The 62,569-nt window shown below is 41.0% G+C and overlaps 1 protein-coding gene across 1 annotated transcript; it reads right to left on the bottom strand.

The window, feature by feature from the left end:
* Positions 1–14,171: 14,171 nt before the first annotated feature.
* On the bottom strand, positions 14,172–55,954 carry MOB3B (MOB kinase activator 3B). The gene is made up of 3 exons (XM_053932817.1): positions 55,537–55,954; positions 28,294–28,496; positions 14,172–14,337 (listed from the first exon to the last, which is right to left on the bottom strand). The coding sequence occupies exons 1-3, from the start codon at positions 55,952–55,954 to the stop codon at positions 14,308–14,310; spliced, it is 651 nt and encodes a 216-aa protein (XP_053788792.1). The 3' UTR covers positions 14,172–14,307.
* Between the last annotated feature and the right edge of the window lie 6,615 nt (positions 55,955–62,569).

Here is a 62,569-nt window from a genome sequence, read left to right as displayed (position 1 = left end):
AAGCTTTCTTTGCGGGCACTCGGGCATCTGCCCCAGCAGCCTGTGGCAGGTTCACTTGCAGTCCGATCATGGAAGTTTTCTCTGTCCTGATCGTCTGCCAGGTGAAGCCTCTCCGGGGACAGGGCTTGTCAGCACATGTACAGCCCTTATAGGAATTCTTCGCCTCATGTATACCATACATTGAAGCATAAATAAAAATCAGACTGGTCCCTCTCAGGGAAGTTTCTTTCGTCCTTCTGAATATGGCTCATGACTGGGCTAGCTGAATCAAATAATGAGCCTTTGGCTGTGCCACAGATGCAGGAAATAATCAACCTGTTAGAGTAAGTGTGGTATAAATTGAGGCGAATAATTGTTCAGCCTTTCAAGAGTCAATCAGAAATTTATTGATTACAGCAAGCGATGGCAAGCAAACAGCACTGGGTGCAGCCGGGGAGTCCCCGCTCCACAAACGGCTCACCCTGTTTCCCCATTCCCACAGTCTTTTTATGCTCTCTTTCTTCCGTGTCCACGGTATCTCTGGGTGTACTCTGCGCTTGCGCCTTCTGTTGCTAGGGGGTCGTCTTCTACTCTCTGGTGGTTGTTTGACGAAGGCTCCTCTCTTCTTCCTTGGTGAAAGTCCACAGCCCTGTAATGGTCTTTTCCATATAAGGTTATATGTTATATGCACCTAAGTTCTAATTACACAACCAGCTTAAGTAATCAACATACTAGTTAGTTTCTGTCTGGCGGTTTTCTGTTATCTACACAAGGCTTCTCCTTTGGCTCTCTGTTATCTTACACAAGGCTTCTCCTTTGATTTTCTGTTATCTACACAAGGCTTCTCCTTTCTGTCTTGATGAACAAAGAGTCTTCTCTAACTTATCACAAGTGTTTTGAATGAATTAGGTCCACCTTGAATCCCACAAAACCACCTCCAAACTAAGAACAGGAAATGCTCTTAGGCAGCAAAGTTCAGCCCCGTTTTTCATTCCAGTCACTGAATGACTGAATGGCTCTAAGAAGGTTTTTATACAACTTGCTTTTATAGAGGTAAATTTTCAGCCATGAGTTTGATCTCAGGTGTGAGTTTTGAGTTTCATTCTGTTCCCATTACAGTAGCTTGATCACTTTTCAGAGACCAGTTTGGATAATGGTAACCTGTGGTAATTCAAGAGCTCACAAATCAGAAGGAACAAACTCAAGACATTTAGACCTTTTTTTTCCCCAGCATGTGAAGTGGCAGCATAAGAAACAACAGCAGTACAGGCTGGCCTTCGGTATCACACTCAAGGCCTGCAAAGTAAGTCCATCAGCTTGTTTATTGTTTTGCTCTTTTCTTTCTCTGCTGTATTTTGTATTTTGGAATTGTTTTTTTCCAATGGGCTGGTGTAGAATGATTTATGTAGGCCCATTGAATGAAATCAGCTTTTGAAATGCTGGCTTATAGCAACAAAATGCTATGTCAAACTAAGGTAGTGATTTATCACAGCTCCTGCTCATTTGTAGGAACATTCGTGTTGTTTGAGGTAGAAATTCTGGCAAGACACTCAGATATTCATCTACCAGTAAAATTCAATTTTCAGTGTGTTATTTGGAACAGACATTTTGAGGGTCAGACATACATCACAAAGCTCAGGATCATGCACTGGTGATACTAGAAGTCATTTTTTTTTTTGAGTCAACTCAGACTCTTCCTTTAGTTCAACCTTCCTTCCATTTTTATTACTGTATGTCATGTCCAAGTAACTCTGAGGCAGAAACACAGACTGGGCAAGTCTGATTTCATTGCCATGGATGATCATCTTAGAAGAAAATGATCAACAGATTGTTTGATCAATGGGCTTCAAACACCACTACTAAAACAAAACAGTATTCTTTGTGCAATTTTCTTTTCTTCATACAAATTTTTTTTCTGCTAGGAAAATCTAGCAGAGGATTACTTAATGAAATGTGTCCTGCCAGTGAGACCTGCTTATTTAAGGAAATCAGCTCTCCTTCCCAGGCACATGCACACCCTCAGAAATTTATTGACTAAATCAGAACCATAGAGCAGTTTGGGTTGGAAGGAACCATAAATGTCACCTAGTTCCAACCCCCCTGCCATGGGCAGGGTTACCTTCCTCTAGAGCAGGTTGCTCAGAGCACCATCCAGTGTCTCCTTGAACAACATCTTGGGCAACCTGTTCCAGCACCTCAGAGAGCTCATAGAATCTGCCTTCTTTCAGTTTGAAGTCATTATTCCTTGTCCTATCACTACAGGCCTTTGTAAAAATTTTCCTGTAAGTCCCATTTAGGTATTACATACCACCCTGTTTGAGAAGGACAAATGCAGTATATTAGATTATTAGGATTTTGGGGGTGTAAAGAGTTTTTCAACTAGTAAATATCATTTGTCTCTTCACTCTTTATCATGTCATATCTCCCTAGAAATTAGGCAGTCAAGTAGATAGATTAATTGGCCACAGTATTGGTATAGCTGAGAGTGGCAACTGGGAAATCAGGTGACTTAATGCTTGGACTTAACTCTGCAGGTCTTACCTGTGTGCATCCCTGAAGCTACTGGTTATTATGAGAGGTTTTGGACTGTACTGTTAGCTTATTTCTCTGATTATTTTCTAAGATAAAGCCTCAGAAAGTTTAAACAGGTGGTGGAATAGTTTTCTTTATTTTGTTAACATAGTATAAAGTGCATGTACATTTAGTTTACTAAACACTTGTCTTCTGGGACCACAATCAGATGTGGAAACATCTGATTTTTGCAGCTTGAGACCAGGGGAGGCTGAAAGACAGAGACCACGAGTGAAGTGCACTCCAGCACAGCATGGTGAGACAAGGCTTGGATAATCACTTATAGTTGACTTTAGATCTATCTGCAGACTCGGGAGGTCTTCCAAATCTGGGCCAGAATTCTGTTACTATCACTGCATCCACTGATTCTTTTTACTAATGAACACTGATGCCAATGTGTAGAAAAAAAATTGATGATTTGTCTAAAATAACAGCACTATTGAGCCAGAGACTACCAGCAATAACAGATGCAGCTTTGTTCAGTTTGTTCCCAGCCATTTTGATGTTTTGCTGCTCCATCCACATAAATCTAGGTGTGTTCAGCAAGCATCTTCCTTAATTTGGTGAAAGTGACGTCACTTTTTATAAGTCAGTCTCTTGCTATGAGACCTTCCTAGTGCATGAGCTGGTGGCTGTTGCCCATTGCAAGTCAGGAAGTAACATGAAATATGCTTAACACTGAATAAAAAAAAAAAAAAAAAAAAAAAGAAGTGCCCTGATTTGCAGAGCTGACTAGCCTGACAAGATTTTGTGGTGCTCTAGGAGTATTCTGTGACACAGTTGATATGTTATAAATGCCAAATTTCATAACTAGTCTGGTTTTGGCTCTGTGTTGTTGTGGCTTTTTTGTTTGTTTGTTTGTTTGTTTTTGGTTTTTTGCGTTTTTTTTGTTTTTGTTTTTGTTTTTTACTTTTCAGTGGATAGAATGTGATTACACCAAGAGAACCCTTCATGCACCTCCCCTCCTAACTACTGCTACCCTTTGTGCTATATTTATTACTGAATGGTTAGTAATTACCTACACTGTGGCTTTTAGGAGTGTGAGTAATGTGTGGCTTTTACTCTGCCAGAATGGCTCCACTTCCCAAAATGCAGGCATCAGGTGGGTGATACCCTCAGATGACCTGTCAATTTCCTTTAACTGCTCTAATTGCCATGACATATTAAACACAATCTAAGGTTTCAAACCATGGGTGTCATCTGTTCCATGTCAGATGTGTTTTTTTTTTTTTTTTTAATTAGGAATATCTGCTTGTTTTTTGCCCCATCACCTGCTGGGTGTGCCTCACTTTTATTTTATGCCATCTCCAAGGACTGTGAAGAGCAGTTTGGAATAGAAAAGGGAGGTTGGATCTTGCTTTGCCATCATAATGTGCAGCAGCAGGAAAAAAATCATCCCATTTATAGTGGTAATGCACAGCTGAGACAACTTGCGTGGTGCAGCAAGGCATGTGGGCTGCAATAGTCAGTGTCACTTCTGCCTTGCTCCTTCGCTTCTTGGCTGATGGAGGGAGGTGCCTTCCTCTTGCTGCTCAGCTTTCACTGCTGCATGGAATCACAGAAAATGAGGGAGGCATGCAACAACATTCTATTGGAGGGTTTCCTACAGTGCTTTCCCCTGACAGACCAAGTATCTTCTAGCCTGGACAAGGGGATTGTCAACAGCACACTGAAGACCCTCACTGTTCACTGCTGAACAGCCTAGATAGGCTGCTGCAGTTGCAGGCCCACCACACCGCTGGACTGGAGGCACTGCTGGCAGTCCCTTGTCCAATGCCACACTCAGAGCAAGATCACTTTGAACAGGTTTTTCATGTGTTTAACATGAGTTTCCTGTACTTTGTGTCCAATTGCTTCTGTCATTGCATACCACTGAGAAAAGTCTGATTGTTTTCTTCACTCACCTCATTAAATGTTTATACATAGGGATAACATCTTCCATTTGGCATCTACAGGATAAACAGTCCCATCTCTTTCAGCTTCCCCTTGTGTGAGAGATGTCCTAGTTCATTCATCATGCTTTGACCCTTTTCTGCATTCTTTCAGTCTGTACTGTCTCTTGTATTGATGTGTACAGGAGTGGACTTCGCACTCCAGGCATGTCTCACCAGGGCTGAACACAGAGGAAAGATCACCTCTTGAACTGCTGGTAACTGTACCTAATTACCTAATTACTGAACTCCTAATGCAGTCCAGGAGGCTATTTGACATATTTGTCATGAGGTCAGATTACTGGGTTGTGCTGAGCTTGGTGTCCACTGGGGCCCTGGGTCCTTCCCTGCCAAATTGTTTTTCAGCTGGGTGATTCCTGAATATATAGGCTGAGTCTGGTCCTCTCAGTTGCAGGACTTTCCATTTCCCTTTATTCAACTTCATGAGCTTTCTCTTGTCATTTTTCTACAAACTTTTGAGGGCCCTATGAATGATGGCACAGCCCTCTGGTGTAGAGAGGTGCACATGCTACCCTTCAGAACTTCCTGCTACTCTTGCCATTGGGCTCTTTCAGCTTGCCAAGTTCCTCAGCTTCCCTCAGCAGCTGTTTTCCAGTTACTCCATTAGTCTCAGCATCTCTAATCTTCAGATTCTCCCCATGCCAGAGAAAGACATTGAAAGTCCAGCATCAGCTCTCCTACTGGATGGTGTCTCTACTGTGCCATTCTTAACCCCAAAGCTCCTGCTCCCCTTTGTTGTTGACGTCGGCGAACCCAATGGGAAGAATGATGATGTCTAACTCCATTTCAGAAGGCTAAATGATTGCTTTATTATAATTATGTTATAATACATTAATATGCTATATAAAAGAGGATACTAAATACTACATGCTACTTTCTCTAACTATCATATCTAACTAACTCACAACTCGTGACCCTGTTCTCCAGAGCCCAGACACAGGTGGATCCGATTGGCTCTCAGGCCCAAACAATCCACCATGATCCAACCAAGAGCTCACTCCAGGTAAACAATTCTCCAAACACATTCCACAAGAGAAAAACATGGAGCAGAAATAGAAATTGTTTTCTCTTTCATTTCTCTCTGTGCACCTCAATAAAAAATCCTGAGAGAGAGAGAAATGCGCTTGCCACATATCACCGTTTTAGTATAAATTTAAAAAAAATTAAATTAAAAAAAAATGCCATCTGCAATTCTTCTGCAGGGTCCTACAAAAGAGAGCAAACACATCTCAAGAGGTCCCCTTATCAATTTGCTAGTTATCAATCAAAAGCGAAATCAAATGCTGATGTGGAATGTTCAAAGAGATCCTTTACCTGCAAACCATCTACAAATCTCTAAAACAAAACTTACAACATAAAACCCAAACAACAATTAAAATAATGCTCAAATTTCAAGTCCAAACAACTGATTCTCGGGAGAAGTTGTCCATTGATTGGAAACGTTGATCTTGACATCCTCAAAAGTCCTTCTCAATGCTGAAACAGAGAACTGCTGAATCCTGAAACAAAACAACTGAAGAAAGTCCAAACAACAATTAAAAACCCATAAACAAAAACCAAATGTGACATCATATAATTATCTAATACCAAAACACTGAATGTCATCCCAGAGACTGCAACAACTGATAAAACCAACTCTGGGCTGATTGTCAACCATGCAAACATACCTTTCTTGTGCAAAAACCATCACCAAATTAAAAAAAACTGAAAAAATCTCTGAAATCCCATGGCCAAAACTCTTAAATCAACCACTTTTTTTTTTCTTGTTCTTTGTCTTTTCAACCACCTCTATTTAATTAATCTTAAATCTAATAATTTTGTTTTTGTGGGTTTTTTTTGTTTGTTTTGTTTTTTTTTTTTTTTTTTTTTTTTTGTTTGTTTGTTTGTTTTTTTTTTATCTCGGAATCAGAATGCCCAGCAAGTAGCAGGCTTTAAGACCCTGCGCAGCTGGCGGCCCCGGTCCATGCGGGCGGAGCCAAGATCCCAAACCTGGCCGTGGGGCACACGGGGCCCTCCGGCCGGGGGGCTGGACCAATCGGTCCCAGCCCGACCGGCGGGGCGGGATCTTCATCTTCACAGCCCGCCCCCACCACGCGGCCAGTGTCACGGCAAGTCTTCCAGCATTGTGTTCATCCCGCACCGCGCCTGGCCGTGGCCGCAGCCACAGCCTCTCAGGACGCGGTTGGCCCCGCTCCTCAAACGAGGGCATGACACAAGAACTGCCCCAAGGCTCAGCAGAGAAGGTGTTTTTCCCAGAGAAGTGTTGATTCTTAGGACCTGCGGCACGGTTGGGCCGGCACGCAGCTCTCTGACCCCTGGCCGCAGCAGCCCCACGCTCTCCGGGCACAATGCCAGCGGCAGCATTCCCGGAACTCATCCCCCCCACCCCCCAAACGGGAGCGGGAGGGGCGAGGGGCCTCGAGCTCCGGCGAGAATCCCCCACCCAAGCAAGAATTGGACCAAGAAAAACACTGTTCCCCAGAAAGGCACTAAACTTCATAACTTTCACTTTCGCGGCAGCTGCAAGGAGCTGCCGAGGAGCGCCAGCAGCAGAGAACAGGCTGGGAGGGGACCCCGGGCTGATTGGAGACGGCGGGGTCCGCTCCAACGCGGCCCCAGGCTGCTGCTGCTCGCTGCTGCTGGCAGCGCTTGGCGACCCGGCGAAAGCCGCGGGAGGCGGCGGGGCAGCCGGGACCGGCGGGGCCGGCGCGGGGGCCGGTGCGGGCGGCGAGGCGCGCATCACAGCCGATATCGGCAGGCGCCGCAGGCTGGGGGTCTTCTATATCATCACAGCTCGCATCGGGAACAGGCTCCGAGCCGGCGAGCGGGACCACCGGCGCGGCGGAACCGACCGCTGTGGAGGGATCGGCCGCTGGTGCAGGGGGCGCAGCCGCCGCTGCGGGAGCGATAACGGGCGGTGCCGGAGGCGTGGCTGACAACTCCGAAGCAGGGGCCGGCGCGGGAGCCGGCGCAGGCGGCGTCTCCGCCCCTGCTGAGGTGGCTTCAGGCTGGCTCTCAGCGGCGGGTGTGTCTCCCAGCTCCGAATGGGCAGGAGGAGGAGGAGGCACGGCTGCAGGCGGGGAAACCGGCGGGCGGAGCGGCGTCTCCGCCTCGGCCGGGAGCGGCCCCGCACCCTCCGAAGGGACGCGGGGGCGGGGCTCACACGCTGCAGGAGGAGGAGGTGGAGGAGGCTCCCTCTGCGCAGAAGCAGAAGAAAATTTCTGAGCCACGGACAAAGGCTCTGCCCCCCCCTTTTCGCGGGGGGGCACCTGCAGCAAAGACTGGATTATCGGAAAAGGGGTCCATTTCTGGACTATCGGAAGAAGCTCGAAATAAACTTTCATGTATCGAAACGCCCAGAGATCTCGCATGACGTTTTTCCTGATGATGAAATACAGGGATCTCCAAGCCTCTGTATTCAGGGAAAAAGCCAGATCCCCGAAAAAAACACGAGTGTCTGCATATTCAAGAAACTCCAAAAAATCATCATCAGGGATAGAAATTCCATTGACCCGAGCCAAATCTCTCCAGAGGGCAAGTATAGGGCCATGTACACAAGACAAACCAATGTCGAAATCTGCAGACATCTCTTCCCAAGGTTAAAGTCCACCCTAGATCAGGGTAGTACTATTATCAGAAAATCAGTACCTTTCAAAGGAAGGCAGAGGCGTCCAGTTACGGCAAACTGCTCGGGGCTGCACCTGGTCCAATAGAAAGGGTTCCCACAGCGTCTTACCTCCCCTATCCCTCGCAGGGACGTCGGACATGCCTTTTCAAGAGGGTTCACCTCCTTTCCCGTGTTAAATCACGGTTGTGGACCGATCCAGGTCCTGGTTCTTCATCCAACGTTCGGGGTCACCATTTGTTGTTGATGTCAGCGAACCCAATGGGAAGAATGATGATGTCTAACTCCATTTCAGAAGGCTAAATGATTGCTTTATTATAATTATGTTATAATACATTAATATGCTATATAAAAGAGGATACTAAATACTACATGCTACTTTCTCTAACTATCATATCTAACTAACTCACAACTCGTGACCCTGTTCTCCAGAGCCCAGACACAGGTGGATCCGATTGGCTCTCAGGCCCAAACAATCCACCATGATCTAACCAAGAGCTCACTCCAGGTAAACAATTCTCCAAACACATTCCACAAGAGAAAAACATGGAGCAGAAATAGAAATTGTTTTCTCTTTCATTTCTCTCTGTGCACCTCAATAAAAAATCCTGAGAGAGAGAGAAATGTGCTTGCCACACCCCTTGAGCTCTGTACCTGACTTGTATTAGGTACAGTAATTTTACATGTAAATATGCACATACATGTGCTGATCTGTGCTTTAGGAATGAGGACAAAGAGAACAATGCAGTGAATGCCCAAATCCGTATGCTGGAGGTAGTTTCTATTGCCCTATTAGGACTCTTTTCCCTCTGCAGCAGCCAAATTCTAAGGCTCTTGACTTTTGATTTAGGAGACAAATCTTTGCCTGTAACTGGCTTGGTGCTACTTACCTGTCACTCCTGGAGGCTCCTTGGACTGTCTCATCAGGATTCAGGTAAAGGACATGATGAAGCCTGTGAGTTACCCAAGCTCAAATATTTGACAGGCAAAAATGAGCAGGCCCAGCTTAGCTAAGGAACAGCTACTCACATGCTTTGTCTGATCCCACAGTGTTGGTGAGAGGCTGGCCAGTTGCATCAGCATGACATTTGGTCAATTTTTCTTGGTGTCACACTGGTGACAGGAGGACTGTGAAGCTGGTGCATTGGCAGTGATGGATCTCACTCACCTCTGAGTTCAGGGAGCCTGCCAGGGAATGCTGCTCTGTAGTATGAAAGCCACATATATTTTCCTTGCTGAAGAGTTAGATGGCAAATAACTTCACAACACTTTTGCATTGTTATGTATATTTTATTTATATTTGCATTCCATTGCTTCATTCATTATGGTTGGTTTGAAAAGTACACTTTTCTTTTCTTTTAATGACTATAACAGTTAATGTTGGTCTCTCTTCCCATACAGTTGAACAATTATTAAATAACAACTAAAAAAGTCTGAGACAAATGTGACAGCATTAAAAAAAATTAACACACCAAGCAAAGCTGATGCATGGAGGAAGAAAAGGAATCCACCACTTAGTTCTTAGAAAGATGCATTCCCTTAAAAAACGACCAAAATTTTTAAAAATGTATTTTATGGGAAAGAGCAGGGAGTGTACATGTGCATATGCTGATGCTTCCACATCCATATCCCCAAACACACACACACACAGATATATATATATGTATATATACATGCACATGCACATACACAGACACACATGTATTAGACTGGACAAGTAACTTATTTTTTTCCCTGGGAGCAAATTATTATAACTTTTAATTATATTAATTACATCTGTCTTTAAAACAGGAAAAGTTATTAAAACACAGAACAGAAACTACTTTAAGAACTCTAACATATTTGGCTAAACCTTGGAAATCACTGCCTATTTAGCATAAAACACATGAAAAAATCAACTTTGATAACTTTTTATTTAAATGTACACCATCACGAGGTTCTTAGTGCTGATTTGGCTTGCTTTGCCTTTGGAATAATCTCCATAATTATTAAAAATGTATTTTATTAAAAATTTCTTCCAATATATAGGAAAAAAATGTCTAAATACTGACCACTATACTCAATGCCCCAGTGTTATCCCCTTTCTAAAGCCCATAGAGCAGGCTTTATTATAGCAATCATATTTCTATTTTACATGCAGTGACTCCTGTTTTGCTGCTCTTGCGGGTACCTCCTGCTCTCTTGCTTTTGTTCTTCTGAAGAGATGATAGACACTTGATGGTCTCTCTTCAGAGGGCATAGGTGAGAAGTAGCCCTTCTAGAGCAATAGAGGGAGGTGAAAAAGCTACTTTTTGTAACAGCACTGTCCTTGGGGAAGCAAAAGGAACACTGAAAGGCTGAAGGTTGGTTCTGAGACTTCCCACCCAGAAAATTAGAAACCTCAAGAACATGCAGAGAAAGTAAAAAGCAACAGGAAGGAGTAGCTTTTTGTGAGACATCTCCAAAATGTGTAATTTATTTAACCCAAAGGTACTTAAAATCCTTTTAGTCTGTTGTTAAGAGAGACTTGACAAGAGTGGCTTCCCAACTACACAGAGTATCATTCTCTGTATTCTCTCCACAGATAAGGAATTTTGGTCACTGAGGACATTGTTCACCCATTAAGTTTCTGTACGTCTGGAGCTGTTGTTCTGTAGGTCCCTGTAGAGTTAACACCTTATCTGTTTTCCTCTTTCTCTGCCTTGTTCTTAATGAATCCATTCATCAGGAGAGTCAAATAACTTGCCCAATATAAGTTTTGTTGCTTTAGAGCCTGAGTTCTTGGAGAAAACTAGTAAGTTTCATAAGTCTCCAGCGTCTCTCAAATCTGATAGAAATCATTAATTTCGCTGTTGTAGATTAGTAAAAAAAACCCCACCCTTCAAAAGACCCTGCGACTCCATTTTCATAAAACCTAAGGGAGGTTATGTTCAGATTTGTTTCATATTACAATTGTCACTAATCTATGTTAACACAAACCAGAAGTTCATTACAAAATCTCTTATCACAGAGACAATCAATGAAAGCTCTCAAGTCTTTAACAATTGAAGTCAAATTTGGTGTCATAGGAACCTTTCACAACCTTTCATTACTTCAGAGTAATGTTGAGTTCAGTCAGTTGAAATGATTCCTCTATAAAGGCACTATGAAGTGCCTTGAAGCTTAACACAACAGCATCTTTAAAGATAAGTATCACGGAAAAAAAAATTATGTAAGAAAAACAAAACCTGATTGAAGAACTAGGAAAGTGATTAAAAAACCACAACAAAACCAAAAATCCAAACAATAATCTCTTTTTTCCCACTCCTCGCCCCACTTTTCCCAATCCCAGAACGATATGGAATGCTGGCATTACTAGAAACATACGTAATAATAAGATCAGGTAGAAAAAGCATTAACAAGCAAAACACAATTCTTTCTGTTTGTGGCCCTGAGCAAATTACTGATGAAGCTGGAATACCTATCAGAAGATTCAAGAGGAAATTGCTTTTCTCTCTCCATGGGAGGGGATAAAATGATACTTTTACGTAGTGATGCCACATTCCAAACATTCATATTTGCTTATCAGCCACCACGGAGTGGGACAGGAGAGACAGCCTGTGGCATGTGATAACCAGATAGTGGCTGCCTAGCTATGCTCAGAAGCAAGAGTACCTGTTGGGAGATACTCAGCAGAAGGCCACACGTTGTCAGGTGGAGGAAGGAAACTCCATATTCTTCCTAGCAGAATAAGCGACCAAAACAAGTACACTTTTCCCTCTTTTGCAGCTGGTTCATCTCCTGCATAATAATGGGATTTTACCATTACAGGGATTTTGGCCAGGTCAAACACAAATCCTCTAGGGTTCAACTCTGCATTTCTCTCTTTTGCTTCATACAGTGTGCCCTACCAGAAAATGAAACATAGGGGTTTGTGGGGAAAAAAACAGTTAGAAAAAAGGAAAACACTTTCAAATGATAAGTTTTGCATTTGCAAAATGTATGCATTCACAAAAAGGTAACTGAATTTTTCCTCAGGTAATTTTTTCTAAGCCTAATCTTCAGACTGAGCTGCAGTGAATAGTCTCAAAACAGCATATGGTAAGTAGAGTAAAAAAATGAAGACTAAATTATGCATAAAACCCCATATTTTTCAATTTGTGTAGTGACTTTGATCTTTATGCACTAAATTCCACACCTTTGCATCTTTATGTTAATCTTTCAGTGCTGCCCACACTGAGAACACCACGTGGCAACTGTCCATGGTGGCAGTGAAATTCAAGTGGACTGCATCAGCTACAGCTTCTTCTCAAACAGTCCCATAGCCCAGGCACTTTGGAGGAATTCAAGACACCTTTTATAAGCAATTGAAGTCGTAATTCCAGGCAGTTGCCAGCTACATGAATCATCCCAAAGAAGTTGTATTTTTCATCTTTAAAATGAGGCAAGCTCAAGAGTAGCTGTGGCAATGAATTCCAGAAGCTAGTTATATCCTGCAGAAGTGCCAGCAGAACAGAAATCATCTGTGTGTGCATTCCAATCCCCAAAGAATTATCCTGAATGCAAAGACTACCAAAGGAGGTAAGAATACTTAGGTCCATCCCCTTGAAAGCAAAGGATAATGCTGCTTGTGTAGCTCTAGAGATGCAGAAAAGCCCCCATCATAGGTACACCAAATGTTCACAGACAAAAGCACTTTTTCCCAGCAAGAATTTTACATGGCCTGACTTAAGTAAGCAGGCAAATAAATCAGAATGTGCTACAACAATACTTGCTGTTTTTCTTCAGTGTCTGCTATCCCTCTATTTCAAATGTTCCAATCACTGGATACTCCATGAGATTTTCTTCTGTTTCTGTCTCAGAAGATGTAAACATACCTAAACTTATTCAAGGAGAAGGCAACAACAGGGTTCAGCACTTACTCAGGAAACTTTTCACAATAACACAAGTATGCAAAATTCATTACAAGGTACAGAATACATAGATGTGTTCCACTTGATTCCCATTTATTCAGAAGTATTTCTCTTGTGGTATTCTGTATCACTTTCATTAATTTTTTTTTTCAGAAGAAAGTCTCCTCAGGGCATATTTGACATAGAAGACTTGATTTGCTGCAATGGAGCCTTCTAGACCATCCATACACGTGTTAATTTACTTGGATTAAGTTCTGGAAAAAAGTATTGTGTTAGTCCAGTGTATAACGCAAGTCATATCACTGGGCACTGTTTAGCTGCAACAGGGACCTTCAATTACTCCCTCCTGCTCTAATCTTTTTTACTACTTATCTTTACTGTATTTTCCTGCAAGTTACCCAAATTAAATTTATTTTTCTCTGAAAAGATTAAATTTTAAGGTGATTGAGAAGGATCCTTTTCCTAAGGTGATAAAAGGATATGAAATTACAGATAATAATGGTAATATCTGTATTGAATGTCATATGAATGACAGATAGGGTACTTCAGGACAATGATGACTGTTACTGGTTTTATGTAATATAGAGATACTGAGAACATTTGTTGTCAGTCACAGTATGAATTCAAGGAAAATGCCTCAGCACTGGAGAGCTATATCTGGATCCCTGTTCATGTAGTTGAGATCAGAAACCCTCTCACTGTCATTATATTATGAATCACAATGAAGCATAACCTGCCTGTTCAGCTGAAGGATATGGCTGTCTTCCTGGAAACACAAGGCTATCTGGAATTTGGGAATGGTGGCCAAGCTTTGGGGGGCCTGGAGCGGGGTAGGGGGCATTAAATGCTAAGCCTTTTTTGATTCCACAACCTCTTAATAGTCTGTTGCAGTTAGGAAAGAAAGCACATACCAAGAAACAAAAGAAAAAGAAAGCAAAATTGCAGATTTCCTTTCAAAACAACTAGTCTGGAGGTCAGCCGAAGGACCTGAATTGCAGTAAAGCTTTAGCAGCAGGGGCACTGTCTGCCATTTTTTGTGGCTGAAGAGGTTCTTATCCCTGATAAAGGAGCTAGAACTGATATGATTCTTCTTTTTCTCAATAATCATGTTGCTCAGATGAGGTTCCTAGCAACATATTTAGGGTTAACAATGTTGACACTGGAGAGAAGCATTTGTGACAATAACTGTGGCTCCCAACTTTCCTGCTCTCAGGGATTAACAAGCAGGCTCAGTCCATGAGGGCTGTCATGTTCTTGAACTCTGCAGTAGGAAGGAAATTGGACTTTGCTTTTATTCAGTGGGTAGTTTTTAGTGACACATCCTGGTTGTCATCTCTTTCTGTAAAACAAAGGGAAATAAAAAAACAAATGGCATTTGTGATAAAGCGTGCACAGGCCTCTTCACTGTTAGTATTTCTGCAACTCTGCAAATTCATGTGGTTTTATATGGCACCATGTTTCTGCCCCTTTCTGTCACTTTCAAGGACAATGAACATAACTGCAAGTAAAATACAGCATTTTGCCACTTTTGGCAGCTTTAATAATGTAATAAATCCCTAGCCATGTCAGGTAAATGGTGCTACATCCCCCTGCCCTAAGAAATAAATCAACTGCAAATGCCAGAAACCTTTTAATTTAATGTAAGAAAAAAGATTCAAATCATTCTCATTGAACCTGTAGCCAACAGGAGTCCTAGATATACCTTCTCTGCGTAGTTATTTCTGCCTGCCCACAGGCACAAAGGGCACCAGAACACAAACCTTGAGGACTTGACCAGAGCTGTGGCATTCATCTCTAGGATAGGGTTTTGGACCATTCACAGACTCTGTTAGGAACTGGGGTTTGGGATCTGTCGGAACCCAAGGTGTCCCTCAGACACTCTTGGATGTTCCGGGCCCAGGGCAGAAGCCTCTGAGACCCTGGCAGGTGGCCAGGAACCCCTGTGGTCTTGAGTCTGACCCATGGAACAATTTACCAACCTTGCAGGAAGAACAAGAAATCACAAAAGTTTAGATATTATAATAGAAGTAGTCACAAAGTGAAAGGTAGGATTTTTGAGTGCTGTACAGGGGGGTTTTAGGCCTTGTACAGAGGGGTCTGAGTTTTGTACATGGGGGTCAGAGGTTCTAAGATGGAGGGATTTGGGCGTGCCCTGTCCTCCTTCTTTCTTCTTCCTATTCCCCATGTTCTTGGTGGTGTTGGCACTCACAGATTGGTTTAGAAAGTCACTGCTCAACATAGGTAATAGGCATTGGGGAAAAACTATAAACACCTAATACGTAATGTGTGATATAAAAGATGGCACCAGCCCCTCGAGAGACAGAGACAGGGACAGAGACAGAGACAGGGACAGAGACGGAGACAGAGAAGAAGACGAAGAGAGATGCAGAGAGAGACGCAGAGGGAGAAGAAATCAGGGATAATGTCAGGGAGTCTGTGTGCCTTGAGATAACATGCAATAAACTGCCTTGAGACCAGACGACTGAAGACTACTGAGTCTTTCTTTGAAGGCACGGGTTGGAGGAGAGACTTTACCACCACCCGGAGTCACCCCAATCTGGGGGAAGGCTCCGGCAGGGATCCACATAGGATTTCATTTGATCTGATTTACAAACACTCTGATACAAACTCTGTGGTAACTGGCTGCCCCATTCTATAAAACTTCATATTTGTCAGCATATTTTCTGGAAAGGCATTATCTGACCAACAGCCATCCACATACACCAGACCACACAGCATTTACCTTGGAAAATCAATTAAGATTTACCAAGTTACCAGAAGTCTCTGAAAAATCTCTTAGCTTGCTTGAATAATTTTTTGTAATTTATAAGGTCATTAAGATCTAATGCAAATGGCTTCATGACAATTTTGTAACTGTATCTTACTCTCTGTTTAACAGATTACTTTTCCAACTAGAATCCTACATGTAATCATGGGACTTTCTCCTCCCCTTCCAAACCTTTAACTAGTTTTTCTTTCTTGTATATTTACCTTGCATTACTTGTTATTTTGTTGCCATGCATGTAAAAGAATGTCATTTGTTATAAAGACAACGGTAATTACAATAATAAACAGGAGTTTATACAGTAACATGTGATCTCCACAGTGGTATATACAGTAAACTGAACTAGTACTGGATTCTCCTCCAGTTTGATAAAGATGACAAAGCTGACTGTTCATGGAAAAATCTGCCTCCTTTTCTCCTTAAATGTTTTTGTGGGGTTTTTTTGGGGGGTTGTTTTTGTTTTTTTCTTAAATAGCTGTGATTAGGTTTATTTCATTAGAGCAACAAACACCAAATCCAGAACTAAATAAAATTCATCACAGTGTTGGACAGCTTCCTACTGAAGATTAATTAGGTGTTAAAGCATTTCAAGGCAGTTTTTATCTTTGCTGGCCCCTAATTTTACACATATTCAGTGTCTGCATGTTTTTGTAGTGTCCTTCCTATAATCAAGGCTGATGTAAAACTGTGAGGTAAACTGTGAGGCTGTGAGGTAAAACACTGCAACTTCCTTCTGCAATTTCTGCTGAACAGTAATTTTCAGTCAGACTGTATCATCTTACCCTGTTATAAAAGCAGTCCAGGGAGCAATATGGACCATATCAGAGCCATTGTAAACTGGGCCACCCTCCTTCAGACACAGTGGGAGGTAAACTGCAATAGCATCAGAGATAGCAGTCTAGATAGGGATAAATGTGTCCAGGAAAAGGGCAGAGTAGGAACTTAGATGATCTATGCATAAGATGTAAACTAGAGGGCTTTAAACTAGTTTGCTATGACAGCCATGAAGCATGAACCTATCATGCCATTTATAACTTCTTTCTAGAGGCAGAATTAATTTTTTATAGTAATACAAATTCTCCCCAAGCTTCCTTCTCCCTTAATTTCTGAGGTTTCTTTGGTTATACAATTACATTCACAGTCTTCTCCCTAGATCCTATTTCCCCACCCTGTTAGGAGAATATTGCTGCAAATGGCTTTGTAACTTCCTTCCTTCAAGGCCTTCTGTCCCAACAGCTGCTAGGCTACACTTCTGGAAATTTCACCAAAGCTGTAAAGTCAGTAAAACGTTTAACCTTAATAAACATTGACATCACTGATGCATAGAAACATTCTCTGTATTGATCTATATTGCTACTGGTAAATGAAGGACACACAAGTACAGTCACATTGCATGCCTGCATATATGTGCTTGAGCTTTTACTGATTTCACCCAATGACAGTGAATTAGATGTGCTTTAAAAAAAAAAAGCCCATGATTCCCTTGATAGTGAACTGGTGCAAGCTTTGTGGGAGTGACCCACTTGTACTTGTTATTTTCTTAGAGGAATTCACAAAACAACCAGGAAATAGTTTCTCAAAGAGACTTATATAATTTGGATGCTGGCAAAGAAAAAGTTAGCTTCACTCAAAATGTTGGTAAGAAGGAGAGGAAGGGTCATACCCACAATGTCCAATCTTGGCTGGGTGGTAGCATGAGGCATCCTGTGTGCTGCAGAGCCTGCTGCTGGCCTGTTACTGAACAAGCTGCTCCTACTTGCCAGACTCTGCTCCCTTTGAGACACTTACCTTCAAAAATTAACCACCCACTCTTCTCAGAGCCTGCTGGCATATCTCTCACTGATTCTGATGGGCACCAGAGAACTTAGAACACAGTCCCCTTTCCACTTAACTCTGCAGAACAGTGCGGCATCGCATTGTTTTCCCCAGTCCTCGGCAGCTCTGTAGAGCCCGGCTAAGGCGCTGCTTCTTGACGGGACCAGGGCTGCTGCGTGTCCCAGGCGCCGTTGCATTCAGCGCACCAGCAGGGGCTGCCCGCGCTCTGTGGCCAGCACTAGGGCGAGGCAAAGAGGTGAAGGAATGTCCAGTCTGTCCGTGCAGTTGACTGGAGAGCTTTTATTGTCGTGTGGAACTGCGATGGAGAACCACGGCCACTCCTTAACACCGCGTGGACAAAATGGCCCTGGGACTGGGGGAGCATGAGATTTTATAGGGGGTGGGCTGACGGGGGGGGGGAAGCCCCTTCGCCCAATGGGGACAGGTAATGTGGTGGTGACGTGGACCATGGCAACCAACAGGAACGTGACAGGGGTGGATACAGGGCTCTGGGATGAACAGGGATGCGGGGATGGGGAAACTGGCAGGGAAGTTTCAGGAATGAACAGGGGGTGGTCACAATAGTGACGTGGGGAAGCTCCAGTGGCAGGCAGCCTGGAGCTGCCGGGGGAAACACGGGGGTACACAGAACCGGCTAACATTACAAAGCCCTAATCTGAATGCAACCCAGGATGCAACAGAACAGTTCCCTTCAAACCTCACCAAAGATCTGATCCTTAGTTACTCTGCTGCTGCATGGCCTTGGGTGGAGCTGTCTAACAAAAAGCTGAATGTTCTTCAGTGTCTCCTGAGTCTTCTTGGGTTTGTGCTTCTGTGAAACATCACTGTTCATTTTAATTTGGGAAAGGTGTAGACGTATGCCTTGACTAACAATTACTGATTAAAAGCACATAAGAGTATTTCCCAAACACGGCAGATGACAACCAGCTATCAACTGACTCTTCTGAGAAGGCAGGAAGACTGGAAATGCACTTTGCCTTAAGGTACTGTGATACCCAGTCCCAGATGGATATTGAATGAAATATAAAGGGTAGACAGACAAGGGAATCAGAAAGTCAAACACAGACAAGCACACATGAGCACTTGAAAACATATTGAAAACTTTCAAAGTCTTTCTGTGTTCATTAATAGAAACTCTCCATACCAGAACTTTTGATAGCAGATGCACTTCCTCTTGAAAATTAATTACAAGACACTCCAGAGCATCATTCTGCATTGCTACATTCAGACTTGCTCCTGCTCCTGCTATCAATTCTGGATTACACAGTTAACTCCAAAAAAAATGAAGGCAGAAGTACATGCTGTTTTTCAAATCCAAAATCCAAATCAGAAGCCTGGACTCATTCTACATGTTGAATATGCCCAAGACCAGTAACTGATGAGAATTTAACATGGAACTCACTTCTAAGGAACATAAAGAGAAAAATTTGCTATTCTTTATGAAGTCCTTCAAGTATTTACTTACTTACTGGAATTAATGCTAACAAGCCACTCTATAAGCATCAGAAATCTATCTGATTTGTTAGTATTTGTGATTTCATGGAAGGACACATTCATGAATATTTTTCAGGGAGTACCAACTTGATTTCATAGATGAAGGGAAAAAAGAAATATTTAAAAAGGTAATCAATATTTATATCTGAAGAATGTCTGGTTCGCTCCCTTCCATAATGCTCCAACATAAATTTCAGATACATTCAGCACATAAATCTATACCTAATTATTTCAATTTTTACTCCTCAGTTCACTTTTAAATGCAGCAGGAGAAGAATGGAAAAAATGCAACATAGCCAGAAGTAGCTGAGAAAATCTCTTTAACATGACAAATTTACCTGTGGCAAGACATTAATTGCATTTGAATGGATTACAAGAAGAATGAATTTCTCATAAAGAATTATGTTCTTCTAGGAAAATTATATTTCTATGCTTATGTGAGTATAATATATAGCTGGCAAAACAAAGGCAAAAACCCTTCAAACAAATATCACCTTTGTACCAGTATATAACAGGAGCCAGAGGCCCCTTCTGTGCAAAAGCTGATGCGAAAGTAGGTGAAGTAAAAAAACAATGTAAGTAATAGTATTCTATAAGAACATCAGGAAAAGTAATAAATGTAATAATGAGCTTCACTAAAACCAGTGTTGTTTTAAAGACTCAAATCCTCCTTCGGTGTCTGGGTCCCATCCTCACTTCCAGTTCTCCAAACTGAAGGAAAGCATGTCTTGATATTCCCTCTCCTCAGCTCCTCCTGCTGCTAGTTAGCAAGCCTAAGGATGATGTGGAAGCATCTCCTTTTAACCTTTTGACAACTGTTTTAAACACAGTGAGGTTTTTAAATGTATATACATGTGTGTTCGCAGACAAGTGGATAGAGAAACAACTTTACCTGCTGACAAGCAGGAATACCTTGCCTGCAGGTACCCATCAGCCTGGAAGACCTGACCAAGAGTGAAGAGCAAGGACATGACAGCAGTGGGCACCACACTAAATACACTTGCCAAGCTTACTGACTCCACAGGGAGCCACTCATGTCTCCAAATACTGCAACCAAAAAAACCCACACCAAACCAAACAAAAAAACCTCCACAAACAAAAGCCATTGCCTAGCATTAACCACAGTCTCACAGGTAAGGAACTTAGGATCTATTCAACCATCCTGTGAAGCAGTGTTGGGCAGAAACGTGATACACAAACAGGTCTTCCAGTTTATGGACCCATAACAGTCAAATCCAACCTGACCTGAGGTTCATGACTAAAAGGCTCTGCTGAGCAAACACAAGCATCACTGGGACAAACATTTCTCCTTCCTACTCTCATGGACAGAAAAGCAAGCCACAGCCACAGGGAATGGTATATGCACACAGAAAGGCCCAGTGATGCACCAGTGCAGCCAGTTCACAGTCTTTTTGTAATTCAAATCACAACTGCAGAATAAACAGATGAAAAAGAGAAAGATCTGTTCATTAAAGCACAAATGGCTATGACATCTGCTGCTTTTTCTTGCTGCTTTCTTCACAAACTTCTTAATAGTTAAGAAATAATTAACATGTGGACAAAGCTCTTTGTGTCCCGATGACAAAAGAAACTGTTTACAATGGAATAGCGCCTGATCATGAGGTTTATGATCCTGTGCTGCACAACTAATCAGTATACAGACAGCTGATTGATCAGGATAAGAAGGCTGACACCAGAACTGTAACAGTAAATTAATCTACAAAACTTTTCTTTTTTTTTTTTATGGAAGTTTTAGTTAGAACCATGCTCTGAATATTCATTTAGAAATTGTTCTCCAAAGTTAGTAAAAAAGAAATTCTTCTACTTCTTCCATTGCTGCTCTCTCTGTATCCTGACTGAAAAACACCCAACAGACTGGTAATTGCTGTCCAGTGGGTATATTGATCATTGGGTAATTTCCTTTGTTAGGTTTCACAATGTCTTCCACTTGAATGAGTCTCTTATCATGATGCATAGCATTAAATTAATCTCTCAGACAATCTCTTTGGCTTCAGGGTAGTTATTCTGAAGCTAAGGACAGACTGACAATAATCCTATTTGGTTCTTCCTGTATTTGTTTGGTGATGTTTGCAGGACACAGATAATACTCCTGTCTGCAAATGTAACCCCTTATCACTGATGACAAAAGTATTTTATCAACTCACTGCAAGCAGGAACGGGATCAGGAAATTACCCTGCCAAATACACCTGTGAGTAGAGTTAGACCCAGCTAGATACAAAGTACATGCATTTGGATGACAGACCTGCTTAAAATCGTCATATTCCAAGGAGGTATTTTCACCTTCTGCATATTTTTGTCTTCTGTAACAATAAAATAAAAATTTGGTTTAGTGTAGCTTACCATATTAAATGGACTTGAAATGTGTAGCTTTTTACACTGAAGTAATGCAGAGTGAATAAGCAAACACTACAACTATATTTAGCATAAAATTTTTGCATAACATTAATCAAGAGACATGTTAGTTCTCTACTGTGAACTATAATTTTGTTGCATATAGTAGGTATTTTACATAGATTACATAGATTATTTTATACACTAACAGATCTAATTAAATGGGACAATAAATACCTCTTTCCTCATTTCCTTTTTCTTTTGCAGAACTTCTAAACTCATGAGACATGAGATTCTTTTTTCTCCTCTGACAATTAGAAAAAGTGGACTTGTTGCTTCTCAGTTTTCTGGTTTTTGCTGGTTTAGAGAGAATTTTAACAGTCCAATCCAACACTCAACAAAACTAATAGAGTCACTCAACAAGTACTGGTCAAATTAAGAAAACACATACTTTTAGTTAAGCAAAGTAGCTTTTCTGAAATTTCTTCTTTATACTGCCTTTACAATTGCCTTATGACTAGCTAGACTATTGAAGGGAGCTGTGAAGTGCTAAAGGAAGGAGATCATAGGCATTTTTTTAGCAGTAAACTAAAATATCAGTAGGAAAGTCCTTCTGTCTTCATTTAAGTGCAAGCAAAGCAGCTGATGCCATAGAAATAGTCACTAAAAATGTGTGCCAGGAATTATATATTCAGAAATTCCAGTGCATCTTAAGGCTCCGCTTTCTTCGAGCACCAGAGTTGAGAATTCTATTTTTCAGCAGTGTTAAATTCTAGAGTTCTCAATTTCCTTCTAATTTCCTGCAGGACATGGAAAAGACAGCATTTACCTATAACTGGTTTCTTCTTTATTTAGTGAACAGATCACTTTTTTAAGAAATTCTCTCTGCTTGTAAAATGTAAAGAAAATCCTGTTGGATATTAACACCATAATTGGACTGGGGGCAGGAAATACTAGGTTGTTTGGGTTTTTTTGGTTAGTTGGTTGTTTTTTTGCACTTCTGAAAGAAAAAAAACCCGCTGTTTTCTAGTTGGTAGCAGTGACTGAACAAGTTTGAACAAGACAAAAAGTTACATGTTACCTGCCCAAAGCTTAAGCCATCCAGGCAGTACACACAACACACTAGGAAGTCTGGAAGGATAAACAGCTAGAGGTATCTTTAAAACAGTGTCTTAATATTACTGTTTTCTTGCTTCTTCCAAGTGCTATAACACAGGACACCTTGAAAAGATCTGAAGGGCTGTACTTTGATGGCAATGAGCAGCAGTATAAAAGTAAAACTAGGCAGCTATAAAGGACAGTGACAACAAGAAAACAGTAACTATAATGAGATTAGTTCTCCTGCACTCTTGAGCTCAAACTGTCCTCTACTGATTGGCAAATAATTTGTATTTCAGACTCTACTGATTTGTGGATGCATTCACTGCTTTCATGAAGATTATAAGAGGATATACAAAGAATATGGACTGGAAAAGTGCAAATTCTAATTTTCACTATCAATATAAAAAAAAAGAACTAAGCAGACAAGCGATATTTTGGAAAAAAATCCAGTGAATTAAATTTATTTTAAAATATATGCTTGAAAAATTTATCTGTATAAAAAGTCCCTTCTAATCATCCTGTTTCACACAGCTGTGCTTCATCTGAGCACACCTGTGTCAAAATGCCAGTATTTTGCCATGTTTTGCTAAACCTGCTACAGCTCAGTTTTCCACTGTGAGTACTGAATTGAACTAGTGCCAGAAGTGTTATGTTTTAAAGTATTTCTACTACATTTATGGCATTTCTGGCAATGAATTGCCTGATGAGCAAACATTCTTTTGTGGTATAGACAAAGATGCAGCAAAGCTGCTAATTTTCTAGTGAAAAGACATAAATTAGACATATATCAGTAGCTACTTTGGCCTTATGCACAGAGGCAGAGTGACAAGACTTACAGAGCTGAGGGACTGATACTTATCAGGTCTGTAACTCTGGAAAAACAAAAAGCACAAAAGAGAAATTCTCAAGTGTTCACCTGAGCACTATATGACTACATTACTGTTAATTGGCACATCTTGAAATAGACAGGAGACTTGGCGGAACTTGTGTGAAAACAGAGGCTTCTTGGTTTGGTATCTTGACTTCCATGTTATAATTACTTTTAAGCAGCTCCAAATACCAGATGAAAATGTTTTCAGAAACCAATCATGCTATATAGCCAATGGAAGCTTTTACAGTGAGAATAATGGGGCAAGAAAATTGTCATGTCCTTGTTTATCCTGCAGAGGAAGTCCATACTCATAGAGGCAATTACCAGCTTCACCATTTTTATACATTCAGCTCCACTGATGGTCACCACTTCCAGACCCGGTTTTAGCCAGTTCCTACCATGGCTGATAGTCTCTGCATCTAAATGAAACCAACATTTCAAAAGTAAGCAGAACAGTGCAGGTAAGCAATATCCTTCTCTACTTTTTGTCATTAAAATGTAATTATTACTTTCTGTTCTTATGAAAAAATGTTTATAAAAATTACTTTGAAAAAAAGCTCAATGTTTTCATAGATGTGATCTATAACAAAAAAAACTTGAGAAGAGTAAGTGAAGCAGATTACTATATTCTGCTGTCTATTACCCCCGATATCCGAAGAAAATTTTGCTACCATCAATAGTTTCCATCTATTTAGGAATCTGCTGGGAAACTAACTGATTTGCACTACTATCAAACTAGTGGGAGTGGGATGGACTGAGATTCCCCTCCCACTGGCACCTTTAGTTTAAAGACCTCTTCATCAGCTTGGCAAGCCTATGACTGAAAATGCTCTTCCCCTCCTCTGACAGATGGACCCATCAGCCCCCAGCAGACAAAAGCTTGCTCACTTCCCATTTCCATCAGTGTAACTACTATAGCAGCAGCAAAGCAAATCAGCAAACACCAAGTTAAGGAACACAGAAAGCTCTGGTCTTCCCATTTCTTTTGTATGTCACAAGGATCCAGTTTGCTGCTGAACGTAGAAGGTAGAACTAGGAGCAAGCTCTTCTCTTGGTACAAATCTTACTTTGTGGCACCAGAGTGCTTTGCAAACACTGTTAAATTCAAGCTCACAAGACTTCTGTCAAATGCTAGATATTTTTATATGTCACATAAGAAGACTGATGAAGAGACCTATTACCCAGAGATAAACAAAAAACCTAAAACAAAATTGGAAACAGAAAGTAAGTCTTTAACCAACAGATCACATATTACTTACTTAGAAGAGTATGCTTTGTACTGGGCCTTACTGGAAGGGTTTTGGTGGCAGAGGGCTAGTAGGGTGGGTTATGGTGGCAGGAGGTCATGTACTGTCCTGTGCCAGCCAGCTACTGCCATCTGCCCCTAACACCACTACAATAAACCCAGCATGTGCCAAAATTTCTGCTAGAGAAGCACATGGTGCCTCTGCTCACAGATATTTAAGAAAGCAGCAGCTGTTAAGAGGAGAAGACAAATGGTGGCACTGTTGGGATATGGTTGGAGACATATTTTTGGAAGGAAGGGCAGTGTGCCAGAGCAGACACAACCCTGAAGGGACTGTGGGTCATAGGCGCACACCAGAGCAGGGACACTGTGGAGGGACTGTGTCCTACAGTAAACCCATGCTGTGGTGGAGGAACACAAGTAAGAAGCAACAAGCAACAGACACCTCCCTAGTCTCCTGAACTGCCCCTCACCTCCCTGAAGGGATTAGGAGTATCTGAATGTAACCTAGCAAACTCAAGGTGAGTGGAGACCTGCAAGCAGGGAGAATTTATTCTGAATTAGAGCCCAGGGAAGAAAGGTGTTTCTTTGCCAACTGTTTTGTTTAATTCCCTTTTTTATCCTCAATACACAGATCAGTAATCAAAAGTTTTGTTAACTGGCAATAAATTAAATAAATTCCATGAACCAAGATTGTTTTGCTCATTATGTGCTTATAAAGTTATATGGTATATTTCTTAAGTACTACATACTGTAGAATACATTGTCAGAGAAAAGGGATCACAGGAAGGAAGTAGAGGAGCAATACTTCCCGTAGCTGTACTAGTGTTTGAACAACAAATTTATGAGCTGAGGCAGCTGTGTAAAGATTCTCACTAAAAAGTATATTTAGATGCTGTGTTTGAATTTTGACAAGCTGTCACCTACAAAGGATGAGGGTGGAATGAAGGTAATAGGCACCCTCATGCCTATAGTGTTTTGGCCATTGGAAGAGGCTCAGAAGTGAATTAAGGTGGACTACTGACAGTGGGAAATAAAGCTGGCCACACAGGGAAAAAGCACAAAACAAATAACACGTCTTAAAGCTAAGTATGCTTCCCCATAAGCCTCCCCATGGAGACAGACTTTAAAGGTCTTCTGAGAGCTCTCATGGTGCTGCCTTGTCTGTCTGTTGGCTGCAAAGAAGAAATCATATGCTTTCAGATGTCTTCTTTGTCCCTAAATTAACCAATTGGACACTTTTCCTCAGAACGCCCTGTGGGGTCAGTGACTATGTCAGTTTCCTCTTTTGTCCCCATATAAAGCAATCCTAAGAAAGACTCAAGAATCTGTCAAATTAACCTGCTGATGGGTATGGGAAAATGACATGTTGCATTTTTAATTATAACCACCTCTTTGACTGCAGAAAGGACAAGTTATGTAACTCCCAGATGGGAGGGAGAACCCTGTTTGAATTATTTCTTCATTTGATTTTATAACTGCTGCACTGGGTTGCAAAAGTCTGATAAAATCTATTTTAAACATAGAGCATAAGTCCTGCAGACTAACATTATGATTAATCTACTGCCAACTTCCCCAATTATTCTCCCTTCTTAAAATTATGTTGATAAATCAGTTGTCTTCCCATTTATTAAAGCATGTGGCAGTCTGTTTATTTAATCATCTATTGGCCCATTTTCTAATTAAGGGAGATAATGCAGATTCATTTCCTGTCATGGTGAACCTGGCAGTCCACAGGTTGTCCTGATCTACCACATTAAAATTCAAGACTATTTGTAAGGCCTGCTTTGTTTGGCAATTCCCTCCCTTCTCCTTGCTCAGCTGAAGAGAAAACTAAATGCAGGATTTTTCTTTTTCCTGCATTTCCACACTGCTGACACCCACCCAGGTCAAGGACAGGAAGAGGGAAGCAGGTGAAACATTTATTTGAGAGATGGTGAATCCCAGCAAAGTTAATAATCATACAATGATCCCAAGGATAATTTTGTGAAGGGAGGAATACAAAAGGAAAGCACGCACCAATTGAAGCACATTCCTATCTTGCTCTGCTGCTGGGCTTGAGTAACCTCATCCATCACTCTGTCCCCATGTGTCAACTTTGTGCAGGGGTATTGATACCCACTAACTGCAGCATTAAACCATTTTTGTTCTCTCTGTATTCTAAAGCTCCCGTAATAGACTTAAGATCACACCTATTCCTATCTCTGAGATATTCTGATTTGTATCTTGCTTATGATCCAACTTCAGTGTTTAATAGCTGCAGGCTAACCTAGCATCACTAGTCTGTCAGAAAAACTCTCTTTAGCAGGACTGCCTTCTACCCCTTAGGACATATTTATATAGCATATTAAATTCTCCTATGCAGAAATAAAAGCCATAGGTTCATTTCAGCTTATAAATGCATGCCAAAGAAGTGTCTTTCAGGGGGCCTTGCAAACTGTTGAAAACAAGATGATACATTCTGTCTTACTTCACAGACTCTCCTCCAATCAGTGTAAGTATATACAAGAACCACACCTGCAACAACTCCAATTCTGGTAGAAATGCAAGCAATCATCACTTTGCCACACTTTCAGAATTGTTTCATATCAACTGTGCTACACACGGCCTTGCAATGTGCCTTCATATGAAGAAGTAAAACATGATGTGGTGCTGGGTACCCTTTCTAGGTGACACAGGGATTTGGACTACACGATATCCACAGGTGCCAGCCAATACCTCAGCTGTCCTGTGATTCTGTGTAGAAAAAAAAAAAAAAAAAGAGAAAAAATAAAACCCAGTGATTCCAGCACTTCCTAATACGCTGTATGACACAGTATATTCCAAACTCTGACCTATGGGGAAATGTCTCCCTGATCTCTTTTAAAGTTGGCTAAACACCCACAGTGAGGATCTACCTGCTTTCTGAATTGTTCCTTACTTTTCCTTCTCTGCTTATATATATTTTTTTTATTAGCATTTGCAAGCAACAGCAAAAGCATTTCCATTTCTGGGCCCTTGCTTCTGGAACAATGATTTTAATTTTAATCTATTTCAGTCCACAAGGAAGTGTCTGGTTTTGTTACATACTGCTAATTATCTGAACCTCTGTCTCACTTCATCTACCTCACTTAGATTCAGATTGTGCTCTGGATGTAACACACTCAATACCTTCACAAACACCTACTTAAGGACTTAAAAAAACTCACAATTCACCTTTATATAGATAACTGTTCCCTTTACATGCATTTAAGTGAGTGCTATGACTTACTGCCATGCTGTTACTGACCAGTGAAAGCAGACAGAATAAAACTATATACTAAATCTACAGTACAGGAAGAAGCAGAAGACAAATGAACTTCTATTTTCAAATGCCAGGAATTTCCACCTTGTGTTTTTCCATACAACATACACTGCACTTTTGTCTTTCTACAGAGCCTACTAAAGATTTCACAAATACTGCAGCAGAAGGAATGGGTCTGTTCAGAGAGGCAGAGTTCATCCCTTTAAATTGTCTGTGTTGAATGAAAAACCTTGTTCCTAAAGGAAATTCACTGCAATAAGGATGAGAGTGTCTTGGTGAAGGGAGGAGGAAAATTTCCCAGAGCTTTGCCCAGACGCCACACTTACCAAAGGCTCTAGTTCTTTGCGGTCTATGAGGTTGAGCTCTGTCACAAAATAATAAAAATGCTTGTAACAGGTGTTGACATGGGCCTCAGCCCCCATAAGGATGATACGGTCGAAGTGATGGATGTAGACATGAACAAACACCCGAAAAAGCCGACAGAGTATCTTCTTGCAGATCTGGAGAAAGTTCTTCGGAAAGGGAACTCCTGTGAAAAGAGGAGGCAAGGTTGTCATAACCGTCCTTTCATCCTGCCAAGACAAAAACTTTACAGCCAAGTGTGAAAGACAAAAACTTTACAGCCAAGTGTGAGATTGTAACTGCAAACTAGGTTATGACTTCCTAGGCCTCCTTTACAATCCAGAAGATCACTTTATGCATGCATTTATTTGACAGCTAGCACCAAAGATAGCCAAATACTTAAACAACTTTAATGTATCAAGACTGACAGGAACAAGTTATTTTTTTCCTATGTATAATTTAATTAATCCATCCAGTATTGTAACATTCAGAAAGGTGATTTTCACTGCAGTGCACACCGAACTATTAACATCAATGGATTTACATCATGTAGTAACTGTTCCCCAAAGTGATACATACAAAGCATTTATTAGAAGTAACACACTTCCTGCTCATGTTACTCAACAGTGGCATTTCACAGCACCAAATTTAATAACAAATTTGAAATAACTAACAGAAGGACCCTTTTGCTTTCAACTTCCTCCCAGTTACATGTACCAATCTGATTGCTCCTTTAATAGAAAATCTCTTGAAGAGATACAGGAATAGCTCTTTCAAAACACTTCTAAAGTTACGCTACTTTGTACCTGAAGACTCCAAAGCAGCTGCAAAAGAACCATGTGCTAATAAACTGTCAGGCATCAATAATGGCGCACAAATAATTTCTTCAGAACTGCTCTCCATTAAAAATTGATCTTGCATGGAGTTATGTGCCACTAAGCCGTCCCCAAAATCTTCAAGTTTGATCTCCTTTTATGATTGTCTCTCAGACATAATGACTTTAGTGCCATGCTTGGAACTTTACTGCTACTCTGTTGCACAGTTTTCTGATATTTTAGTTACCTAATTCATGCTTTAGTTGGTTTTGGACCACATAAATGCAGCTATTGCTTCTTAAAAAATCAGAAAAACCCTCACAGCCAAGCATTTCCTAAAAGCCCAGTTCATGCTCTGAACAAGAAAAATGTTTATTATTGTTAGAAAGAAGGTGGAGGTACTAAATTAACACTTATTCAAGCTTTCTAGTTTTCAAATTTTAGTCTCCTGTTAAATGTTGCTCAGCACTCCTAAGATTGCTGAATTGATAGACAAATTTCCCAGTTTCGCCAACGGTTATGTGAGGACATATAGAGAGAATTTCCATATCAAAACCAGATTTTTGATTACAGACGACATAAATTATCAACTGTGCTGTAACCAGGCTACAACTGATCAACATAAACATGCATCTTATTTTGGAATCCCTAGCCAAGGAGGTACCAGGATATACCCACTGTGAATACGAACATTGGTGTGTCCATCAGCATGTGAGTAAGGAAACACATCAGCCTGCAGAAGTATCCCTGAACTGCTTCTACATTTGTCATTGCTGAGGTGCAGATAACATTAGGAAATGTCTTGCATTTTTTGGCTTGTACTGTGTTCACTAGATATTTCAAAATTTTAAGTAGCTTGTAGACATGCAGTGCTGCCCTCTTATTCCTGATGTACAAACCAAGGATCAGAAAAATAGCTGGATCTATCAAAGCACAGCTACTTTATCTTCTTAAGAAATGTTTGCTTTTTGTTGTCAAATCCATTCATTTAAATGCTAAAGCTATTATGGAAGATTACAGAGGAGAAGGCTTGAATGCTCAAGACATGAACTGAGACATGGTTAAATTACAGAAATGAGAGTAAGTACAGATGTCTTGGTAATGTTTAGATCACAACTCTACACAATTAGCCAAGCACCTGGATTATAGCAATTGTTGTTATTTCCAAGGGCAAAATAAACATAATCTATCAAAAACATAATAGAAACCCCAAGTAGTTGCTCATTAACGTGGGGGATCACATTCACATTCCAGCCATCAGAGCATGGTTAAATTCAGGAAGGATTATAGCAGCAACCTGCTTTACATTTCTATAAAATATACCCATATAAGAAATTAAAAAATATACCCAAGAAAATGTCCAGTCTTAAAAAAGGGGGAAGGAGAATAACTGGCATTTTTCACTGCAAGCTGGTTTGCTGAACTAAGAGATGAATTCTTGAAAGCATTGTATTTTGTAATCCAGAACAAATATGTTCCAAAATGGAGAAAAATTAGTTTCATCTTCCAAGGGCTGACACATAATTGTTACTGAAGAATGTTGCTGTAATGAAGACATTTGTACTTCTGTATTAACTGACTAAAACAATCTGAATAAACCAAGCTTTAACTTCTCTTCAGGCCATGTTCCCACTTCACAGTTATACGCAGTGAGTGCTAAAGCCACAGAGCACTGTTTCTGCTGCAAGAGAGGACCTTCACCTGGCAGTTTTTTAGATGCTTTACACAGTCAATTTGAGAATATGTAAACAACACATTTTAAAAAATAGCTGGTATAGAACAGCCTAGGATTCATAATAAACTTGTAGTGTTTCCCCCTGCTCCTCACATGAATCAAGGTTTCAGACCAATTGCACAGTTTCATCTGCTGTTGCAGAATCTCTCCTATTTTGTGGAGTTGTATCTGATTCATTTACTCTTAAACAGTGAAATGTTGCTGCTATCACTAATATATCATTTGGGCACAGCAGAATTGGTAGTGGCTGATTTCTTTCACATTCCAGCAAAATTGATTTACAAACTGACACAGTGTCCTAAAGAGTTAAAAAGCATCTCCTAGTATCACTGAAAGCAACTGATAACTTTCTGGTGAGCTACCTACACTCCCCAGTCTTGGAGAGCCTGTCAGTCTGTCTATCTGTCCCTGGTACACAAAGGAGGCTCAAAATCTGGTCAGCCTCAAGGTACAAACGTGCATATTGAGGTGCCTGCAGCCCTATTTTGAACCTGCTGCTCTTTGTGCTCAAAATTAGATAAAAGAGGACAGATTCTGACCTCAATTACAATAGAATGAACTCCAAATAATGTCATCAAAATTGAAAAAAATCAGAGCAAAACTAATCTAGATTTATATTCTGAGGTCAGAATTTGGCCTCATGTTTTGTTCCCATTGCAACTCTACAGTTATAAATAAATCAGCCACAGAACAGAGTAATTACAAATGTCTCTTGGGATTGGACTAACTTAGATTTAGATAATTTGATTTGTTAGGAAGCCTGTTCTCTGTCCTTCATCACAGCCACAGCAGTCTTTGTCTTAGAATCATCAAATTTGGAAGAGACAATCATCCAGTCCAGCTGTCCCCCAAGAACTATGACTGTAGTCCCTAAACACTAAACCACATCACCAGCACCAGACCCAGGTGCCTCTTGAACACTTCCAGGGATGGCAACTCCACCACCTACCTCAGACAACCTATTTCAGTGCCTGACCACCTGGCAGTGAAATTTTTTTTTCTAATTACTGATCTGAATCATTCCTGTCTCAGTATAAGGCAATTTTCTTTTGTCCTCTCACTGCAGGCATAGCAGGAGTGACCAATCCCCACCTCCAGTCAGCTGGAACTTTTTCAGTTAACCACGACTGCTGGTAGATGATTGAGAGGGTTTGGCAAGTTCTTCTGCCAGCTCCCTCATTACTATGGGGTGGATCCCATCAAGCACCATTGACTTGCGTTTACCTGACATAGCAGGTCACTAACCACCTCCTCCTGGCTTATTTGGGCATCAGTCAGCTCCCTGTCCCTAACTTGCAACTCTGGAGGCTGCATATCCTGAGGACACCTGATCTTGATATTAAAGACTGAGACAAAAAAAGGCATTAAGTACATCAGCTTTTTCCACATCTTTTGTCACTACACTACCCTCTGTATTCAACAAGTGATGGAGACTTTCCTTAGCCCTCCTTTTGCTGCCAATGTATTTATGGAAAATTTTTTCATTGTCCTTAACTGAAGACCACATCAAACTGTAGCTGAGCCAGAACTTGGCCCTTCTAATCTTCTCTGTCCATGACCTCACTGCATCCTGATAGTCCTGTGAAGTTACCTTGTCCTCCTTCCAGAGACAAGAGATTTCTTTTTTTCATTAAGTTCCAGCTGAAGTTGTCTATTTAACCAGGTCAGTCTTATTCCTAACAACTCATTTTTCTACATGTGGGGACAGCCTGCTTCTGAATATTTAACAATTTCTTTCTAAAATACATCCATCCTTCCTGGACTCCTTTCTCTTCAGTCCCAAGACTCTTCTCAATCAATATCCTAGATGTGCCAAAGTCTGCCTGCTGGAAGACTAAGGTGAAAGTTCTGCTGGTGCTCCTCTTTACTTCACCCAGTATTGAAAACTAACATTTCATGGTCACTATGCCCAAGATAGCCACTGACCACCACATCACCCACTAGTCCTTCTCTGTTCACAGACAATCAGTCTAGCAGAGCACCTCCTCTAGTAGGCTCATTTACTAGTTGTGCAAAGAAGTTGTCTTCCACACACTTCAGAAACCTTCTAGACTGCATTCTCTCTGTTGTGTTGTATTTCCAGCAGACACTTGACAAGTCGAAGTTGCCCACAAATATTAGGTCTGGAGACTGTGAGACTTCTCCCAGTGCTTGCAGAATGCCTCATCAGCCTGTTCATCCTGTTTGGATGGTATAACAGACTCCCACCACCCACTCTGATCTTTGCCCTGATCTTCACTCATGAGCACTCAACCTTGTCATCTTCATCATCATCACTCTCAATACAATCAAAACACTCCCTAATGTACAGGGCTACCCCAACCCCTCTGCTGTTTTGCCCGTCCTTTCTGAAGAGTTTATAGACATCTATTGTAGCACTCCAGCCATGGGAGTCATCCCACCATGTTTCTGTGATGACAAATAACATTGTAGTTTTCCTGCTGCACAATGGTTTCCAGCTTCTGCTGTTTGTTATTCACGTGCATTGGTGTAGGTGCACTTCAGCTGGGCTGTCCATTGCTGCAACTCTGGTATGTCACCCTCAGGCTCATCTCTAGAGAGCCTGGCCTTATCCCCTTTCCCTTCTAACCCAGTTAAAAGATTGACTGTATTACTATCTGCAATGTGACACTGTAAAGAGACAAACCGTAAACCTGCAAACTAGACTGCTCAGTTATGGTTGTTAAAAGACAAAGATGTTACTGAAATTTTTGAGCTAGCTGATTCTTTCTGAAAGAAGTATTTCTAAATGAGTGAAATGACAGCCTTGATTCATATGTCGATGAGCCCCAGTGTTGTCATAATGGAAGAAAGTAACAAAAGGATCATTTTGGTTAAGTTGGTGTCTGAAAGCCTAGAGTTCCCCAATATGTCCCAAGAATGTGCAAGCAGCTTTTAAATGTTTCAGTCACACAGCAGAAGTTAATTTAACTCAGAATTACATAAGCAATTGGGAAATAATACAGCGGTGCTTAGATAGGCATGGTAACAAGCATTGTGAATATGACTGTTCCTGTAGCTCTCAGGAGTGTGGGCCGCACATGCCACTTTTTTACTAAGGGATGATGTACTCCTGCAGAAAAGCTGCACCCAAATGCTCTGGTGAGAGATCACAGAATTGTTAGGGTTGGCTGCTGCCAGCCTTTATGTTTTCAACTGGTACCTCCTTGTTTGTTAATACAGGGTCCAGCAACACACCTTTCTTCCCTGGCTCCTCCACCACTTGCATCAAAAAGTTATCTTCAATAAACTGCAGGAACTTCCTGGACTGTGTGTGCTGGGCTGTGTAGCCCCTTGTCATGGTTTGACACTCACGCAATGCCAGCACCCCCATGAAAATATACCTTCCCAAATAAGTGCTGTGAGATGCGATTAGGAACAGGGCAGAGCAGGCCCAAGCTTAATAACAAAGGGAAAAAAAAACTTTATTAAACTACTACTACTATAAAAGACACACACACTAAATCTAGGATGAAGACTCTCCAAAACACTCCTCCTCCCTCCACCCAACTTCCAACAAACCACAGTGAAACACCACCTGGAATTCCTGATCCAGTTGCGCCCCTTCAGATAATCAACACTCAGTCCATCAAGGGAGAGAGGAGTCTCTCTTGCAGGTTAGACCCCCCAGCAAACACAGTTGCCACCCTTCTGTGTTTCCATGTCACACATGGCAACCGCCCGGAGAAAAATCTGCCAGTGTGACACCCTCCTTTCCATGTCACAGTGCTCTCACCACCGTGCACGGACAGACTGCCCATAGGGCTCCTTTAAGGATGCTTTGCCATGGACCAAAAGAGACAACAGTTAGCTTCTCATCTTGGGACTACAGTCCCCTCCCATTTTCCCCTGGGGCCGAGGGTCATCTTCAGAGATCATCTTCTTCCTGAGGACAGAGGGCATCACCACACCCTCTTCTTCCTGAACACAGAGGGCATCACCACACCCTCCTCAGCTATTCTCTGTTCTCTCCATTCCTAGGCTGGTAGTTGCTGAAGCAGGTCACTCAGCTCACCATTGCATCCCCCTAAAAATGCAGTCTCTGTTGCAGGAGAATTTGGTTCAGTCTATGGCTAACAAGAAAAGTCCAGCCAAAAGCTACTCCATCATCTTCTCCCCACCTAAAAGTTTCTTCTTCTAACATCTCAGGTCCCGGACTGTCTCTCTTCTACTTCAAATAGAGAAGGAGTAATATTTTAAAAAGCCTTCATTCCCAGGAAAGGGTTAAAAGTTCAGACTCCCCGGACAGCTGAAATCTCTGCCCAGAACTCCAACTCCCAAGGCTGGGCACCTCCTCCCCTTCCCCTTCTCCTCTGCTGGCAAATTCAAGGTGCTGTCAAACTCTCTGTCTCGTTCCCTCTGTGGCGGGGGGGAACAAAGGCATCTCCGTTTCTCTCCACCCTTCCGTCCACAGGAGCTGGCTCAGTTCCAGTCCTTCAGTCCCTGGCCTACCTCTACCAGGCCACATGGCTTCCCCTCCCCCACCCAGCCTGTGGCTGGGCAGGGGAGTGTCTGCACTCTCTGAAGACCGGAACCAAAGAGAGAGTTCCCCTGGGAGTTCTTGCTTTTAACCCCCTGTGTTCTCAGAGGCATGTCCATGCCTTCAGTGGTCAGTCCAAATGCCAATATCCAACCCCAACCACTGATTGATTTGACTACCAACTCCCTGAGAAAATTCACTTCCATGTCAAACCATGACACCCCTCCAGCAAATACCAGGGTGGTTGAAGTCCCCAGGAGAACCAGAGTCTGTGCCTCATCAACTTCCTCCTCCTGATCATGTAGCCTCTGGTGAAAACCCACAGGAGTGCCACTCAAATTGCACCTGTCCCTCAATTCTTACCCATGAATTCTCAGCTGGGTAAAGCTTGATGTGTTCCAGTTACTCTCTCACATAAAGAGCAACTCTACCACCTCACCTCTCTGAATTGTCCTTACTAAAAAGCAGACTCCCATCATACCTATCCATGCCAATATTCCAGTGATGTGTGTGATCTCACCATGTCTCAGCAATTGCAATGAGATCATGGCCCTGCAAACACATACAAGTTCTTATTTATTTCCCATGCTGCATCCATTTGTATGCAGGCACTATCTATATATCTATATATCTATATATATATATCTTATAGATATATAATAATATAATCAAGAAACTACATTCCCTGGGAGGTGTGTAAGAGGATTTGCTGTAACCATAAGCACCCACTACGTGTTTTGATCCTGAACTCCAGGGGCAGCCAAGGTACATCTGTCTCTGCAGTGGTTGCTATGACCTGCTCCCCAGGAGGAAGCAATGGCCCAGTTGTTGCCACTTGCACCCTGCCTCCCAAGTCCTTCAGTTTAAAGCCCATCTCACCAGAATGGCCAGAGTGCTGCCAATGATTCTCTTGCCCATTTTAGCCAGGGGGATCTCATTCCCCCATAACAGATTAAAAATCATTAAAACACAACCCACTGTTATAGAAGCCAAAACCTTTTTGATGGTTTTGGCCACAAACCCAGACACTGATCTGCACAATGTGTCTGCCTCTGGCTGTCCTGATTTCTCTAACAGGGAGGACAGATAATGGCTTGGGCATGGGGATGACTTATGATGTTTTTCACCTGCCTCGCCAAGACTTTATAGTCAGGGTACCCTCTTGGCAACACCATGGAACCCAGTTCCTGGAGGGCAGAATACCCCTCATGACTGTCTATCAGGCCAGCAGAAGAACAATTCAGTGCCCTTTAACAGAGAGTCACCCACTACAATTCTGTGTTTCTTTTTAAAGTGCTGCTGGTGAGGTTCTCTTTGTTGGCCTTGCTCATGGACATATAAAGCCTTTAAAGCAGCATATCCATTTGTGCACCACAGCAGCATAGTAGAACAACCACGGTTTCCCTGGAGCACCAGTATCCCCATACTCCTTTGATCTTTTTGCTTCTGTTGACTTGCTGGAAAAGCTACTTCTACATAAAGCAGGGCTCTCCACAACTTATAAAACTCAACTGGCCCAATATATTTCTGAAGGTTCTAAGGACGACTTAAGGCCTTTCTGAAGTCATCAGAAAATAGAGGGATTTTCCTTTTTTTTTTTTAAATCAGCCATATACCCATGGATCTATGTGGCTCTCAACTTCATTCCTTACATTTCCTGCTGTCAGGTGATCTGCTCCTGTGCTGGAGTGAGGATCCAGATCTAATCTATCCATCATCAAACAGATATAGAGCACAGTGCTACGAAAGTGAATCATGACATTGATCTTTTGTCTTATTTCTTTGCATATTCCACCTGCATAACTGCAGAGAGTGTCATGGGCCTTCTCTCATGACTCACTCTCCAAAGGCAAAATTACAACTCCTCTCCGCTCAAAAAGCTGGTCACAATCACATGGAAATATATGCTGAGCATTTTGCACAGTGATTACCAGTAAGCTAATGGTTTGCTGATTTAAAACACAGATGTGTCAATGTAATGATGAAGGTCCTAATTTAAATCCTGCTGATCAAAATACTGTTCTGTGCATGACGAAAAAAAAGAGATGAATTAAGAAAGAGAGATTAAAAGTTAAAGAAATTAATTTAGGTGGGAATAAAAGCAGGTAACTAAAGGTCGGGGATGAATGCCACAGGCAGAAAGCTTATCTCATTTGACATAAACATCTTGAATCTTCTTACTTCAAATGCATCACAATGTCCCTGGAGTAGGTCAATTGCACAAGTGAGAAAGGAAACAGAAGAAAAGTCATTATACATATGGTCTTTGTTGCCTGATTTTCTCTAGGCAAGAATCAGAATGCATAAGATCACAGAAAGACAATGCTGAGGAGCCAAAGAAAACAACCGGGCCTTTTGTCTGCTACATTACCGCAGTTCTCAACTGGCTCACACTTCTCCTGTCTGTAACATGCAAGGAAAATGACTGCCTAGCTAAACCTTCAGTGATCCAGATACATGACCAATTTTACCTCCTGTATTTGTGTGGCTTGAAGTCTTGCTCTACTCAAGAGCAGCTGTTAAGTCCTTTGGCAATTGTGCACAGAAATTTTGATGAACATTTGAAAATCCTTTTACAGGCCACAATCATAATTCATTCTTTTTTAAAAATACATGTGGGGGGAAAAAAGATTGTGTTTTCCATTGCCAAAACGATTGACACTAATCTATTGCAAACATAGCTTAAAAATGTAACAACCTGATAAAGTAAGAACTGTTTCCAATTTTATAATAGATATCAAGAAAACAATGTTACCAGAATCTAACAAAGTTGAGAAGTTAGCTGAATCAAACCGGTCCAATCTTCCTCCTCAAAGCACATAAATTTGTAAAAGATGCCCTTTGCTTCAAAAGCATCTATCCTGAGCTAAGCCAATGTATAAATTTTTCACAGTGTGTTAGTCAAGAAAGTGTCTATCTCAAAGGCCAATGAAAACAGTGATAGTTTTGCTGGACTTTGTTCCCTAAATAAATAAGTAGATAGCTGCAAAATATTAGGGATAATCTACACTACCATGTACCTATATTGTCATGATGCTGCCCTCCCTTCTGCTGTCAAATCAGAAGGTGCAGAAGGAAGGAAAACACTCTTGAGATTATATGGCTTTCTTAGCAAAGTGGTGTACTACTTTCTTTTTAAATGGGAATACCCCTAACACTGTTATTCTTCAGTAACATAAATCAGCAGGCAGGCCTACTATCAGTTCTTCAACAAAAGTATTCATGTGCTGTCCTGAAGAGAACTCTAAAGGCAACAGGTTACAAATCAGAAAATTGTTGGAAGCATTGCAGCATTTGAACATCCCTAACAGCTCTCTCTGCTGATCTATTTCAAGAAATGGGTGAGGCACTAAAATCTGCTATTTAATTGTCAATTTCACCACAAGACCAATCTTATAATGCAAATACTGTGAAACAATATGCAAAGCACCTGAATTAAACTCTCCTGGAAATCAGAGTGCAGAGACTTAAATTCCTGCCCTGCATAAGCCAGATCCCTTGGATTTTGAGCAAATTTACAGAGGCTTGACTGCAATCTTACCTCCTTTCCTTTACTGATTACTTCTGCTGCTGCTGCTTCAGAGGAACAGAAGAGAAACCCTGCAATGCCACAGAGCAGAACACTCTTGCTGCCTGTTCCAAGCAAAGGTACTTTTACTCCAGACAACAATCAGCCTGATAAACCCAATAGAATAGCTCTGTAACTCTTCAAGTCAAAGAGAACAGTGACATAAAATGCTGCAGAGTCATGATTATGTGTCAGTATAACTCACCTGTCATGGAAGATACATTTTCAATATAGTAACAAAATTAGGTTTGTTGAAATGTTGCATTTGAGCAAGTCTGTATGGCATTTACATACATACATATATATATATATCCTAAACTAGCTTGGAAAACCATTAGAATACTTCAGAGAGCAGAAACCATAGTGCAGGTGAACAAAATGCAGCCTCTTCTGGGATAGAAAATATAGCAGCCATTTGGCAGTGTAACAGCTTAGGAAAGGAAAAGAGACTTCATCAACCCATTAAATGAACATAAGGAAAAAGTATGTACATTTGCACAACACTGGAGCCTGGCCAAGTTATCAGTGGACAAGTATTCCTCCCTACTTGTTAATACTTTTTCATACAATACTTACCAAGAACTGACAATTTCTGAGCAATGATGTGGTTTTGGCTTTCCATGCTGAGCGTACCACAGCACAGCTTTTACTTTCTTTAACTCCTGATGTCTTCAGTAGCAAACATTCTGGTTGCCCATTAATTTCACAGGGACACTGGAAGACACATGCTGTTCTAAGGATCCCTCTCCAGAGGGGCTGCAAGAGGCAGCAAAATGAAACATTGTCAGAAGTAGCAAGCAGCACAGTCTTGGTGATCCACTAAGAACCACTGCACAGATATCCCAGCAGTTAACTGAAAAACACAGGCCCCACACCTGAGAAAATTCAGCATGACACTAACAAGCAGCTGTAGTTGACAGGTTAATATCACTAAAGAAAATTTTGTTCTTAAGATGATTACTGTGCTAAATTAATTTTCAGTGGGCCATTAGAAGAAATAGTCAGGCAACTCTAACTCCTCATACCACACACACTTGTCCTGCATTTGCCAAGGCTTATGTCCTCTAATGCAAGGTGTTTTCTGACCCTTTGTGCTTGTTGTAGTGTACAGCTACGCAGACAGAGCAAAAAGCTTTGTGAATTTGAAATGGGAGTTTCTGTTTCCTAAACCTAAAGCTGGAGTTTCTATTCTGTATTTTTATGCAGATTTACCGTTCTCCCTGAAGCTATTCCCATTGGATTTTACCTCTAATGTATTCATACTTGGGCATTGTTCTATTGGTTTCACCTTATCTCTTATTTTCCCCTATAAAACCTGTAACTCAACCCCAGACCGGGGTCACTTGTACGTGCAGCGTTCGAGCAAATACAATCTACTTCGGACGACACACAAGTGTGCAGTCTCTTGAGTCTCTTTATCCCGGTCTTGATCGCGCTCTCTAAATAGCTCTGTCTGTATCAAACGAACCCACAGAGGTGCTTGTCGCTTCTCTCCGGCTGCTCCCGGAAGCGCCTGGCCAGCGCCCCGGGAAAAAGGAGCCGGGTGAAAACAAGGAAGTCAGAGAGAAAAAGTGACAGTGCTGACTTATGAAGCTTGTACATGTACAACAATATTCTCAGTGCATATCAGGACATGATTCATAATAGGAAAGCCATTTCAAATAATTCTGGAAAAGGAACCAGAGTACACAGGACTTTACACTCACAGGTGACATTACTTGCCAAGAAATTTCAGGTCATATCAGCAGCCAGACACATACACACACACAGAGACACACACAGATTCAAACAAAGGAATACAGGGAAGGCTGCAGAAAAGTTGTCATTGACTGACAGGTTTTGGGTCCAGCATAATTCCAAACCAGGAACACAAACCATATAAAGAGAATTTGAATATTTTGATTGCATATGCCCCTTAAGACTTATGTTTACTGTTAAGGTATAGGCCAAAGATGCTTGGATTTACAAGGCACTCAAAACCTACTATTGTCTGTGCAAAAGGAGCTACTATAATTTACACAGATTATTCCTGTATGTCATTAATAGATCAGATCTGACTCTTCAGATGCCACAGGGCTCATCCGGTACCTGAAAATCAAAGAAAGCTTGGCCACTTGAAAATAAGTCTGGAAAATCAATAAGCAAAAGTATCCTACCTCCTTCAAAGAAAAATAAAATCTAAGCAGAATAAGAATATATTAATGTCATTAGCAAAGGACAGTTACAGAAACAATTTCAAAAGATGCCATAACTTGACCTGCACCAACCACTTTTGCAAGATACATTTAGGGCTAAGTAAAATTTTGAAGAAAAATAATTCAATAAACATCAAATGCACAATTGGATCAAAAGTTTTGGAAGAGAACAAATAAAAGGGTTATTTTAAGACATAACTAGCTAAAAATAAGTTAATTCGCTCTATCATCAAATTCAGCTGAAAAAGGGAGGCACTCTGATTTCACTGGAGTACATTTTTCTCTTTTATGGATTAATTACAGGGTTAATACAAACTGAGTCCTTCCCTAAGTTGGCATCCATAATTCAATTCTGAAGTAAGGCAACAGCAAGAAAGTTAATTGTTCCATTCCCTGCAGTAGCACCTCATGAATTCTTAGATTTTTCTTGGACAACCAATTTAGTGGCCACTGAAGCTGGAGTACAATCTATTTCAGCATTCTCTGGGGTGTTGCTCTTTATTCTTTTAGCACACCTATTCATAACATCTTGGCCTGCTTGACTTTCTTTGGCAGTAATTCATTTGGCAGTTGAGCCATTTTCTGCTATTTCAACTTAGTGGTCAGGTGTATTGCATCATCAAGAATAATCTGGTGCCTTCAGTGTATAAGACTTTCATAAACATCTCCCACTTTCAAGATCACAGAAAACTCTTAAAACTTTCCTACTGCCCTTTACTTTATTCCTTCAGGGAGTAAAGTTTCACCGTACTCCTAGAAGTTAATGCTGTGTATGGCCTCAGATTGAGATTGTCCATTGCCCTGAATCATGTGCTGCCTGTTATACATTCCCGGCATCCACTGTAAGGCTTATCCAAAGATAAGTGTTTTTGCCATTCACACAGTCACATGATCAAATCATTAATAATTTCTGAAGATTTAAAAGCTACTCCAAGCTTTTCCTTTTCCTTTGAGACCACCAACATTAAAAGTAAATATTATGAGAGTTCCATGCTTCTTCTTAAGAAAAAAATAAAAAGAAAAACCCAATTCAAAATGCAGATGATGTTAAAAATCAAGTGAAATATAAATTGGAAGCTTTGTGGCTAACTCTCTTGGAATAACCATATTAGAAAAAAAGCAGTGCAACTTTGTTATGCAGATGATAAGTTTAATAGGTATCTTTAAGTACCATTAGGTAATTTTACAGCTTGTCCCTGGTTAACAAGGGGAAATGAGCCATTAAAGATGCAGTACTAAGAAGAAACCATCTGCCAAGGCTTGCAGAGGCTGGCTGGTTGAATTAGTCGCTGGGGTCTGCAGCTGAGAGGCCTTGTACTCATGTCGTTGTCTATCACAGTCAACAGGAATTAACAATAGGAAGTTTAAAAAAGAAAGCACTGTTCATTTCGCTCCATAAAGAGTATTGGAAGTTCCCCTACTTGTCTTTTTGGAATCATATTCTGACAAATAGACTGTTAGTCAAAACTTTACTCATGGGTAACAGAATTGGTGGTGGAAGTTATCTGGCTGAATAAATCTAGACCAGACGAATATATACATTATAGAGGAGAATGCTGGGAACATATAGCAGCTAAGAAAAGAAAAAATATAAACAAGAGAAAGATATTATTTGTTCTATTCTAGAAGAAAATATTATGAAGAAAAAGAAAAGCAAAAATAATCTAAAACTAGTAAGCCTGATCTTCAGTATTCTGGTTTTTGTAGTCAGGCATTCTACAATGAAGGCAATTTTCAGTTTTAAGAAATTTAAAATTTATCTGGGATTTGATTAATAATCTGTATTTCCATCCTATCTTTTTCTCTTTGCGTACAAGACATATCATCCAAATGTATTTTCTGAACAAGAAAGTGTGTATAAGTAGCTACACTCTGAGAGGTTTTACGGAAATGGATTTTGCTTGCCACACCTTCTGTTACTCCTCCCCGAGCCACCTGCCTGTGTCTCCCAGCAACTGACAGCTACGCGGCCTCAAGGGGTTTTGGAAGAAGGGGGTTGACATCCACCAGATACAGCAGAGGACATTTTGGCAGGTCAGATTCAAGCTAGTTTGCCATCTGGGGTTATACCAAAAAATGCCATTTAAAACGTAACCACATTTTACTACATGCACATCAGAAAATGTAACACTTGTTCTAAGTGACAATATTATAAACATTGATGGAAGGATTGCAGTTAGAGGACTGCAATGAAGGGATGAAGGCTTTTAAGGAAGGAGAGGCAGGTATGGTGATGTGGGGAATAACCTGCTTCATGTGGGGAATAAATGGGAGCATTTGAAATGCAAACAGCTCTGCCTTGGGGCAGGACAGGAGTCAGTGAAGAACTTCTGCATCAAGATTAGTGGGCAGACCAACATGGGCACTGTTATGTTATGAATGTGCTATGGCTTGTCTGCTCAGGAAAATGTAGGTAATGCCTTCAGCAAATAAGCAGAAGTTTTCACTGCCTCTGGTTCTCAAGGGGAGCCTTAACACTGTTAAGATCTCCTGGAAGGACAGTCCAGCAGGACTCAAGTAATCTAGGATTCTTCTTGAGTGCATTGCAACCTCCTGGAACACATAATGGAGGAGCCAAGAAGGAAAGGTACTCAGCCAAGTCTAATACTTAAAGAAGATGAAAGAACTGTTGGGAAACAGTTAAAGGCAGGGAAAAGTTAGAGGCTGCCTTGGCTGCAGTGACTATAAAGTGGTGGAGGGAAGATCCTAAAAGGAGATAAGAAGACAGAAATCAAGACCACAGCCTTGGATTACACAAAAAGCCATTTCCATCTCTTCGGGGGTCTGCCTGGAAGAATGCCATGGGATAAAATCCTGTGGAGAAGAAGGTTCCAGAAGGGCTGACTGATATGAAAGGATCACCTCCAGGAGCTCAAGAAAGGTCTGTCCAGACAAGTATGAAATAAAGCAGGATGATCTCCCAGGAGACCTGCATGGATGTGCAACGAGCATATCGCTCCTAACAGGAGCTGAAATCTTGGAAGGTATGTGAACAGCAACAATAAAGGATTTTACAAGTAAACAAATTGTAAAAAAAAAAAAAAAAACAAAGGAAAATATAGGTCTGCAGCTGAATGGAGCATGGGAACTGGAGACAAATGACACAGAAAAGTCAAAGCCTTCCTAGGCTCAGTCTTTACTAATTAGATTGGCCTTTAGAAACCCAAGGCATCTAAGAACAAAGGAAAAGTATGGAAAAAAGAATAATTACCCTCAGTGGAGGAGAACTGACTTAGGGGAAGGTTAAACATATCTGACATCCATAAATCCATGGGGCCGGAAGGGATGCACCTGAAAGTGCTGAGGGAACTGTTACTACAAGGCCATTCTTGATTACCTTTGAAAGGTCATGGTGATCTCATGTTCCTAGAAACAAGGAGAAAGCAAAGATCACTTCTATCTTCAAGAAGGCTGACTTGGAAATGTGGGAAACTCCAGGACAGAGCCTCACCTCAGTTTCTGGGAGCTATTGGGAGAAAATCTTCCTGAAACACATTTTCAAAGACATGAAGAACAAGAAGTTTATTGAGAGCAGGCAGCATGTATTTATGAGGGGAAAACACACTTGTCCAACCTGATAGCTTTTACAATGAGGTCACTAGCTAGGCAGATAAAATGAGGAGAAAAGCTGATGCTCTTTAACTTGACTCCAGTGAAGTCACCCTATCTCTGTGATCACAGACAAGCTGGCAAAGTGAGGGTTAGAAAAGTGGACAATGGCATGGATTGAAAGTGGGCTGAGCTGCTGGGCCCAAAGAGTTACTACCAGTGGCTTGAAATCCAGTTGGAGGCAAGTCAGTACCTGTGTATCTCGAGGCTCAGAGTTTGGGTTTAGGTTAGGGTTTTTAATTTATGTTAAAATAAGTCAAGTTCTGTAATCCCGCGTTTCCCCCGTGTTGTTCCCCCCGCCGCGGTTTCTGCCCCCACGCTGCCTGCTGCCGGATCTTACCCCTCTGCCGCTCCTGTAACCACCCTGCCGTCCGGCCCCGGGAAACCCCGTGCTGGCCACCCCGAGCCACAGGATCCCGCTCAGCCCGAGGCTCGGTGCCCGCCCCTGCGGGGTTCTCTGGTTGGTCGCTGTTGCTGGCGTCACTGCCGCGGCAGCCGCCCCTATTGGGCAGCAGGCCGTGAATCCTCTCGCCCCGCCCCTCCATAAAACCCTATCCCGCCGGCAGTTAGGCGCCATTTTCTCCCATGCGAGTGCCGGGAGTGGTCGCGTCTTTCCATCGACCCGCGCCATGTGTGACCAATAAACCGTTCCTGCCAAGCACGGAGTAAATGGACAAATTCCTTACCTCTTTGCCGAGTCCCTAGCGCACAGTAACAGAGGCTGGCCAGCCCATGCGCCCGAGACACGGAGCCGTGTCCAGGAACCCGCGGCAGCAAACCCCAGCAGCACGTGGAAGCTACGCCACAGCCGGGCTCCCAAGATCCGCGTGCAGCCGGGGAGAGCAAAAACCCACGCTGCATCAGTTCACCTGAACATCATCTTTTTAAAGGAAAAGGTACTTCTTTCCCTATCCAGATGAGAGGTTAGTCTATCAAAATATGCTGTTCCCTGTCCTCCCTTTTCCCCTCCAACTTTCAATTTACTTTGATTATTCCCTTCTCAATTTTCTCTGATTCCTGCTGATTACTTAGCAACCATCTTTTTGTTTCTAAATGAGTCAAAGTACCACTGATTCACATTATGAGAAGGAAATACAAGTTTCCACTGTATATTTTCAAGCATATGAAACATTGCCTTTCTGAAATTCCTAGACATGATTCACTGTGAGATGGAAATAAAAAATCCCGTGTCAGCACTGTCAGTAAAGCCGGTTTCACTCCATACTGTTTCTGAGATGCTCTCAGGATTTGTCAGGTCTTTCCTAATCTTTGAGTTTCCTGCAAGTGTTATTTTCTGCTCAAAACAGTCACTGAACAGGTATCACATATACCCCCTATTACAAGGCTTCTAAGCATGACTCAGAGGATTTTCTAAGTGAAGCAAACTTCTGGAAAGGGAGACACATGAAACGAAACACTACAGAGATCTGAGGAAATGCCTATGTTCATTTGCACATGGAGTAAGCAACTACTGTGGAAAATCATCTGCTGGACAGCATCTTGGGTGAGTCTTCAGGGAAAAGGGAACATTTTAGGCCTTGGCCTTTGTGGCTTTTCTCTACTTGGAAACAATTCTTTCAGATTAAATGTGTAATGAAGAATTGTGCAATGACTTGCAGTTTCATATAAACAGTGTCAGGCATTGAAAATTATTTTCTATTTCCACAGTCCATAATATGGACATGTAAGTTTTGTGGCACTGTAACTGAAGAATTTGTGCTGTAAAGGTTGTTTATCCCTGTGACACAGAGCTTACAACTCAGCCCAAGAATGACTGTCAGGCTGCAGAGCCTTTCTCTGGGAAGCCTGTCATTAATATGAGTTACCGGGTAGTAACAGTTGCCTGGCATCTCTCGGTCACTGGTTAGGCACACAGAACCTACATTGAACATCAGTGTAGGAGAAGTAAAGTTTATTGCCTCAATACAGCTTATGCAGACCTATCAATATGGCTTGCAGAAGGTAACAGAGAAGGCAACTATTTACATTATTTCTTTTACTCATCAGATCTGTTTGTAGATCAAGCACTAGGCCCTGCCACAGATACAAGATTGGCCAACATCTTTTGGCTTTGAACAGCAAAAGGCATATGAAGGATGCACATTTTGTTCCCTGTTTCACTGCAAGCAGTTTATGGAATGTGTTGGTTGATGGGTTTCAGTCAAAACTGCTCAACTTACAGTCAGTTACAGCATTAAGAAGAGAATGAAAGAGAATGATTAAATTCCAGATTCTGTGGTATATCTGTGCAATTCCAGTCAAATAGAAAGTAGATTTCTATGGGGGTAATAGCTCTGCACTTATGGGCAGATTGGAGACTGTAGATTAAATTCTACAGGGCTTAAAAACCATGATCCTGTAAAGTTGTACACCTCCCATGAACAGCCACAGGATCATTGTTTAAGGAGCAAGTAAGCAAGTCACATAGAAAGGCCTGCACTGGTGTACTGAGAAAACACAATGACAATTATCAAGGACTCACCACCAATTAACACTCACAACCTACAGACATGTCTTATATTGGTCATATTTATAGAAGTGTTTGCATTGCTGCTTTGAAAATTCAAGGCTTCTGCTTTGATTTTTCCAGGACACTGAAAAGGTGCAAGAGGGCATTTTATGCTTTCTTGGATAGACCCATAAAGGCAGAAGGAATAAGCTACCAGAGCTTCTAAGTTTTGTTTAGGTTTTCTGTTTAGGTTTTCTGGCACATAACTGTTTGCCGTGCTAGAACCATTTGGCCTATCAAAGCAGGAGCATAAGCTGGTGAGTATCCATTTTTGTTGAGTTGTTTTAGTGTTTTCAGTTACTTTATTGTCTACCACTCAGTGTAGATCTATGTATATTTCAAAAACTCTTCTGCTATTTACTTTTTGAAGTTTCCATTAGCTAGGATGTTGTAGAAAACATATCTTGGGAGTATTACAGTACTGCGTGCTAATATGAACAATTCTATGCTTAAACTCTATTTTTGACAGGAAAAAAATTTCTATTTTTGACAGGATAAAAATTTTCCATTTAAACAGGGAAAAAACTCATTACTTTAAACTCATTACTGGAACATTAAATGAAGAAATGTGTTTTACAGCAATGTCACTAGTATTTGTGTACACAGCACCAGCTGTGAATCCTGTGTGGTGCCAATAGTTTGGCAGCTAAGATGAAGGCACAAACAAGCTCTTTTCCCATAGTAAACCAATGACTTGAACCTGCTTTCAAAAGTAATTCAGCTTTTCCTGAATGTAGCACATAAACTTAAATCTGCTCTATTTTAATGAATGGCTGAATTACTCTGTCACAGTCTTGTGGAACATATACAGCAAACCTTGGGTCTCTTTGCTAAGGACAATTCGATTTGGCAAAAAAAGATAAGCAAAAGTTAGTCAGTAAAAAAATTTATTCCTGTGAATCTTATTTTGTTTATGTTCCAAACAATGAACCAGCAAAATCATTATGATATGTAAATTCTTCTCCTACACACATTCTGCCTTGTAGCCTGTGGCACAAAGTCTTTCTTATAAGGTTTCACGTAAGAAGCTATTCTTCTTGTTCATCACAGGAAGGAATTCTCACATCACTGCAGAATGCAGAGTGCTCAGTTCACAAAAACCCACTTTCCAAGGTAAAGCATGTTCAAGGTATCACATTTCCTACACTTTTTGAGTTGGGCACAAGCTCAACCCCAGCATGCCTACTTAAGCATTGTAGACATCAGATGTGCTGTGAAGGTGGCTAAAGAGAAGAGGTCACAAATTCAGTTAGGGTAGGAGTTGTTGTCGTGGCATTGCTGATTCTTTGAGAGGCTAATATAAGTAGTGTCCCACAACATAAGTACTGACAATGTGCTGGAAAGCTGAATTCCTCAAAAACAAGGGATATGGCAGATATTGGACAGACCACCCCACTTCCTACATGGGACACCACTTCTTGCGGATGTTCTGTACTTTTTTCTTCCTCCAAAAACAGCATCAGACTGAGCAGAAATCCTGAAACCTTTGCAGAGCCAGTGAACACATTCCTCTCCTCTCAAATTTTTCCTCCACCACCATTCATACCACCACTTAAGTTGATTTCCTTTTATTTCCCTCAAGTTTGAGAAATGGAGAATGGAGGAAGAAAGCCACTGAGACCTGCTTCTTAGTCTGCTAGCAAAAGTGCTTTTTAGCCCTTAATGACTACCATAATACTGAAAACATGTCACACAAGGCATCAGACTCCCAGTACACATTCTTCAGGTGAGACAGCCTTCCTTCATACTAGCAGTGCCAAATCCTTCTCATGGAAAAGCAGAGAATACACTAATAGATTTACACTTACTTTCTACTGCGCATATTTTCTTCTACCATCAAAACTAGATTGCAGAATGGGTTAATTCATATGTCTGAGCTGGCACTGGACCTTTATGTACCTCAAATGCTACACATAGCAACAGACCAAGGGGGTACACTGAGGAAGGTATGTCAGTGATATGGCTTCAGGACTAGACTACTAGTCTAGACTACTCCTAAGCTTCAGTCTCTATTATTGTCTAAGTAGAATACCTAAACTAATCAAGGCATTTTAGATATCAGAGACAAATAGGGAATCAAATTCCTCCAAGATATAATCAGTCAGCAAGAAAGTAATGCAATGCTAAGAAGACCAGATAGCTAACTGCTAAACTGCATCACTCACCATCCAGATGGACTTAATGCAATTTTCATCAATCTTTTGTGATGATACTCTTGAAGCATGCTAGGTTTGCGAGCTGGTTCATATGCCAGCTAAGGTTACTTTGAATCACCTGTTAGATCCTGAACCACAGGGGCAGGAAAAAGGTGTAAGGAGGAGGAAGCTCAAGTATGTAATCTAGTAGTAAAATATCTACCTGATATTTCCCAAGCACATGTATTTCAAGACACCAAACTCTCTAAGAGCATAGTTGTGCTGCTGCTGTAACATATGTATAAGCACATAATTCATAACGTTTAATAACTGGAAAAAAGCTGTAGCCATAGAACAGTCTGTGTTTTGCAGCATTTTCTTTATTTCATTGACATAAAGAATAATTCAAAGCTCTTGGTAGGCACATGCATGTTGAAGGAGTAACCAAGAAAGGGCAGCAACAGGGGCAAGCAGATAAACCTTACAAAATAAAACCCTTCTACAGATCAAATTCATCAATAGTGTGACAGGTGCAAAGATCAAGCAGAAAGTATTGTTTGGATTTTACACTGGTCTTCAGGTGGTAGATTACAGCTATATGCATCCAGCACTGGATGACTGAATTACCAGTTAACAGCCAGCAATCTGACCCCTCCCTTCGGTCTTTGGCAAAGCTTTGTCTTAAAAAAAAGGAAACACACCAGCTATAGAGATTGTATACTTTTTATTTCGGGGTGGGTGTGCGTGAAACAATGGCAGTTCCTAGATAGTGCAATTGCAACAGCTGCAAAAAAATGAACAAAAAGTGTGTGCAGGAAATGCCAGGAAGTACCCCTTTGCCCACACTATAACACTTCCTCATGCTTTGGAACAGAGACAGACAGACATAACTGTAAGACAGACATAACTGTAAGAAAAGAAAACTGTAGAAAATTCTACAATAACAACTGTAGAAAATTCTACAATACCACTATCTTAGTAGGAAACCATAGAAAATTTTGAATCATGTCTACAAGGGCCCTCCAGAATCTTGATCTGCTTTTGTAGGTGCATTGTTGTGATATACTGGGCTCCTTTCTCTGAAAGCAGCATCTCACACATGCTCTATGCAAAACCTGAAGCTGCTAGCTACCAAAATTTACTAGTCAAACATGGATCAGCTGAAGTATTGACAAAAATACATTAATTTTTCAACTGAAGTTCTAGGCTTTAAATATGTTTGAAGTATTTTTTTTGATCAGCCATAACTAGGCTACTTGATTACATTAATAACTTTTAAAATCCTCCTATACAAGAACTCTCATAGCTTAAAAGTGATTTTGTACTTCCTTTAAATGTCAAACTGTGGTTTCTTAAACTGCTTAATCAGATTTTAATAAATTTAGCTCTTTTAGTTCCTTAGGCAGCCTGGCAGTGCTGAAATTGGAATAAAGAATCACAGAATATTTATGGCTAACACTGATTTTGGGAAGTCAGCATCTCATCAGATCAGGTTGCTTGGGGTGTTATTCTGCCTAGTTTTGAAAACACTGAAGGATGGAGATGGCATAATCTTTATTTCCTCCCAACTACTTTATTTTCTTAATTGGGAAAAAAAAATCATTATGTCAAGCCAGAAAGAAGTCAATTTTCTGTTAATTTCAGCAACATTTTCTGTTGTTTGAACATCTTCTCATTTCAACCTGTGGACCTGATGAAGAAATCATGTAGTGATGTTCTTTGGCCTGTGTTATGCTGGTGTTCAGATTAGAATAAGTTACATAATGCCCTGTGGCCTAAAATTTCTGTGTATCTTTCCCAGTGACTCTTACAACAGAAAAAACCTCAGCATTCCATTCACTGACAAGTGAATGGAATCCCAACAAGACATAATTACTCTCATTTTAAGGCTACAATGAGTACAGGAAAGAACCTAAAGCAAATTAATTTATCAGGTTTGGAAATCAGGATTTAAAGGGTGCACAGAATAGAATTCTTCTGTGACAATTCTTTCTAAGAATTATTTCTTAGCTCATTTTTTGAGGTTGCCAAAACTCATATGGTGAAAGCTGACACAGTTCAACAAAAACTGCAACTTTTCCTAGGATCTACTGCTTTCCACTCCAAATTATTTCTTCAGACTGTTTAACAAAAGCTGAGAAACATGTTCCTTGAAAAGTGTTAAACAGTGAGACTAGTAGGTGCCCTAAAGAGCAACTAGTACTTACCAAAGAATTTACTCTAAAGCTAAATAAACCACAAACACACTACAAAAAATCATGCTGGGGATGTATAGCTTCACTGTACTGGCTGAGCAGGCACACAGACTCTCCCCTGTTCTATTACTGCATTCTCACCCATTGAGGACTGAGACAGATCTCTATGTGGTTACCTACAGAGCTTGTTTCCAGAGCTGTCAGCCTCTTAGATGCCTTAAATCCACTTAAATAGATAAAGAAATTGGTAATAATTACAAGAACATATTCATGCATACAATCCTCCACAGATGGTGAGGCCATTTTACAAAAACAGTCCTTTAAGTTTTGCTATACAAAGAAGTAGTCTTGATATTCAGCACCTGCTTTTATCACTTGCACACAATTCTTGACAGTTCTTCTTTTTCCAAACAACTAGTTCCCTGTAAGTGGGAGAGTGGTTGAGGGATGAGGTTCTTTACCAGAAAATTAATAAACCAGAAGGACAGGGGAAAGCAGAAAGGAAATACCAGACCCCAGGATGACTGGTAAGAGACCAGAGGCTATTGTGCCAGTATAAACACTGACAAGGTTAAATATAACATTTATAACAATTTATAACTCAATTGCATTTGTGGTTTTTTGTGGGGTTTTTTTTCTTTTTTTTTTTTTTTTTTTTTTTTTGTTTTTTTTTTTTTTGTTTTTGTTTTTGTTTTTGTTTTGGTTTTTTGGTTTTTTGGTTTTTTTTAACCACAAAATGAAGATCCCACCAAACCTGGCTATCACTATCCCTACTCTGAAATGATTTTCCTTGAAACTAGCTCCTCAGTGAAAGCTGCACTTAACCACAGTTCTTGAAATCCCTCTTTAGACAGTTTGCATGAGACATGCTAAATGAAAGATGAAAAGTTTAGTAGGATTAAGCTGAGAAAAGTGTGTTCAGGGTTTCTGTGAACAGCTCTTACTAATCCAACTCTGGATCTCCTCATTAAACTTATTTGCTAATGAAAACATCAGCCCAAATACCATCCACTGGACACATTTTTTTTTTCCAGAACAATAATCTTTAGACTAGAAAGATTCAAAGCAATGAAGCAATCTCTAAGTTACAGCTACTCAACACTTTAAAACTGCTGTTCTATTAGTAAGGTCATACATAAACCTGTTTTGTTTTCTGAGTATATCATCTTTCAAGATTTATTTCAGCTGCTGTGAAGAGTGAACAATTGTCATATTCATCAACATTATATGAATGAAAATAGAGATTTTAATTAGTACTATGCCTATGGTGCATAGGCTAACCAAAAGGCTGCTGCAGAACAGGTAAGAATAAACATTACCTAACACAGCAACAAAGGTTCCCTCTCTGATCACTTGTGAAATGCAGAACAGGTAACAATACACATGCTCAGTGACTGCATTTCATTCAACAGCTTTATAAGCAGTACTCAGATAGGTTGACAGGTATTATCATATCCAAATTTGGGATTGATACGAAAATCAATCCAAAAGATTCTTTTTAAAGGCAATTTACCCCAGGAACAGATCCAAACTTCCCTTTGAATGTTTTGAGTCCCTAAGTAGTGACTTGCTCACATAAGAGATACCCGGAAAACCAAATTCAACACAGCATATATCTGTCCCTGAAGTGAAAAGTCTAAAGCCTCCCAAACAATTTTATGAAGAGTTTCATATTAAAAGTGGTAAATCAAAAAGATAATGAGAAGTATGCAGGGGGGGCAGCATGGTATCTGCAACAAAGGCTGAAGAGGAGGCAAGACAGAAATTGGGGTACAAGTGCTGCTCTAATAATACTCTAAAGGTATCTAAGAGTCTCTTTACGGGACTGTCCAATCATCTAAATCTGTTATATGAATACAGCACAGTCCAATACAAGCAGACATGTCCCTTTCCTTTGGATCAATTCAGAGTGAGACAAAGATTTTTATGAACATTGGGCTTTCCTGTTTTGACTTGTATCAGAGTCCAGCCCCATTTTAGAGACCAGATGTTTTTCCCCTTCGTCAGTTGCCTCATGTTTGATTTAATTGACAACAGCAGAAGCTGCTGGCAGTAGACTGAGAGTGTTTACTGATGTCATTCTTAGCTTACAATAGGTAAACCATCAGTACAAAAGTTCCTTCAGAAGTGTCTTATTACAAATATAATGGTGGAGCATCTAGGGCTGAATGCCTGTGGGCTAGAGATTATTAGTTGGTTCAGTAAAACCCATCAGCACACCAGTTGTGCTACCTGCTCCCCATATCTGCTGACAGACAACACTTTTTACATCTGCAAACCACACAAAACCAGAACAATATTGGAATACTCTAAGGCAGAAACTTGGTATAACAAAAGCCTGCAGAAATACCAGTGGAAGCAAAATCACCTACTTCTTTGCACCTTCAATCAATCTCCAACTCCAAAAGTCATTTACCCTGAAGAAACAAAAAGCAACCAATGCTTGAGAAATCAAACCCATTTTTACTACGCAATATATATGATACTGCTTTATAGAGACCCTGGGGGGCATTTCCCTGGTTTAGGGAGACACAAGAAGCTTCCCTCCAAAAGCTGTTAGACCCCATTCACTCCTTTCCCTCTTCTATGGCTGTTCCTATGTCCCTGAGCCACTCCCTCCCTATTCCCTGATTGGCCCTTATCTTTGTACTGCCCAGAGACCAGGTTGACCCCCCCCGCCCCACCCCTCTGGACGGGGCAGAGAGAGCTGATAGACGTGTGTGCTGGGGAGCTCTGAACATCTCACCACGCAGCGGAATTAAACATCTGTGGATACCATGCAAAGGCCCTTTCTGTTTCTTTACCCTGGATTTTACTCGTAGCAGTTCAGGCTGCTACACTGCTTCTTCTGATATCATCCTTCTTGCTGTGCGGTCAAAGTCCAGATTAAAAATGTAATTAATGCATCCTTACTACCTATTAAAGTAGAACAGAAAAGTGGTAGAAACTATGAAACAAACCACAGGTTTGCCCAGATAAATAGCCATAAAGTCCAAGTGTAAGGTATTTCAAAGGTCTGGAAACACTGATAGACACAGACTCTTGATGCATGATCCACCAAATAGTCACAGGCCCTAGCTGTCTATAAACTCCAAAATATTGGATGGAATGTATCCAAACATATGGCATTCTTCCTGTTTGTTACTCATCTGGGCCAACTAATATATAACTTACATTTCTTACAGAAAGCTCCCAGCTTTTCCATTTGAAAGCAGTAAATCAGGACCCATTAATTAAAACTGCTAAAAATCATGCAAATATATTTCTAAAGCATATCTTTTTTTTGTTGTTGCATGCAGCCACAGCTAAATATTTATGCTGTCTACACTACACAATGCACTCTTCCACTTTCAGCAAGGATGCTTCAACCTACTTGTGCCACTCTTCAGAGAGAATATTATAAAAGGAAATTTGTGAAGCTGTTAACATTTCTCTCATCTAGGCTGTCTGCTTAAATAATAGTAATGCTTATTAATTATATGTAGCACTGAAAACAATACTTTGGAGAATAATTCACTTCAGAACTTGTGAGTTTGGGATGAGAAATCAAGAGAGGCTGGGAGGGCTAAGTTCACTGCATTCTTGATTCTCCACTGTCTCATACATAAATGTACACACTATGAGAGCAGTTTGACTAGTTTTGCTTTCCATCCATTCTGTATCTGTCTAAGTAGCTGGACAAAGTGCAAAGTCATACAAATTTGACTAGTTTTCAGGAAGGTATTAATGCAATGCTGATCATTCTCAGTGATTAACCTGAGAGGCTCATCAGGGACAAACATTTAAGGCTAACAAACACTACCATACCTAGAAACGACAGTTAACATTTAACTGCAGTTAACAGTTAACTGCATAGTATTTCTGATCCCTCCTCCTTTTCACCTGCTGTTCAACAGCTTTTATGTCCCGAAATATGTGGCAAGAGAACATGCTTAGTACAAGAATGAAAGGCAGTTTATGATTTAGGACTTCTTCCTTACACTTACCTACACTTGTGGGAAATATATCCTCATTGTTGATTTGCATCTCAATCCAGTCCATGAGAAGATTCATATATTGGGGTGCTGGCAATGCTGTGGGCTTCTTGTACTTCAAGTCATCTTGCCACCGGTACTCATACTTCGGGCCTCCAGACATCACTGGGCAGGTCCTCTCCGTGCAGAACTCGCAGATAGTTCCATAAATGAGGTTGATCCTATTGAAGAAGTCAACAACATGAACAGCCACCCAGTCATTCTGGTCTTCTCCACTGGGCAACTGCACAGCTGCTTTCAAGTCCACACCTGAGTTGAGAGATGCTTGGGCACGCTTGTGAAGTTCAAACCTCTGGGTTCCAGGTTCAAACTTGCGTTTTGGGCGGAAAGTCTTATCTTTATTAAAGACTTGCTTGAGTGCTATGGACATGTCTGCTAATCTTCTGCACCGCAGTAGCTGGCAGGAAAGTCTGAGATTTAATGCAAGTATCTGAAAACAGCTGCTCTCTATCACAGGCTTTCCAGGCCCTGCTCTTTTTCCCAGAGAAACTTGTATTAACTTCAGAGCAATTTATTAGCTCTTCCTCTTGAAAGTCTCCCTGAAAGGCTTCATTTCCCTAAGGATACAGAAACAATACACATCAATGGCAAACTCAAGTCTGGTACTGTCAGTTTGCTACTGTTTTACCAGAATTTTCTAGCAATTATAAGATGAAAAATAATATGTAACAAGCTAGCCTTAAAAACTGCCCAACTCCTAACTTGAAGATATAATTTTTTTTCTAAAAGTGCCGCATTTTAAGATGTATTAAGGAATTAACATCTCTATTCTTTTAAATATCTACCCAAATAGAGGCTCTTAAGTTATAAAGACGAGAATTCAATAAAACTTGTATGATCTTCTAATTTTAAAACCAACTTTTTCACTTTGCTACATTTTCACAGTAACTGCATAACAGTGCACTGCACTCTTTCTTAACAAAAAACTGATAAATCTGTACATGAAAATGATGATTTTCAGTTACAAAAAAATTATCCTTAACTCCATGTTGCTAAGAAACAAAACTCACCTAAAATCATGTGGGAATCAGTGCAGCCCCTTAAATTAACTGCAAATAACTTAAAAGTGACAATTTAATTGTGAATATTGTCCAATTATTTATCCTATAAATCTGTAATCTTGTCCTGAAATGGACCTCCAGCAGCTGTAGGACCCAATCCATTAACTTTAAAACACTGCTTCACATGATTATCAGAAAAGCTAAGTGTATGAAATAACAGCAGAAGTCTACTTTTCATTGGTTTGAATCAAAACAGTCAATATGGCAATACAAAGAGTGGCATCTACTACAGCTGATTATCACAAAATTACCTGAGTAGGAAGGGACCCATCAGGATCAAGTCCATCTCCTGGCCCTGCACATGACATCCCCAAGAGTCGCAGCATGCGCCTAAGAGTACTGTCTAAACACTTCTTGAACTCTGCCAGGCTTGGTGTATGACCACTCCCAACCACCCTCTGGGGAAAGACCCTTTTCCTGACATCCAGCCTTAACCTGACATAAGTTCATGCCATTCCCTTGGATCCTGTCACAGGTCACCCCAGAGAAGAGATCAGTGCCTGCCCCTCCTCTCCCCCTCATAAGGAAGCTGTAACTGTAATGAGGTCTCCCCTCAGTCTCCTCCAGGCTGAACAGACCAAGTGACCTCAGCCACTCCTCATATGGCTTTACCTCAAGGCCCTTCACCATCCTTGTGCCCTCCTTTAAACACTCTCTAACAGCTCAATATCTTACTTCCATTGTAGCACCCAAAACTGTCCCTAGCACTCAAGGTGAGGCTGCCCCAGTGGAAAGCAAAGTGGGTCCATCCCCTCTCTCATCCGGCTGGCAATGCTGTGCCTGATGCATCCCAGGATGGACATTTTCAAACTTATATCAAGGAGACAAAGGAAAGGTATTTGTACAGATGTCTTTTGAAGACTTCACAGATTTATGATTTCACAGTTTTATAGGTCAAGGGCATGGTGTAGTCATAGCCTGCAATTTGGCAAGTGATACGATGCTTCAGCAGCATGCAGTCACATGGCATAGCCTCTGCAAGTGGTGGTGGGGTCATAATTGTCTAGTTGTGGGACTTGTGCTTTCAAAATTCAAAGAAATAAATCATCCACAGAGTTGATTTCTACATAAGTTTTAAGTTGCAGGACTGAGCTGACTTGATGGCTGAAAAAATTTTTATCTGGAGAATAATTTTGATCCCCACCATGTAAACTTTAGCGTGTTCAAACTTACCATTTGGCCAAAAAGACCTACTACCATGCATAGGGTACAAAAAAAAGAGAATCTGCTAGATGGAAACAGAATACTTAGGGTGGAGCAACCATCCACACTCCAGAGCTCTAAATCAGCAGTCTTGAAGGACTCACTTGAAGGAAAAAACCTGTTTTCCTTGCCATCCATGATATATGAAATATGAAAGCAAGTAAAGGAAGTCAGTGACATCATAAATCAAAAAACAATATTAGAAAGAGCACTTGAGCATTATAACTACTTCCTCTGAGGAATGCCAGCCTCCTCTCCAATTACAAGACAACTAATCGTTGCTGTAACAAGGATTTTTCACCAGGGGAGAGCTTAGGATAGCAAAAATGTGCTGCCTTTAATGCAGTTTAGCAGATAGTAACTAGCCAGCATTGTATTGACTGCATAGCTCTGCACAGACCATAAAGTACCAGCACTAGAAGAGCAATGCACTAGCAGTATGGCCTAGGGAACAACTGTGGAATTGCCTTGCTCCCCCTACGCACTGAAAAATAACTTCCCAGTTTATGACTCTGCTTTACCTTTCTAGTGAATTAAACTACTTTGAAAACCTTTTCTGCATACTGCTTAACCCATGGTGTGCTTCCAAAGGAATTTAATAAAGCAAACAAAACTAATCACAAACTAATCTGGAAGAAGGATTTGGGTTGTTTTGAATATAAATTGATCACTGTGGTAAAGCCCTTTATAGTCTGAAGTGTGCTATTTGATTACTCTTCACAATTTGTGATCAGAGCAAGTCTCACACAGTACAAGCTCTTCTTCTAACTATGTACACAAAAAATTTACTATAACAGAGCTATAGCAGCAAACCCTTAAAAGGTATAAATAGAGGAAAACTACCTTCAATGCCAGTTAAGGATCTTGCTTTTCAAACCAAGTTGCCCACAGCTGTGGCCAATAAATATCCAATACTACAAAAAAAGGAACAAAACTCATTATTCACAGAGCATATGAACATAACCAGCCAGAAGGGCGGAGTTCTTTCTCCTGTGACCATTGCAAGCAGTTTACTCTGAAGCAAAATAAATAAGTACTCCTTGTTGTTTGTGTGGCCACAGCTGCCAGCACAAAGGGAAAGCACAGATGATAAGCACTGGAAGGTGCCATCTGCATTGCACTACAGTGGTTCCCCACAGCAATGGGGAACTGGCAATGGCCAGTTTAGCTCTAAGCAAAAGTCAATTCCTGATTTTTATCAAAAATTGACTGTAAAGATGGCACAATTTGAATGCAGGAGTTGTCAGGTGGCTAAGCTTCCTCCTACAGAATGCATTTATGCAGCATGTTTCCCACACTATGACCCCCATAATTTCTGATCAAGAAAAAGGAAAGCCTGGTAGCTTCTTGTTTCTACTTGCACATTTGTGTGCAGCACATGCTGTGACTCAACAGGAAGGTCTTTGTCTCATATCCCAGTCAGAGTACACCATTTAAAAATTTAATTTGCTGCTCTAATTAAAAGGTCACTGGGGGGTTCTGTGGTGATGTTTATTCAGGACCCCTTGAAACCTTAAGGCCACTTTCCACCATAACTCATCCCATGTCTTCACAGAAGAATTTTAGCGGGAACTGTTAAAAGCATCGAAATCTTGGCACTTTCTAAGACAGTGTAGATGCTGGGAAAGTATACTGCAGTATACTGCAGGCTGTCTTATCAAAGGCACATCCAAACCAAAAGATGGTTACTGTGATTACAGCAGTGGAGTGCGGCGTTGCATTGTTTTCCCCGGTCTCGGGCAGCTCTGGAGTGCCTGGCGAAAGGCGCTGCTTCTTGGTGGGACTGGGGTGCTGCGTGGCCCGGGCGCTGTGGCGTTCAGCGCACCAGCGGAGGGACTGGCCACACTCCGTGGCCAGCGCTGGGCCGAGGCAAAGAGGTGAAGAAGGTGCACCTCGTCCTTGCAGTTGACTGGAGAGCTTTTATTGTCGTGTGGAGCTGCAGTGGAGAACCGCGGCTGCTCCCTAGCATCACGTGGACAAAATGGCGGCGAACAAAGGAACGCATGGGATTTTATGGGGGTGGGGCCGATGGGGGCAGAAACCCCCCTCGCCTAATGAGGACAGGCAACGGGGGAGTGACATAGACTGCGGTAACCAATGGGGACATGACGGGGTGTGTACAGGGTTGCAGGATGAATAAGGAATGCAGGGATGGGGTAACAGACACAGAACTCTCAGGAGTGGATGGGGGGGTGGTTACAGGACTGGCATGGTGATGCTCCAATGGTAAGTGACCCGGAGTGGACCACCGTGGGGGGAACATGGGGGTACACAGGGGTACACAGAACTGGCTGACTAACATATATCAGAACCCCTAATCTGAACCTAAACCCGGGATGTAACAGTGGAGAAATTCACAGCATCTTCAGTATATCACTAAACCATGCATATAACCAATTCACCAGTAAGATTCCTATTCTCTCAAACTAAGATTTTGTAAGACTGGCACACTCACATGACACTTAAAGACATCAGAAGCAGAGGTTGGTTCAAAGTAATCATAGCAAAAAAGAAACCCAAATCTCAAACCACCACCACTAAAACTAACAAAAAACACCAAAACCAAACTGACAAACAAAATCACCTGCCCAAGACATTGTCTCCCCACTCCTGCCCCTGCAAACAACCAAACAAAAACCCCAACCAAAAAAAGTTGAAAAGCCAGAAAATCACTGAAGAGAGAAAGCATGTGAGATCAGCAGGAAAAGCCACCAAAATGGTGGAGAAGTTATTGGGGTAAACAGCCCTGTACTATCTGAACCACCTGCACTCAGTCTGAGTCTTCTATGTTATTCTTTTAACACGTTGTCCCCAATTTGAGAATCTGAATATATGGCACATTATTATGAGTTAATACTCCACTGGTGAAACACTGAGTTAAAAGAAAAGCCAGGAGAGCTTCAAAATAAAACCATTGCAGATAATTTGGAGAACCTTATACAAATAATAGTTCATACATTCAATATTCTATAGTATTTAACTGTAGAAAAATGACAACAAAGAAATATCCTCCCAAAATATCACTTACTGCTTGATTAGTGCCTGAGGTTTCTACCCTACTGCAGTCTTCTCCTCACTTCTGTGCATTCTTCCAAATGGGAAGCATTTGGATTGGCAATAGGTTTTTCACCCATTCATCCAGACCATGGCCTAGATACCATGCCCTCTCAGCATCATGACTGAAGACTATTCAGTAAACAAGAATATTTGTTGTATTTTTGAATGTCCTCAGGCCCAGGTTGTTTCATCTCCTTTCCTCTCCAGCTTCCTGCCAGAAACACACATTCTTCAATACATAAAAATAATGGTGCTAGATCTTTTTTTCACTGTCTAGCACTTCTGTTACATAGCTTTATTATATTTATTCTAACATTTTATTATCCATTAGAATTTGGTGGAATCTTTAACAACACTGAGGATACTGATTAAATTCACACAGATTTTAGCCCTTGTAATTTATTCCTGAATTGGCATGAACCCAAAACAACCTTAGACCTACCTCCTCCTAGGATGCTTTCATCATTCTAATTGCTACATAATAAATGGTTAGGAAATTGCATTGCTATCTTGCTATTCTTTACCCCACTTCAATTACATCTTTTGCCACTTATGCATTCCATACATTTATGGTTTTGATCCAGTCCCAAATTATTTGCGTATACCCAGCTGTACACACACAAGATCTGCTATTAGAGAGGCAGATACCATCAGAATTTTTGAGGCAGCAATCACCATAGATCTCAAGAGTACTCCCAAATAATAATACATCTGTTCTCTGAGAAGAATGCCATCTAGGTGACTAACTGACAAGACTGAATCCCCATCCTAGTACAGCAGGGACTGAATTCCAAATTTTCTTTGGAAAAATGAGTGAGAATCCTGGATAACAAGCCACAAAACCAAGTTTCTAAGCAAGAGGTTTTTTGAGCCACTGTCACTGTCTTGAAGATCATATCTCTGGTGTCAGCAAGACTGGAAACTTCAACTATGGGTATTTCTTTAGGAGCCACCAACAACACCTGAGTACCAAGGTGCAAAACAGGGAGGTGCATCTGCAGTTGTCAGGATTGCAGACAATTGTATGGTAATAAATAGGCACACGCAGAAAACACACACCTCACTAACACTGTAAGATCAGACCAAATTCTGAAATGCTTTCCTATATTGTTCTTTGTAAGGAACTTCTATACCTTCAATTCCTTTCTTCATTACAAAACTCTCTTCCATGCCTTAACACTTTTTTTCCCTTTTTTCTCTCATTCACTCACCCAAATACTGCATCAGGCTTTGGTTTAAGTGCCAGCTAAATGGCAGTTCAGAAGAATGACAGGCAGACAGTAAAGCAAAGGCTGTTAGCCACACACTATTTTGTCTCTATTGAGTTTCTAACCCTAGGTTCAAAAAACCATCAAGCCTAAATACAAAGATAGTGTAAACCACCTACATTTGCTGCCCTTTACATAATCATGTTGAGACAGGTTCAATTATTAAATTATTGCATGTATGTGGGAGTATATGCAATTAGAGGATTATTCTTCTTGTGGACTTCCTGTTTTAACAACAGGACAACATACTACAAGTTAGACAGCCTGTAAGACCAGAAGCTATCATGCAACTCTTCACCTTCCTGCTCTAAAATAAAAGGATATTAGCTCCATTTAGGTCAGAGCCATACTGATGTGGCATACATGGGAATTCAAGATAAAAACCACTACTCAATC

This window comes from Vidua chalybeata, chromosome Z (assembly GCF_026979565.1).
Source record: "Vidua chalybeata isolate OUT-0048 chromosome Z, bVidCha1 merged haplotype, whole genome shotgun sequence".
In the NCBI taxonomy this organism is placed as follows: domain Eukaryota; kingdom Metazoa; phylum Chordata; class Aves; order Passeriformes; family Viduidae; genus Vidua; species Vidua chalybeata.
The sequence above is the reverse complement of the archived record's forward strand: the minus strand, read 5'-3'. Positions and strand labels throughout refer to the sequence as shown.

Coding starts and splice junctions, on each gene's coding strand:
- MOB3B (XM_053932817.1), bottom strand. CDS start 55,954: ATGTCCATAGCACTCAAGCAAGTCTTTAATAAAGATAAGACTTTCCGC. Junction 28,497..55,536: donor TATATTTCCCACAAGTGTAG/GTAAGTGTAAGG, acceptor CTCTTTTCACAG/GAGTTCCCTTTCCGAAGAAC. Junction 14,338..28,293: donor GCAAAGAACTAGAGCCTTTG/GTAAGTGTGGCG, acceptor TTTGTTTTACAG/AAAGAGATGACAACCAGGAT.